This window comes from Bufo bufo, chromosome 3, assembly GCF_905171765.1.
Source record: "Bufo bufo chromosome 3, aBufBuf1.1, whole genome shotgun sequence".
Classification (NCBI taxonomy): domain Eukaryota; kingdom Metazoa; phylum Chordata; class Amphibia; order Anura; family Bufonidae; genus Bufo; species Bufo bufo.
In genome coordinates, this window is record NC_053391.1 from 23,430,883 (window position 1) to 23,502,971 (window position 72,089).

A 72,089-nucleotide genomic window follows, 5' to 3' on the forward strand; every position below is an offset into this window, starting at 1 on the left:
CAGAGGCAGGCCATAAATGATTTCTAGATGATGCAGGCGGACAGGAGCACTCCCCTGTGTAACATTGACATTAGCCAGTGGCACATCATGCGTGACACCTGCCATTTGCTCAGGCCCTTTGAGAAGGCAACTTTATTTGCCAGGACTATGGGATGAGGTACTTCATTTCACTCTTTTATGTCCTGGAGAAGATGCTGCTAAATCTGGCTGACCAGGGGACAGGAGACGTGGCACCTACATCTCAAGGCCACCTAAGCCCTGTAGGGGTTTAACTGGAGGAGGGGAAGCAGAATTTGGACATTCACAAACAAGCAATGTGTAAATAAATGGGTGTTCCAGGAGAGGAGCAGGAGGAGCTAGAGGGTGATGAGTGAAAAAACCACCCACCAGCAGCAGCAAGACATGGAGCAAAATCTGAACCAGCAGGTAGTGGCTTACCTGGACTGTACCCTGCCACCCCACATCTAAGATCCCCTGGACTACTGGCCAGCCAAGCTTGATTTGTGGATGCAACTGGCCGAATTTTTCCTGGATAAGCATTCCTGCCCGGCCAGTAGTGTGGCATCAGAGCAGGGGTATAGTTAACCTAAGGAGAAATCGCCTTTCCACCCAAAATGTGAAGAGACTGCCCTTTGTGAAGATTAATCAGCCAGGATTTCCACACCCAGTGCCTGATGCATCAGACTAGATAATTCTGAGTGCCACACCAAAACTTTGTGAAAAGAGACCCGTTTTTTCTGGCCACCTGCTTCAGCCACTATTCTGATGCTGCCACCCACCTGATGCCACACCTGTTACCTCTGCTGCCATGTTCTCCTACTGCAACACACCATCTTGTGCTGTTACTGCCACTGCTGTTGCTCCCCACCCTGTAACTAGGCTACTGTGTTGACTCCTCATGCAGTTGTCACCTAACCACTCTGTGACTGACCACTATGTTGACGCCTCATGTAGTTGCCACCGTCCTCATAATGTAACTGGGCCACTGTGTTGACTCCTCATGAGTTTGCCTCCCTCCCCACTGTATGAGGCGGTGTCACGCCCTGCCCTGTGAGAGGCCTGAGAAGATCTGACAGACTTGCTACACGTGAGGCTATCTGACAGATTGTTCTGTTTCTCTTTGTTGTGGTTTTGGGCAGGATCCCACCTCCCCACAGGTTCTGCTCATTAGCTATTTAGTGGTTCTATTTATACCTACCTCTCACTATAGCCCTTGTGGTTTATATTTGCTTCTGGAGTTCTCAGCTGGTGTTTGGTGGATCTGCAGCTCCTCGTCCATCTTAAGCTAAGTCCTACTCCTTCCCTTTTGTTGTGCAAGGAACCGGTTGTCCTATCTCCAGCTCCCTAGCTGAGGGTTTGTTTCAGTTTCAGCTAGGCTTAGGTTCCAGCGCATGAGCACTTCCACCTTAAGGATTCACTCATGTTGTCAGCATTCTGCCTCAGGTTTTCGCATGGATCCTGAAAAGGTCCTTTGTGCAGTACTGCAATGGGATCGGCCGGAGAATCAGAAAGCTCTGATGTGGTTTTTGGGTTTTACTAATTACTACAGAAAATGTATCCTAAATTATTCCACTATTGTCAAGCCTTTGACTGATATGACTAGGAAGGGTGTGGACTTCTCAGTCTGGTCGGAAGAAGTTTTACAGGCTTTTTCTGCTATAAAGGAATGTTTTGCTTCCACTCCCATTCTGATGCAACCCAAGGTGTCTCAACCCTTTATTGTGAAGGTTGACGCGTCAGAAGTGGGAGTCGGAGCAGTTTTGTCGCAGGGTCCCTCTACTAGCAAATGGCGCCTGTGTGCTTTTTTTTTCAAAGAAACTTTCTGCTGCCGAAAGAAATTATGATGTTGGGAATAGAGAGTTGCTGGCCATTAAATTGGCCTTTGAGAAATGGCGTCATTGGCTAGAACGATTCATCCGATTACGGTACTTACTGGCCATAAGAATCTGGCTTACCTGCAATCAGCAAAGTGTCTGAACCCTAGGCAGGCCAGATGGTCATTGTTTTTTACCAGATTTAATTTTATGGTCACCTATCGCCCTTGGGTCAAAAACGTCAAAGCGGATGCTTTGTCACGTAGCTTTCCTGGCGGGGAAATTCGGAGGATCCCGCTCCGATTTTGGATGATGGAGTGGTTGTATCCGCTCTTTATCCCGAACTGGAGGTAGAAGTGTTGGGGGCTCAGGGTGTGGCACCTGATTCCTGTCCTTCAGGGAAGTCGTTTGTTCCTTCTGAACTTCGACACAAGGTGTTTAAGGAACATCATGATACTGTCCTTGCGGGACACCCTGGGTGTAGATCCACGGTGGATCTTTTTTCCCGGAGATTCTGATGGCCAGGTTTGCGTAAATGCGTTGAGGGCTATGTAGCAGCTTGTGAGACCTGTGCACGTGCTAAGACGGCTCACACTCAGCCTTCAGGATCTCTTCTTCCTTTGTCCATCCCGTTTCGTCCTTAGACGCATTTGTCCATGGACTTTATCACGGATTTACCGAGTTCCTCTGGGAAAACTGTGATTTTGGTGGTGGTGGACTGCTTTAGTAAGATGGCTCACTTTGTACCATTGTCGGGTCTTCCCAATGATAAAACTCTTGCTCAGGTGTTGTCATGCCCTGCTCTGACTATGTGCGGAGGTCGGCCAGAATAGCAGCACGTGTTTAGTTTTTGTTTTGTTTTGGAGTCGTGCTGGACCCGCCTCCCATCAGGTGCACTGGGTGGGGTCATTGGTTTAAATATCACTCTAGTCCAGTGTTCTGAGCGGGTTATAGAAATCAGTCTGGCCTTGGAAGCAAGGATGGAAGGTTGTCTGTTCCAGCTCAGAGAAGATAAGTGTGGTTTCAGTTTTTGTTGATTGCTGTCTAGGTTGTGTTTGTGTCATCTTTCCCATCCAGGTTCTGTGCGAGCAGGCTGCTCCTTTTCCACTTTTCACCATCTCAGGGAATCTAGGGTGTTTTAGCCCAGGCATGAGGACACATCATTCCTACCTTCAAGGTCTAAATGTGGGCTGAGCAGTGCAGGGAGAGAGGTCAGGGTTTAGCTAGGAGGTGACCCTTCCCCTGCTTCTCGCCTAGAGCCTGGTTGTTGGTTTATCTGTGTGTCTGAGTTCCCCGTCCGTCGTGACATTATAACCCGCCGTACTTTGACTGTCATTACTCAGCGGTTTTGTGATGGCGTCAATTGATGCACTGGTTGACCGCTTGCAGGAATTATCCATAGAGGTTGCGGATCTGCGTAGTTCGGTCACACGATGTCAGAATGCTCTGGCATCAGGTGCAGGTCAAACTTGTGTGGAGCAAAAAGTGGCTCTTCCTGATCGATTTGCAGGGCTACGGATGACTTTATCAGTTTTAGAGAGTCTTCCAAATTGTATTTTCGGCTGCCTCCATCGTCGTCAGGTGATGAGAGTCAGAGGATAGGTATAATCATTTCTCTGCTTAAAGGGGACGCGCAATCCTGGGCCTTTTCTCTGCCGCCCGGTTCTCGGGCCCTCCGGTCGGTGGAGGAATTTTTTAAGGCCCTGGGATTAATCTACGATGACCCAGAACGGGTCTCGATGGCGGAATCGAGATTATGTAATTTATTTCAGGGTGAACATACTGCAGAGGCTTACTGTGTTGAGTTTAGGAGATGGGCTACCGAATTAGAGTGGAATGATCCCGCGTTACGTCGTCAGTTTTGTCAGGGGTTATCTGAGAGATTGAAAGATGCCCTTGCTTTTCATGAGTACCCAGATTCTTTGGAGAATGCAATGTCTTTAGCAGTACGGTTAGATAGACGTATTAGAGAAAGGTGTAGGGCTCCCTCCGCGCAAGGGATCCCTTCTGTGAGTGGTTTCGTCTCTACTGCTTCCCAGGGTGATGTTACAGGTAGCTCTGGGGTAGCGGAGGAACCCATGCAGCTGGGTCAGGTTTCTTGCCGTTCTGATAGTAGAGACTTTAGGAAATTGCACAAACTGTGTTACTACTGTGGGAAAAGTGGTCATTTTATTTTTGCTTGTCCTTTTGTTAAACCGCAGGTGGAAGAGAAAAATAAAAAAAAAACTTTCCTGACTCTTGGTGGCGTGAATGGTGTGGTGGAGCAGGCAGGTATGCATGCTCCCTGCAGTTCCCGTTTTCTCCTTCCAGCTGTGGTGGCACTAGAGTCAAGAAAGATTTTTGTTGAAGTATTCCTTGACTGTGGTGCTGGGGTAAACCTAATTGACTCTCTTTTTCTTCAAAATCTGGGTTTAAGTACTTGCACTTTAGAAAAAGAGATTCGGGTTTTTGCAATTGATTCTTCCCCTCTTTCTCAAAGGAGTCTTACTCACATTGTTCATGGTATTCACTTAAGGTTGGGTGATTCACATGTTGAGATGATGTTTTGTCATGAAGGATTTGGGAGCTCCTATAGTTTTGGGGTTACCATGGTTGACTAAACATAACCCAATTATAGATTGGCAAGCGAGACAAATCATTGGTTGGAGTGAGTTTTGTTCGGATATTTGTCTTGGCACATCTATCGCTGGTGTGTCGGTACGGCTTTACCTCAGTATCGCTCAGATTTTGCGGTCGTCTTTTCGGAGGGTGGGGCTCAGGAATTGCCCCCTCATCGTGACTATGATTGTCCAGTTAATCTCATCCCAGGGGCTAAGTTGCCAAAGTCTCGGCTTTACAACCTTTTTCAACCCGAAAGAGAGGTCATGCGAAAGTATATCGCCGAGAGTTTGGCAAAAGATCATATTAGGCCATCTAAGTCTCCGGTGGCAGTAGGCTTGTTTTTTGTAAAAAAAAAAAGGATGGATCGCTGAGACCGTGTTTGGATTTCCGGGAATTGAACTGTATTACTGTCCAGGATCTATATCCCCTGCCTTTGATCTCTGACCTTTTTGATCAGATTGTTGGAGCCAAGGTGTTCTCCAAGTTGGATTTGAGAGGGGCCTACAATCTGATCAGAATCAAGGAGGGGGATGAGTGTAAAACGGCCTTCAATACGCACGAGGGTCATTTTGAGAATCTGGTTATGCCTTTTTGGTTGACCAACGCGCCAGCAGTATTTCAGCGATTCGTCAATGAGATTTTTCATCATTTGGTGGGGAGATTCGTGGTGGTTTATTTGGATGACATTTTAATTTACTCTCCTGATCTGAAGACCCATCAGGATCATGTGAGACAGGTCTTGACGATCCTTCGGGAGAATAAATTATATGCTAAATTGGAGAAATGTTTGTTTTCGGTGCAGGAGCTTCCGTTCTTGGGATATCTGCTTTCTGACTCTGGTTTTCGTATGGACCCTGAAAAAGGTCCAGGCGGTTCTGGAGTGGGACCGTCCAGAGAATCAGAAAGCTTTGATGAAGTTCCTGGGGTTTACTAATTATTATAGAAAATTTATTTCGAACTATTCTACCATTGTAAGACCTCACGGATATGACTAAGAAGGGCGCCGACGTCTCTGTCTGGTCGGATGAGGCATTGCAGGCCTTTTCGGCTATTAAGGAGCGTTTTGTGTCTGCTCCCATTCTGGTGCAGCCCGATGTGTCTCAGCCATTTGTAGTGGAGGTTGATGCATCTGAAGTGGGGGTTGGAGCGGTCCTGTCGCAGGGTCCATCTCCTGGCAAATGGGTCCCGTGTGCTTTGTTCTCCAAGAAGCTCTCGGTCGCGAGAGAAATTATGATGTTGGAGATAGAGAGTTGCTGGCTATCAAGTTGGCCTTTGAGGAATGGCGTCACTGGTTGGAGGTGGTGTCTCACCCCGTTACGGTATATACAGACCATAAGAATTTGGCTTACTTGCAATCTGCCAAGCGTCTGAACCCTAGACAGGCCAGATGGTCACTGATTTTTACCAGGTTCAATTTTGTGGTTACCTTTCGCCCAGGGGTTAAGAACGTCAAGGCGGATGCCTTGTCTCGCAGCTTTCCTGGGGGAGGTGATTCAGAGGATCCTGCTCCGATTTTGGCTGATGGGGTGGTGGTCTCCGCTCTGTACCCCGAATTGGAGATGGAGGTGTTGGAAGCTCAGGAGGGGGCTCCTGGTTCTTGTCCCCCAGGGAGGTTGTTTGTTCCTGAAGGCCTGCGATACAAGGTATTCAAGGAACATCACGATACTGTCCTTGCTGGACATCCTGGTGGTAAGTCCACCTGTGATCTGGTGTCTCGGAGGTTCTGGTGGCCAGGGTTACGTAAGAGCATTGAAGATTACGTGGCAGCTTGTGAGACCTGTGCTCGGTCAAAGGTTGCTCATACTCGACCGGCTGGTTCACTTCTTCCATTGTCAATTCCGTCTCGTCCTTGGACGCACTTGTCTATGGACTTTATTACGAATCTGCCGAGTTCCTCCGGGAGAACAGTAATTTTGGTGGTAGTTGACCGTTTCAGTAAAATGGCTCACTTTATATCTTTAACTAGTCTGCCTAACGCCAAGACTCTTGTGCAGATTTTTGTGGATAATATTGTGAAATTGCATGGTATTTCTTCGGATGTGGTCTCTGATAGGGGCACGCAGTTTGTCTCCAGCTTTTGGAGGGCGTTCTTTTCTCGGCTGGGCATTCAACTTTCGTTCTCTTTGGCTTTTCATCCGCAGTCGAATGGACAGACAGAGCGTACTAATCAAAACCTGGAGACATACTTGAGGTGCTTTGTGGCTGAGAATCAGGAGGACTGGTCCTCATTCTTGTCCCTAGCAGAATTTGCTTTGAATAACCGTAGGCAAGAGTCCAAGGTTAAGTCGCCATTTTTTGGTGCATACGGTTTTCATCCTCAGTTTGGTGCCTTTTCTGGGACTGGTTCCTCTGGGATGCCAGAGGAGGAGAGATTTTCTTCTGCCTTGACCTCTATCTGGCAGAGGATCAAAGGGAATTTGGAGAAGATGGGTAGAGAGGTATAAGCGAATGGCTGACAAGAGACGTGTGACTGGTCCGGGTCTGTGTGTGGGTGATCTGGTGTGGTTGTCCACTAAAAATATAAAATTGAGAGTGCCATCTTGGAAGCTGGGTCCAAGATTTATCGGTCCGTACAAAATATCTGTGGTGATCAATCCAGTAGTGTTTCGGCTGGATGTGTTCCACAGGTCTTTACAAAAAAAAATACGTGAAACCAGTGGAACCATCGCCATTGCCTCCTCCTCCCATTCTGGTCGATGGAAATTTGGAGTTCGAGATCTCCAGGGTTCTCGACTCTAGAGTTCTTCGGGGTTCCCTTCAGTACCTGGTACACTGGAGGGGATACGGCCCTGAGGAGAGGACGTGGGTTCCGGCGCTGGATGTCAGTGCCAGCCGATTGGTAAGGGCTTTTCATAGATCCCATCCGGATAAGGTTGGTCTAGGGTGTCCGGAGGTCACCCGTAGAAGGGGGGGTACTGTCATGCCCTGCTCTGACTATGTGCATATGTTGGCCAGAATAGCAGCACGTGTTTAGTTTTGGAGTCGTGCTGGACCCGCCTCCCATCAGGTGCACTGGGTGGGGTCATTGGTTTAAATATCACTCTAGTCCAGTGTTCTGAGCGGGTAATAGAAATCAGTCTGGCCTTGGAAGCAAGGAAGAAAGGTTGTCTGTTCCAGCTCAGAGAAGATAAGTGTGGTTTCAGTTTTTGTTGATTGCTGTCTAGGTTGTGTTTGTGTCATCTTTCCCATCCAGGTTCTGTGCGAGCAGGCTGCTCCTTTTCCCCTTTTCACCATCTCAGGGAATCTAGGGTGTTTTAGCCCAGGCACGAGGACACATCATTCCTACCTTCAAGGTCTGAATGTGGGCTGAGCAGTGCAGGGAGAGAGGTCAGGGTTTAGCTAGGAGGTGACCCTTTCCCTGCTTCTCGCCTAGAGCCTGGTTGTTGGTTTATCTGTGTGTCTGAGTTCCCCGTCCGTCATGACAGGTGTTTGTTGATAACATTTTGAAATTACACGGCATCCCCTCTGATGTGGTGTCTGATAGGGGGACGCAATTTGTTTCCAGGTTTTGGAAGGCGTTTTGTACTCGTCTGGGTATTCAGTTGTCTTTCGGCTTTCCATCCTCAGTTGAATGGGCAAACTCAGCACACTAACCAGAACCTGGAGACTTATTTGAGGTGTTTTGTTGCCGAGAATCAGGAAGAGTGGTCTTCGTTTTTGTCCTTGGCTGAGTTTGCCTTGAATAACCGTAGACAGGAGTCCACTGATAAGTCACCATTGTTTGGCGCATATGGTTTTCACCCTCAGTTTGGTACTTTTTCTGGGACTGAATCTTCTAGTACACGTGGAGAGGAGAGATGCTCTTCTTCGTTGTCTTCTATCTGGCGGAAGTTTTAAACTAATTTGAAAAAAATTGGTGAAAGATATAAATGGATGGCTGACAAGAGATGTATGACTGGTCCGGACCTGTGTGTGGGTGATTCGGTTTGGTTGTCCACTAAGAACATTAAGTTGAAAGTACCTACTTTGAAGTTGGTCCCAAGATTTATTGGTCCTTACAAAATCTCGGCCATTGTTAATCCAGTTGCGTTTCGTTTGGAACTTCCACAGGCCTGGAAGATTCATAATGTGTTTCACAGGTCTTTGTTGAACAAGTATGTTGAACCTGCTGAACCATATCCTTTGCCACCTCCCCCTGTCTTGGTAGATGGTAATCTGGAGTTTCAGATCTCCAGAATACTCAACTCTCGTGTTCTTCGTGGCTCCCTTCAGTACTTTGTGCATTGGAGGGGATACGGCGCTGAGGAAAGAATGTGGGTTTCGGCTACCAATGTCAATGCTAGTCGTCTTGTGAAGGCCTTTCACAGGGCACACCCGGATAAGGTTGGTCCTGGGTGCCCGGAGGTCACCCGTAGAAGGGGGGGTACTGTCAGGCCTGAGAAGTTCTGACAGACTTGTTACACATGAGTCTATCTGACAGATTGTTCTGTTTATCTTTGTTGTGGTTTTGGGCAGGATCCCACCTCCCCACAGGTTCTGCTCATTAGCTATTTAGTGGTTCTATTTATACCTGCCTCTCACTATAGCCCTTGAGGTTTATATTTGCTTCTGGAGTTATCAGCTGGTGTTTGGTGGATCTCCTTCTCCCCATCCATCTTAAGCTAAGTCATACTCCTTCCCTTTTGTTGTGTGTTCTGGCTAGGCCTCAGGAAGACGCTGGTTCCTGCACATAGCGCTAGGAACCGGTTGTCTTATCTTCAGCTCCCTAGCTGAGGGTTTATTTAAGTTTCAGCTAGGCTTATGTTCCAGCGCATGAGCACTTCCACCTTAAGGATTTGCTCATGTTGTCAGCAGTCAGGGAAAGGCCCAGGGATTGTCAGGTGGTGACCTTTACCTGTTCCCTAGCTTTGGGGCGTGGCCTGGTGTTTTGTTGCTTTTGTTGTATTTTGTTTCCATCCCTTCCCTCACCTACCGTGACAGGCGGCCACTATTGTCCCTGTTTGGCCTTGACATCATTGTTGACATTTATTTTACCCTTCTTCTGATCTGTCAGAAGCACAGAAAAATGAGGAAAAACAAGGACCCTGTCTTTCAAGCAGCCTTAATGCCTGTATCACACAGTCCCTATTTTGCATCATGATTTGCTCATGATTTGGCAGCCAAAAGCAGGAGTTGGTACAAAACACAGAAGACACTCAAACTTTATAATCATGTGTCATGTCTGTTTTTGATCCAGTCCTGTTTTTTTGGATTACTGACCAAATGGTGACCATATGAAGGCGGTGTCATGGTGGGGAGTGTGGGAAACCCCACACAATACAATGTAAACAGATAGTGGGGTAGCAGCTAGGCCAGGACGCCGGAATATGGGAGCAGGTCACCTCCTATTGCGTCCCAAATCCTCACCCTAACGCCTCACAGTATGAGCGGACCTGGATGGTAGGACGGCTCATACCAGGATACCTATGGCCCTGAGTCGCCCTGATAATCCCTCACATAGAAGCAGGGGAGAGACGAGGTGTTCTTCCCAGACATGGATAAACAGGAGTCTCAAATGGCCTAGAAGCAGTAAAAAGGGAAGCCCATACACAGCAAGAGGATCGGAAGGTAAGAACAACAAGACAACTCAATTATCTGCCGAAGCCTCCACAACTGGAACCCGTGCATAAGTACAGGAGCCCGAACACACAGCAGGTCACAGTACAAACAACCACACAGGAATCCAGCATACCAACTCTGCCAGAGCACCCAATGCTCACACAGTGCATGGCAGCCCCAAGCAGCCCTCCATACAGGCTAATGGTTCACCCCTCCAGAAAACCAGCCCCCTCGGGGAGATACAACACACAGGAAAAACGTCTTGCACACATGCAGGGACAAACACCAACAACAGCCCAGACATGTAACAACAAATAAGACGTACAACAAACCTTGAACATAAACCCACACCAAACATACAAGTGAGGTTGGTACATAGAGGATACAAGGGAGAAACTGGGAAGACCTTGATGACCACAAGGGTGGTCCTCACTGGACAGATGGTAAAGCCAGGAGCAGTGAACCAAGCCTGGAGGAACACTGAGCTACAGGCTTCCAGCAGAAGCTAAATAGTCCAAAGCAACCACACCCAATCAGGGGGTTAACCCTTACAGACAAGGGAAGCCTACAACTTATAGGGGAAGTGCACACACCAGCCACCACATTGCCACCGGCAACAGCATGAGTGGCAACCATGTCACGGCGCACACAGCTAAAGCTGAGACACCGCCACCACATGCCTTAACACGGGCAGGTTGCCACCGGCAACCGCAAGCATGGCACAAGTGTCGCGGCGCACACAGCAAAGGCCGTGACAGGCGGATGCTCAAAAGATAGGATCTGTTTTTTAGAGGTTGCTCTTATGACGGATCAGAATAAGGGCAAAATAAACTGTGACGTCAACAGAAACTTCCTGCTGACACCGTCTCCACTCCACTGTCATGGGGCCACTACTTGTATCAGCGTGTAACAGAACAGTTTCTGTAGAAATCTATGTGGAATCAGCTGACGGTGTAAAATGAGTGCGCTCTTTCACTCTAAAGTAGAATCTTGGGCGACTGCACGGTTCTTTATACTTGGCGCTAACATTGACCTGTAAGGCTGAGTTCATACTTGAGTTATTTGGTTAGTTTTGGCCCCTTAACTGGCCTAATAAGTGAAGTGTGAAGTGATTCTAAGAGTGACGCCTCGCACTTGCCTGTCATACAGATGCAAAGTAACTGTTTTACTACCACAGCGGACTACTTATGCATGTTTCTGCAATGCACAGTGTTCTACACCAATATACAGGCTCTCTGCAGCCAGGAAATAGCTGCTTTTTAACGCGATTAGTCACAAATAAATTTGGATCGAATCAAATCTTTTTGGAAAATTGAGCAAACTGTCCGAATCAAATTTTTTAAAAATTTGATCATCTGTAGTCACAATGTCCACTGCCATGCTGAAAATCCTCTCTGAGATGACACTGGAGGCTGGGCGACAACAGACAGCGCATACTGGGCCAGTTCAGACCATTGTACCAGTCTGCCTGAACCACATGAAGCAGCATCACCCCATCCTGTTGGCAAACAAAGGTGGCCACCAGGATCAGCAACAAGAGCTACTTCCATCTCCTGATCTCCCTTGTGGCAGCCTCATCCACGGGCGGTACAGTGTCTTTCAAATTGTCGTCATCACTTTCTACTTCTCCTGCTCAGATTCCTCCTCTGCTTCTTCATCAGCCATCGATCATGGAATGCATGGCCATGAAACAACTTTACATGCCCAGCAATCCAATAATGTTGAATTTATTTCCCACCAAGCCAAGTTGCTGACGATGCAGTCACTAGCATTTGGTAGAGTCCACCACCTTTAGGAAGTTGATGGTTTGTGCTCCGCCTCATTGGTAAATACATAGCCGGCATTATTTCTCAAAAAAAGCGATCCCCACCTTGTTCTCTCTCACGGTTAAAACTTGGGTCACTCTTTGCGATTATCGCTTGCCACAAGGTATATACCTCAGTGGACACCTGGAGCAGCAGTTATGGGCATGGAATGCACTAGAGATAAGCAAACGTATTGAGATTTAGTTTGTTCTAATTTGCAAAATGTAAAAAAGAATATGGCTTGAAATTAGTTACTATTCTCCTAGGATTTCGAATTTTAGCTCTTTTAGTCAATGTTTTATGATTTTTTGCTCTTTCTCTCCCGGCTCTGAATGCAATGACATAAATAGTAAATCATGCCTGAGTTACACTGACACACGTAGCTATAAGTAACTGCATGATTGACTGTATTAACATACAGCGTGTTTAAACACATCAAGGATTGGGTTGAAAATGTTGTATTTGGGGGGGGGTTGCTGTTTCAATTGTCGTCTCTAGCAGCAGGAAGGCTGGGTGTACCCTTACCACAAAGCTACGCCCCTGGTGGGAGGGAGACACATATGAGAAGTCTCGTGGCAGCATGTCCTTGTAGCACAATATCTTGTGTTCGTAGCACAACTGCCCCAACTTATACAGACCACCTGTGCCAATGTAATCCTACAGCACCTCCCCCACGATCACTCAGTGCATTCTCTCCTGGCCAAGAGAAGCAGAACATACATGTAGAACCTACGCATACGTGTTCTGATTGGACAGTGCAGGAGCTGTGTCCGCTCAATCAGCCGAGCCCTTGTATCTACTGACCAGCTGATGACTAGGAGGGCCACCCAAGCCCTCCTCAGGGCCGCCAGCCGGGTATATAATGATCTGATTCTTTGTTATGCAACTGTATTTATGTCCACAGGACAGCAATACAGTTGAATATTGTGCCGCAGATGGCAGTATTTTTTTCATAAATCTCTTTTTATTGTTCAAATAAACAATAAGCGATATGCAAATGTCACTGAGATCACAGAGGGGCACGGAGCGTTATCAGTCATGTTACTGCTCCGTGCTTCTACAGTTCGCATCAGGTCTTGGCTCTCATTCACGGAGCGGATGTCACGCACGGCATCGCTCGTGTGAAACAGCCCTTATGGAATATTGAGACAAAATGGACACTTGCTTGTTGAGAACTATACTATAGGTAAAATGGCGGTCAGGTACCCAGCCAAGGCCTATAACCAGAATCTTGCTCTTTGCTTTATCATGTGTCACAGGACGGTTTCCGTTCATCTCAAGCAAGAAGCCTCAAAGAGACAGAAAGCAGCAGCTTCCCCCATCTGGAAGGGGGAGGGGGGAACTTCCTCTCGCACATAAATGTGACAGAAGATACAGAGTTTATAGCCAGTAGAAAAGATATCTGCCACCGTACACCCCCCACTCCTTCCTGTCCTATAGACTGTCTGCTGCTCCGCAATGAACCAGAGGTCCTGTCATGGCCCCAGCTGTGTGCTGTCTCAGTATTGATCTCTCAGTATACGGATACTTTAACATTAATTAATTTGGAGCAGTACATCAACCGAACTGGCAGCTTGACCAGAACCAGAACACCACCACAGGTGAGACCAGCTGGAGGTACTCAGGCGGGCATAAAGCACCCCCAGGGTGTCAGTAAGGGGGGAGTGTGCAAACAGAGGCCTGGTGAGGCTCGGTGAGTGTGGTCTCAGCTGGGCAAGGCTGAGGGGCCACGAGGCTGGGAGACATTCTGACCGTGCTGCAGCCTGGGGATTGGTGGACTATTGGGCTGAGAAAGCCGCACCTGAAACAGTGTGTGAACTGTGATCTATACTGCAGGTGAGTCAGAGAGACACGTCTTATGTGTTAGTTGGTGCCCAGACGGGCCGGCTTTTATCTTGTACTGTTCATGTTTGTGCTTTTGCCACAATAAAGCACAGTTGGCCCCTAAATTCTGGTGTCTGTGAAGAAGTGTGTGGTTGTAACCCCCAAAAAAGGGCTAACCCCCCACAGGGGACATTATTGTAGCTGGGGGCACTAATGGGGGCATTATTCTTACTGGGGCACTAAAAGGGGCGTTGTTCTTCCTGGGGTGAACAAATGGGGGGCACTAATAGGGCCATTTTTCTTACTGCGGGGGCACTAATGGGGGCATTGATTCTGGATAGCACTAATGGTCCCATTACTCTTTCTGGGGGGCACAGATGGGGGCATTAATATTTTTGGGAGCCACAGTATGGCTACATTCACACGACCGTATGTGTTTTGGTCCGCAAATTGCGAATCAGCAAAACACGGATACCGGCCGTGTGAATGTAGCCTATGATAGAAATACCTATGATTGCGGACAAGAATAGGACATGCTCTATCTTTTTTGCGGGGCCACGGAATGGATCTACGGATGGACAAAGTGTGCCGTCCGCATCTTTTGCGGTTCCATTGAAATGAATGGGTCCGCACCCGTTCCGCAATTATGCGGAGCCAAAAATGCGGTCGTGTGAATGCACCCTCATATAGCAACTTAAAGGGAACCTGTCACCACATTTACGCACATTAGACAAACAGCGTTCTATCTTCTATGCGCCACCGAGAACTTATAAACGGCGCCTTTGTTGTATCTAATGGAGTTTTCTTTCAGCCAAAAATGAACTTTTAAGATTCTGTAAATGCGCCCTCTCAAGTGCCTGGGGCGGCGTCTCAATCGTCCGAGCCCCGGGCAGCACCTCCTCAACGGCTCATAACCCCGCCCTCCGTGTGCCTCTGCCCGCCCCTTTACTCTCCTCCTCTCTCCTTTTCCACTGCGCCGGCTACGAATTTGACCGCGCAGCCTCCGTGGAAAAGGAGAGCGGAGGAGAGTAAAGGGGCGGGCAGAGGCACACGGAGGGCGGGGTTATGAGCCGTTGAGGAGGCGCTGCCCGGGGCTCGGACGATTGAGACGCCGCCCCGGGCACTTGAGAGGGCGCATTTACAGAATCTTAAAAGTTCATTTTTGGCTGAAAGAAAACTCCGTTAGATACAACAAAGGCGCCGTTTATCAGTTCTCGGTGTCAGATAGAAGATAGAACGCTGTTTGTCTAATGTGTGCAAATGTGGTGACAGGTTCCCTTTAACACCCTGAGATAAGTCACGCCCATTTGGGCCGTTATTTATTGCCCGGAGAGGCGGTGACACCGGGTGCAGGTGATCTGTGTCTGTCAGTAATAGAGCCGCGATCTGCTCCTGACGTCTGGTCTCAGTGCACATTAGTGGAGCCCAATGTCCGGGGACCGACCCTTCTCTACTCATCCGGACAGCGACTGACCTCCTCCCGTTAGCCCATACATTCTAGTGAACCTCCTCCCTTTAGCCCATACATTCTAGTAAACCACCTCCCGTTAGCCCATACATTCTAGTGAACCTCCTCCCGTTAGCCCATACATTCTAGTGCACCTCCTCCCGTTAGCCCATACATTCTAGTAAACCACCTCCCGTTAGCCCATACATTCTAGTGAACCTCCTCCCGTTAGCCCATACATTCTAGTGAACCTCCTCCCGTTAGCCCATACATTCTAGTAAACCTCCTCCCGTTAGCCCATACATTCTAGTGAATCACCTCCCGTTAGCCCATACATTCTAGTAAACCACCTCCCGTTAGCCCATACATTCTAGTAAACCACCTCCCGTTAGCCCATACATTCTAGTGAACACCTCCCGTTAGCCCATACATTCTAGTAAACCTCCTCCCGTTAGCCCATACATTCTAGTGAACCTCCTCCCGTTAGCCCATACATTCTAGTGAACCTGCTCCCGTTAGCCCATACATTCTAGTAAACCACCTCCCGTTAGCCCATACATTCTAGTGAACTTCCTCCCGTTAGCCCATACATTCTAGTGAACCACCTCCCGTTAGCCCATACATTCTAGTGAACCACCTCCCGTTAGCCCATACATTCTAGTACACCACCTCCCGTTAGCCCATACATTCTAGTACACATCCTCCCATTAGCCCATACATTCTAGTGAACCTCCTCCCGTTAGCCCATACATTCTAGTGCACCTCCTCCCGTTAGCCCATACATTCTAGTGCACCTCCTCCCGTTAGCCCATACATTCTAGTGAACCTCCTCCCGTTAGCCCATACATTCTAGTGAACCTCCTCCCGTTAGCCCATACATTCTAGTGAACCTCCTCCCGTTTGCCCATACATTATAGTGAACCACCTCCCGTTAGCCCATACATTCTAGTAAACAACCTCCCGTTAGCCCATACATTCTAGTACACCACCTTCCGTTAGCCCATACATTCTAGTAAACCACCTCCCGTTAGCCCATACATTCTAGTAAACCACCTCCCGTTAGCCCATACATTCTAGCACACCACCTCCCGTTAGCCCATACATTCTGTTAGAGGTCAGTGTGACTTCAGGACATGCGCGGTAGTGCAGCAGGCGCGCGCTGCCCGGCAGATACCACCTGGTGACGCACGGACCCGACCCCCCCCCTCAGACTCCGTCCTGTTGGGACCTTCCTGTAAGTACTGAGGTGATACAGAAGGGTCTCCTCTGACAGAGGCTCAGATTCGCTCGCAGTCTGTGTGACCGTTATGTGGCCCCTCATGTGCTGAGGGGGAGGGGGGCACACGCTGGGTCACGTGTGTGATGTAGTCAGTGGTATATATATACACACAGACCTGTTCACAGCGGCCCCCCATAGACTCCGGACCCCCATAGACATATGAAGGGGGATCAGTCATTGCCTTATTACTATTTCTAACAGGACAATGAGCGGCAGGGACCGGATCCCCTCAGAGTCTGACGTCTGTGTCTCGTCTGTGTATTATTACTGGGGGCGAGCGAATGGTCGCGGAATCCATAACGGAATTCTCCGATAACCGAACCTTGTGCGCCAAACCTGATCACACAAGTCGCCTCCTCCCTCATTATATATGTATTATAGACCAGCAGAAGGACCCGGCTTCACTCCGGTATATCCCCTAGTGTATATACAGTCAGGTCCATAAATATTGGGACATCGACTCTATACACCACCACAATGGATGTGACATGAAGCAGACGAGATGAGCTTTACCTACAGACTGTCGGCTGTAATTTGAGGGGATTTACATCCAAATCAGGTGAACGGTGTAGGAATTACAACAGTTTCCATATGTGCCTCCCACTTGTTAAGGGACCAAAAGTAATGGGACAATTGTCTTCCCTGCTGGTCCATGGCCGGTGTGTGTTATTCCCTCATTATCCCAATTACAATGAGCAGATAGAAGGTCCAGAGGTCATTTCCAGTCTGCTATTTGCATTTGGAATCTGTTGCTGTCAACTCTCAAGATGAGATCCAAAGAGCTGTCACTATCAGTGAAGCCATCATTAGGCTGAAAAAACACAACAAACCCATCAGAGAGATAGCAAAAACATTAGGCGCGGCCAAAACAGCTGTTTGGAACATTCTTAAAAAGAAGGAACGCACCGGAGAGCTCAGCAACACCAAAAGACCCGGAAGACCACGGAAAACAACTGTGGTGGATGACAAAAAGAATTCTTTCCCTGGTGAAGAAAACACCCTTAAAGGGAGTCTGTCACCAGATTGTGACCCTATAGACCGCTTACATAGCGCTCTAGTATAGCAGTCTATGATTCTAATGGTACCTTTGATGTTTGCTTGTGAAGTTCCCCCAAGGCAAAAACGGACTTTTATTCATATGTAAATTAGGGCTCGCAAGTGCCCAGGGCGGCGTTCACCTCGTTGGAGCCCAGGCTGTTCTGCCTCTTCCTCTGCCCGCCCCGCTCTTCCTTTGCGTCCTCCTTCTCTGCAGCGAGATCCCGCGCCTGCGCTATCCATTGCTTGGCCGGGGCATGCGCACTGCGATGCCCATTGTGGGCACGGCATCGCAGTAGCTACTACGCATGCGCCGGCCAACGGCGAGGAGGCGGGCCAGAGACACCCACAATGGGCATCGCAGTGCGCATGCCTCGGCCAAGCAATGGATAGCGCAGGCGCGGGATCTCGCTGCAGAGAAGGAGGACGCAAAGGAAGAGCGGGGCGGGCAGAGGAAGAGGCAGAACAGCCTGGGCTCCAACGAGGTGAACGCCGCCCTGGGCACTTGCGAGCCCTAATTTACATATGAATAAAAGTCCGTTTTTGCCTTGGAGGAACTTCACAAGCAAACATCAAAGGTACCATTAGAATCATAGACTGCTATACTAGAGCGCTATGTTAGCGGTCTATAAGGTCACAATCTGGTGACAGACTCCCTTTTAACAACAGTTGTCCAGATCAAGAGCACTCTCCAGGAGGTAGGTGTATATGTGTCAAAGTCAACAATCAAGAGAAGACTTCACCAGAGTGAATACAGAGGGTTCACCACAAGATGTAATGCATTGGTGAGCCTCAAAAACAGGAAGGCCAGATTAGAGTTTGCCAAACGACATCTAAAAAAGCCTTCACAGTTCTGGAACAACATCCTATGGACGGATGAGACCAAGATCAACTTGTACCAGAGTGATGGGAAGAGAAGAGTATGGAGGAAAGGAACTGCTCATGATCCTAAGCATATCACCTAATCAGTGAAGCATGGTGGTGGTAGTGTCATGGCGTGGGCATTTATGGCTGCCAATGGAACTGGTTCTCTTGTATTTATTGATGATGTGACTGCTGACAAAAGCAGCAGGATGAATTCTGAAGTGTTTCGGGCAATATTATCTGCTCATATTCAGCCAAATGCTTCAGAACCCATTGGACGGCGCTTCACAGTGCAGATGGACAATGACCCAAAGCATACTGCAAAAGCAACCAAAGAGTTTTTTAAGGGAAAGAAGTGGAATGTTATGCAATGGCCAAGTCAATCACCTGACCTGAATCCGATTGAGCATGCATTTCACTTGCTGAAGACAAAGCTGAAGGGAAAATGCCCAAGAACAAGCAGGAACTGAGGACAGTTGCAGTAGAGGCCTGGCAGAGCATCACCAGGGATGAAACCCAGCGTCTGGTGATGTCTATGCTTTCCAGACTTCAGGCTGTAATTTACTGCAAAGGATTTGCAACCAAGTATTAAAAAGTGAAAGTTTGATTTATGATGATTATTCTGTCCCATTACTTTTGGTCCCTTAACAAGTGGGAGGCACATATGCAAACTGTTGTAATTCCTGCACCGTTCACCTGATTTGGATGTAAATCCCCTCAAATTAAAGCTGACAGTCTGCAGGTAAAGCACATCTTGATCATTTCATTTCAAATCCATTATGGTGGTGTATAGAGCCAAAAATGTTAGAATTGTGTCGATGTCCCAATATTTATGGACCAGACTGTATATACAGTGCTGCCCATAATTATTCATACCCCTGGCAGATTTTGACTTGGTTACTTATTTTTAACCTGCAAGTAATTTTTTGACGGGAAATGACACAGGTGTCTCCCAAAAGACGATGTACAAGAGGCGTTATTGTGGAAAAATAAAAGTTCTCAGCTTTTATTTACATTTGAGCAAAAAATACAAGATGTTCCGCACTGTGGAAAATCTCAGAGGACGTGGTCGGAAGCCAAAAGTGACACCTGTGCTGGCCAGGAGGATAGTTGGAGAGGTGAAAAAGAATCCAAGGATCACCACCAAGGCCATCCTGGTGAATCTGGGCTCTGCTGGTGGCAATGTCTCAAGGCAGACAATCCAACAGACACTGCACACTGCTGTGTTCCACGGATGCAGACCACTGACGCCACTTCTCCAGATAAGGCACACAAAAGCTCGCTTGGCCTTTGCAAAAGCTCATCGGGACAAAGAAGAAGACTTCTGGTCTTCTGTGTTGTGGTCAGATGAAACAAAAATTGAATTGTTTGGTCACAATGATGTTTCCTTCATTTGGCGTAAAAAAGGAGAAGCCTTCAACCCCAAGAACACCATCCCCACTGTGAAACATGGTGGTGGGAACCTAATGCTTTGGGGGTGTTTTTCAGCCAATGGATCAGGGAACCTAATCACAGTAAACGGCACCATGAAAAAAGAGCAATACATGAGGATTCTGAACGACAACATCAGGCAGTCTGCAGAGAAATGGGTCCGTGAAAAAACACGGAGGCACACAAGATTCTCATCCGTGTCCGTAGACTACTTTCGCACAGACGGATCCGCAGATCCGTCTACATAACAGCTTTTCAGATCTGAGTTTTCACATCGTGAAAACTCCGATCTGACAGTATATTCTAACACAGAGGCATTCCCATGGTGATGGGGACGCTTCAAGTTAGAATATACTAAGAACTGTGGACATAACTGCTGCCTGGCAGCACCCGATCTCTTACAGGGGGCTGTGATCCGCACAATTAACCTGCACCTGAGGGGTTAATTGTGCGGATCTCAGCCCCCTGATCGGGTGCAGCCAGGCAGCAGGGGCCAGACCCCCCTCCCTCCGCAGTTTTAAATTCATTGGAGGCCAGTGCGGCCCCCCTCCCTCCCCAGTATTAAATTCATTGGTGGCCAGTGAGGCCCCCCCCCCTCCCTCCCCTGTAATAAATTCATTGGTGGCCAGTGCGGCCCTCCCCTGTATTAAATTCATTGGTGGCCAGTGCGGCCTCCTCCCCCCGATCATTGGTGGCAGCGGAGAGTTCCGATCGGAGTCCCACTTTAATCGCTGGGGCTCCGATTGGTTACCATGGCAACCAGGATGCTACTGCAGCCCTGGCTGCCATGGTTACTTAGCAATATTAGAAGCATCATACTTACCTGCTGCGCTGTCTGTGACCGGCCGGGCGCTCCTCCTACTGGTAAGTGACAGATCTGTGCGGCGCATTGCTTATAGCACAAACCTGTCACTTACCAGTAGGAGGAGCGCCTAGCCGGCCACAGACAGTGCAGGTAAGTATAATGCTTCTAAAATTCGGAACTCTCCGCTGCCACCAATGATTGGGGGGGGGGGGCGCACTGGCCACCAATGAATTTAATACTCGGGAGGGGGGGCCGCACTGGCCACCAATGAATTTAATACTGGGGAGGGGGGGCCGCACTGGCCACCAAAGAATTTAATACTGGGGAGGGGGGCCGCACTGGCCACCAATGAATTTAATACTGGGGGGGGGGGGAGGGGGCCGCACTGGCCTCCAATGAATTTAATACTGGGGAGGGAAGGGGCCGCCCTGGCCACCAATGAATTTAAAACTGGGGAGGGAGGGGGGTCTGGCCCCCTGCTGCCTGGCAGCACCTGATCTCTTACAGGGGGCTATGATACGCACAATTAACCCCTCAGGTGCAGCACCTGAGGGGTTATTTGTGCTGATCACAGCCCCCTGTAAGAGATCGGGTGCTGCTAGGCAGCAGGGGGCAGTCATGTACACAGTTCGTAGTATATTCTAACTTGAAGCGTCCCCATCACTATGGGAACGCCTCTGTGTTAGAATATACTGTCGGATCTGAGTTTTCACGATGTAACTCAAATCCGATGGTATATTCTAACATAGAGGCGTTCCCATGGTGATGGGGACACTTCAAGTTAAAATATACCATCGGATTGGAGAAAACTATGATAGGGACTCCTGACTTTACATTGAAAGTCAATGGGGGACGGATCCGTTTGCAATTGCACCATATTGTGTCAACGTCACACGGATCCGTCTCCATTGACTTGCATTGTAAGTCAGGACGGATCCGTTTGGCTCCGCACGGCCAGGCGGACACCAAAATGACTTTTTTTTAACTTTCCTTCATGTCTGGTGATCCTGCAAAAATCAAGGAAGACACACGGAAGAAAAAACGGATCACGGAACCCCGTTTTGCGGACCGTGAAAAAATACTGTTGTGTGCATGAGGCCTTACTGTCACCCAAAACACACAGCAACAGTGGTGAAGAAATGGTTAGCGGACAACAACATTAACGTTTTGGAGTGGCCCAGCCAGAGTCCAGACTTGAATCCAATTGAGAATCTGTGGAGGGAGGTAAAGATCAGGGTGATGGCAAGAAGACCCTCCAACCTGAAAGATTTGGAGCTCATTGCTAAAGATGAATGGGCAAAAATACCTGTGGAGACATGCAAAAAGCTGGTCTGCAATTATAGGAAGCGTCTGATTGCTGTAATAGCCAATAAAGGCTTTTCTATTGATTATTGAGAAGAGTAGGAATCATTTTGGACTGGACACTTTTTGCTCAAATGTAAATAAAAGCTGAGAAATGTTTTTTTCCCCACAATAATGCCTCTTGTACATCGTCTTATTATCTTTTGGGAGACACTCATGTCATTTCCCGTCAAAAAATTACTTGCTGGTTGAATAAAAGTAACTTTAAGTCAAAATTTGGCAGAGGTATAAATAATTATGGGCAGCACTGTGTGTAGACCAGCAGAAGGACCCGGCTTCACATCGGTATATCTCATCTGTTTCATTTAATGTTTCTCTGTGTCGTTAAAAGATATTGAAAGTATCCCCCATAACAGTGACCTCTACAGACCCCCGCCCCTTAACCCTGACACCCCCCCCCCCCCCGACAACAGTGCCCCACCACTTTAAAATGGGACCTTTACAGCAGCCCATCCCTTTTAACGGTGACCTCCTCAGCAGTTGCCCCTTTAATAATGGCGCCTGCCCCCTTAACAGTAACATCCACAGTGCCCGCCCCTTCAACCCCTTAAGGACTCTGCCATATTTCACCTTCCTGCCCAGGTCTTTTTTTGCAAATCTGACCTGTGCCACTTTATGTGGTAATAACTAGTGTTGAGCGAACTTCTGTTTTAAGTTCGGCGTCTACAGTTCGGCTTTCCGGTTAGTGGAGAATCCCGATATGGATTCCGAATTCCGTTGTGGTCCGTGGTAGCGGAATCAATAATGGCCGATTATTGATTCCGCTACCACGGACCACAACGGAATTCGGAATCCATATCGGGATTCTCCACTAACCGGAAGCCGAACTTTAGACGCCGAACTTAAAACAGAAGTTCGCTCAACACTAGTAATAACTTTAAAACGCTTTTCCTTCTCCAGGCCGTTCTGAGACGGTTTTCTCGTTGCATATTGTACTTCATGACACTGGTAAAATTGAGTAAAAAAAGTAAATTTTTATTTATAAAAAAAATACCAAATTTACCAAAAAATTTTAAGAACTTGCAAGTTTCCAAATTTCAGTTTCTCTACTTTTATAATAGATAGTGTTTACACTGCGACATGCTGCGAGGCGACACGACAGTCGCAGAAAAATCCATGTGCAACACCATAGCCTATCATTATAAAAATTGTTGAGACAAAATGTTGCATGACAAATATCATTGTGTAACGCTAGCATTAAAGGGGCGGGGTGCTGTCTAAGTCACTGTTAACCCCTTAAGGAACTGCGCCGTACATGTAGGGCGCGGTGATCGAGCGGGTGCAGGAGATGTGTCCGTCTGATCCACGGCAGGGGTCCGGCAGTGATTGATAGCCAAACCCCTGTGTCACGGCCTATGGTGTGCTTAGTGACATTTTCCTTCACTTGGTTGCCCTTGACTACGTTTGGTGTTGTATGCATGTGGTGGCAGTGTCTCGGCCTTCTGGTTGATCCCCAGGACGTGGTTGCCACGCATGCCGTTGCCCACGGCAACAGGTGAAGTGTGTGTTTGTGTGTACTTCCCCTTTAAGTGGCCGTCTTCCCTTGCCTTGTGTTGGAAGGGTTAACTTCCTTCCTAGTGTGTGTGCACTGGGTGTGTCTGTGTGGCTACATGGGCTATTTAGCCTCTGCTGTGATCAGTAGTCTGGGGGGTACTTCAGCCATGGTTAGCTGGAGTCATCCTCCTGTGATATACCATCTGCCAGTGGGGGCCACCCTTTTGGTCATAAGTTCTTGTATGGTGTTATGAAGATGTTTCTTTGGTATCTTTTTTTATTGCAGCTTATGGTCCTGGGTTCCTGTGTGGTGTGTCCCTTTATGTTCTTTGGACAGCAGCGCTTCTGCATGGGTTCCAGGCTGTGTGTCTGTGGCAGGTAGGTGTGGTACTAGTTTCACTTACTTGCCATTGCCATATGTCTGTTTATGTTTCCCCTTTCTTTATAGCTTGGCCAGTGAGACTCCTGTTCGTCTGTATCTAGGAGGAACAGGTAGTCTTACCCTGCTCCTAGTCCAGGGCCACCCTGAGGGCTAGTAGGAATATTAGGTTCCGGAGTATGAGCCCTCCTACCATCAGGGTCGGCTCATATGGCTAGGAGACAGGGTCAGAATTAGGGATTGATAGGAGGTGACCTGCTCCCTGATTCCTGTTCTGGCCTTGCAGCGACCATCATCTTCTGGCATCGCACAGCTGAGGGTTTTCCCCATCCTCAGCCGTGACACCCTGCTGCATGCGCCGGCATCGGTGAAATCACCGCTGCCGGCGCATTAACCCTTGATGTGCAGCGGTCAGTGCTGACCGTGGCACGTGCAATGTCTGTGCAGGGAGGAAGCAGCCATTGGGTCCCCGCGCTGCTGTGACGGGGATTCGATGGCAGGGAAGGCAGCCCGATGCCTTCTGGGAGAGCCTGTGAGCCCCCTGTGAGTAATACACTTACTGCCAATGCATTACAATACAGAAGTATTGTGATGCATTGTAAAGATGATCAGACCCCCAAAAGTTGATGTCTCAGAGTGGGACAAAAATAAAAGTGAAAAATAAAGCTTTACAAAAAAATTTGAAGTTTCAAGTAAAAAAAAAAAAAAACATGTCCTTTTCCCAAAATAAAGTAAATCAATTTTTTTGTAAAAAATAGGCAAAAAAAGAACAGTAGTCATATTAGGTATCACCGCTTCCCTATCGACTGGCTCTATTAAAATATCACATGACCTAACCCCTCAGGTGAACACTGTCAAAAATAACATCAAAACTGTGCTAAACAAAAAATTTTTTGTCACCTTACAATCACTAAGGCTGGGTTCACACTTGAGCGTTTTACAGCGCGTTCAAACGCGCTGTAAAACGCTCAACACATGAAAACCAATGCTTCCCTATGGCCCTGGTTCTCACTTGAGCGTTTTACAGCGCTGAAAAACGTGCTGTAAAACGCCCTACGCTCAAACAAGTACTTGGGCTTCTTAGGGGCGTTTTGACGCGCGTTTGTGGCCATAGGACATTGCAGTCAATCACACAAACGCGCGTCAAACGCGCGTTTACTATTGCAAAAAACGCTCGTCAAAAACGCGCGTTAAACGCGCATATCAAAGACGCTCAGGTCTGAACCCAGCCTAAAAGTGCAACACCAAGCGATCAAAAAGGCGTATGCCCCCCAAAATAGTACCAATCTATCCGTCACCTAATCCCACAAAATATTAGCCCCTAAGACAATCGCCCAAAAAATAAAACTATGGCTCTCAGACTATGCAGACACTAAAACATGTTTGGTTTTTTTTTGTTTAAAAAATATTATTGTGTAAAACATAAATAAATAAAAAAAAGTATACATATTAGGTATCGCCATAACCTAACCCCTCAGGTGAACACCGTAAAAAAATAAAAATAAAAGCGACTTCAAAAAAGCTATTTTTTTTTTTCACCTTACATCACAAAAAGTGTAATAAAAAGTGATCAAAAAGTCATATGCACCCTAAAATAGTACCAATCAAACTGTTACCTCAAACCGGAAAAAAATGAGCTCCTACATAAGACAGTCGCCCCCAAAAAAAAATAATATGGCTTTTATATAACCTGTTAGGGGTTAAAAAAATCGCATCTCCAGCCTGCCAGCGAACGATCGCCACTGGCAGGCTGGAGATCCACTCGCTTACCTTCCGTAAGTAATAAACCCCTCTGAAGCTGTCCACTATACAGGCATGTTTATATAAAGTGTCGTGGAGGCCAGTGATCGTTGTCACCTCTGGGTCAGGGACTAAGAAGTTTATGGCGGTGGTCTGGTTTTGGATGTGGGGGGAGATGTAGAGGGAGAGAAGGAACAGTTATTTGTTTGAATAAGGGGGAGCTCCGAGTCAGAGAAGGGACAGTTATTTGTTTGGATAAAGGGGAGCTCCGAGATCCCAGAACACAGGCCAGGCACTCATGCTCAGTGTGCCACAATCGTAACAGGAAAAAAATAATACGTGCAATTTGCCATTTTTTTGTCACCTTGTCCCGACAAAAATTAGGTTAGGTCCAGATGTTCCATAAAATTTGGAATGCACGCAGCTTTTTTGGTGTTTTATTTTTTTCATGTGGTATCGAGTATCGCAATACTTTTGTATGGTATCGAAATCGAGTCAAAATGTTGGTATAGTGACAACCCTAGGTTAGACATATACAGTATGTGTTTTTATTTTATTTTTTTATTATACCTTAATTATATGTATTTTAAATTTGGCAACTAAAAATGTTAATTTGGCTCCTAAATTTTCCAGGTTAGGAGCCATGGCTCCTTGATATTTTTTTTAGTCTGGAGGCCTGTGCAATAATAATCTGGGTGCAATATCCTACATCTGGTGCCTTTTCAGCATTAGGGCTCTTTCACACCTGCGTTCTTTTCTTCTGGCATAGAGTTCCGTCGTCGGGGCTCTATGCCGGAAGAATCCTGAGCTTTTTGCTCCGGCCAAAAATCCTGAAGACTTGCCGCAAGGCCGGATCCGGAATGAATGCCCATTGAAAGGCATTGATCCGGATCCGGCCTTAAGCTAAACGTCGTTTCGGCGCATTGCCGGATCCGACGTTTAGCCTTTTCTGAATGGTTACCATGGCTGCCGGGACGCTAAAGTCCTGTTTGCCATGGTAAAGTGTAGTGGGGAGCAGTATACTTACCGTCCGTGCGGCTCCCGGGGCGCTCCAGAGTGACGTCAGGGCGCCCCAACGCATGGATCAGGTGATCGCATGGCACGTCATCCATGTGCATGGGGCACTCTGACGTCATTCTGGAGCACCCCGGGAGCCGCACGGACTGTAAGTATACCACTCCCCGCTCCTACTATGGCAACCAGGACTTTAATAGCTTCCTGACTGCCATAGTAACACTGAAAGCATTTTGAAGACGGACCCGTCTTCAAATGCTTTCAGTTCACTTGCGTTTTTCCGGATCCGGCGTGTAATTCCGGCAAGTGGAGTACACGGCGGATCCGGACAACGCAAGTGTGAAAGAGGCCTAGTCAGTGTGCAATTTAAGTTAGAAATAGATATAATTTTCTGGGTTTTAAAAAACACCCTTTTGGGGCAAAATACTCAATTGTACAGCCCTTGCTGCATCTGTACGTGTGAAATTCAAGCATTACATACAACTGTAATATTCTGTTATTCAAAAAGCACCCATTTTGGGCAAAATTCTTAATTTGCGGCCTTGTCTGCATCTGTCAGTGTGAAATTCAAGCGTTATATACTGCTGTCATATTCTGTTATTAGAAAAACTCCCTTTTTGGGCAAAGTACTTAAAGGGAACCTGTCATGTGGATATTTGATTATAATCTAATTATATACAATCGGTAACTACTAAAAAGATGTATTCACTTACTGGTGTGACAGATGGTTACCTCATAATATACACACAAAGATGCCGCATGCTAATGAGCTAATTCGAGTCCAGCGTGATGTCATTGAGTCCAGCGTATATTTAATTCAGAGCTATAGCCACTCCCCTGCCCACCTGCTGCTGATTCATATGAGAGTCAGGAGCTCATGAATATTCAGGACTCATCATTATCAGCTGGAGCTTTTCAATACAAGATGTTGGCAGATTGACTGGGTCAATTAAAGAAAGTGACCCAGCATTTTGAAGAAAATCTGTCACTTATTTATGTTGCCCTTAGTTAGGACACCATAAAACTGGTGACCGGTTCCCTTTAATATTGCAGCCTTTGCTGCATCTGTTATTGTTAAAACAAACTTTAAATACTTCAATAATTTTCTGGGTTTTAAAAAACAAATTTTTCTGGGTTTTACAGACATTTATATTCCAGACTTCTTCTCACGCTTTAGGGCCCCTAAAATGCCAAGGCAGTATAAATACCCCACATGTGACCCCATGTAAAATGACACCCCAAGGTATTCGCTGAGGGGCATATTGAGTCCATGAAAGATTGAAATTTTTGTCCCAAGTTAGCGGAAAGGGAGACTTTGTGAGAAAAAATAAAATAAAATCAATTTCCGCTAACTTGTGCCAAAAAAAAAAAAATTCTATGAACTCGCCATGCCCCTCATTGAATACCTTGGGGTGTCTTCTTTCCAAAATGGGGGTAACGTGGGGTATTTATACTGCCCTGGCATTTTAGGGGCCCTAAAGTGTGAGAAGAAGTCTGGGATCCAAATGTCTAAAAATGCCCTCCTAAAAGGAATTTGGGCCCCTTTGCGCATCTAGGCTGCAAAAAAGTGTCACACATGTGGTATCGCCGTACTCAGGAGAAGTTGGGCAATGTGTTTTGGGGTGTCATTTTACATATACCCATGCTGGGTGAGATAAATATCTCTGTCAAATGCCAACTTTGTATAAAAAAATGGGAAAAGTTTTCTTTGGCCAAGATATTTCTCTCACCCAGCATGGGTATATGTAAAAAGACACCCCAAAACACATTGCCCAACTTCTCCTGAGTACGGCGATACCACATGTGTGACACTTTGCAGCCTAGGTGGGCAAAGGGGCCCACATTCCAAAGAGCACCTTTAGGATTTCACAGGGCATTTTTTACACATTTTGATTTCAAACTACTTCTTACGCATTAGGGCCCCTAAAATGCCAGGGCAGTATAACTACCCCACAAGTGACCCCATTTTGCAAAGAAGACACCCCAAGGTATTCCGTGAGGGGCATGGCGAGTTCCTAGAATTTTTTATTTTTTGTCACAAGTTAGCGGAAAATGAGACTTTGTAAGGAAAAAAAAAAATCATCATTTTCCGCTAACTTGTGACAAAAAATAAAAACTTCCATGAACTCACTATGCCCATCAGCGAATACCTTAGGGTGTCTACTTTCCGAAATGGGGTCATTTGTGGGGTTTTTCTACTGTCTGGGCATTGTAGAACCTCAGGAAACATGACAGGTGCTCAGAAAGTCAGAGCTGCTTCAAAAAGCGGAAATTCACATTTTTGTACCATAGTTTGTAAACGCTATAACTTTCACCCAAACCATTTTTTTTTTTATCAAAGTAATGTAGAACAATAAATTTTGAGAAAAATTTATATATAGATGTCGGTTTTTTTTTTTAAACATTTTACAACTGAAAGTGAAAAATGTCATTTGTTTGCAATAATTTCGTTAAATTTTGATTAATAACAAAAAAAGTAAAAATGTCAGCAGCAATGAAATACCACCAAATGAAAGCTCTATTAGTGAGAAGAAAAGGAGGTAACATTCATTTGGGTGGTAAGTTGCATGACCGAGCAATAAACCGTGAAAGTAGTGTAGTGCAGAATTGTAAAAAGTGGTCTGGTCATTAAGGGTGTTTAAGCTAGGGGGGCTGAGGTGGTTAAAAAAACACCCATTTTGGGCAAGATTCTAAATTTTAGAAATATGAGGAGAGCGCCAAATAAGGGATGTGGCCCCGGTCATGGTGCTGCTGGTGGAGCTCATGTTGCAGGGAGAGGACGTGGTTGATCTGGGCCATCTACACGCACAAGTGAAACGCCTTCCTCAGGTGCGAGTATGCGACAGAACCTTCAGCGGTATTTGGTCGGGCCTAATGCGACAGTTCCTTCACATTGTCTCCTGCTGAAAGATCAGAGTTGGCGCCTGCAGCCGATGTCCATCAGTCTTTCACCTCGCCCCCTTTGCAGATCAGCCAAGCAGTCTGAGCCCCAAGTCATGCAGCAGTCTCTTCTGCTTTTTGATGACTCTGTTAGCAGGGTTTCCCAGGGCCATCCACCTAGCCCTGCCCCAGAAGTGGAAGATATTGAGTGTACCGATGCCCAACCACTTATCTTTCAAGATGAGTACATGGGAGGACCACGGCAGCACGTCTCGGATGATGACGAAACATAGGTGCCAACTGCTGTGGCTTTCGAAAGTGTGCAGACTGACAAGGAGGGCAGGGGTTAAGACTGGGTGGACGATGAGGTCCTCGACCCCACATGGAATCAAGGTCATGCGAGTGACCTGTGTAGTTTGGAGGATGAGGCGGTGGTCGCACAGAGCCACCAGCACAGCAGAAGAGGGAACAGGGTGCAAAAGCTACTGCCCACTGCAGCAAGGGACCGAGCACACCAAAGCCAGCTCCAAGGAGTTCCCTGGCGTGGCAGTTCTTCAGACAATGTGCTGACGACAAGACACGAGTGGTTTGCACGCTGTGCAATCAGAGCCTAAAGCGAGGCATAAACGTTCTAAACCTGAGCACAACCTGCATGACCAGGCAGCTAAGTGCAAAGCACGAGCTGCAGAGGAGTAGACACCTCAAAAACCAAGAAAGGTCTCTGGCTCCTCCTGCTTCCTCTTCTGCTGCAGTCTCTGCCTCTTCATCCACCTCGCAAACAGAGGCAGTGCCACCCGGCAAACAGAGGATCTGCCAGCAACACCACCATCTGGGTCACCAAGCATCTCCACAATGTCCCATGGAAGCGTTCAGCTCTCCATCTCCCAAACATTGGAGCGGAAAAAGAAGTACCCCCCCCCCACCCACCGGCGATTCCTGTCCCTGAATGTCAGCATTTCAAAATTACTGGCCTTTGAAATGCTGTCATTCCGTTTGGTGGAGACGGATAGTTTTAAAAGCCATATGGCGGTGGCTGTCCCACAGTACGTTGTGCCCAGCCGCCACTACTTTTCCAGGCGAGCCATCCCTTCCCTGCACAACCAAGTGGGGGACAAAATCAGGTGTGTACTGCGCAATGCCATCTGTCGCAAGGTGCACCTCACTACAGATACATGGACCAGTAAGCACGGTCAGGGACGATATATATCCATAACAGCACACTGGGTGCGATAGCAGTTTGGTGCATGTCCTTCCACCATCGAGGATTGCAGGGCGCCTCCTGTTGCTTCCTCCTCCTACTTTGCTTCCTCATCCTCTACCGTGTCCTCATCCGGACAGCGTAACAACTTCACCACCAACTTCAGCACAGCCAGGAGTAAATGACAGCAGGCAGTTTTAAAACTTATCTGTTTGGGGGACAAACCCCACACCGCTCAAGAGCTATGGACGGGCATGGAACAACAGACCGATGAGTGGTTTGTGCCATTGAGCCTCAAGCCCGGCCTGGTGGTGTGCGATAATGGGCGAAATCTCGTAGCAGCTCTGGACCTAGCCGGTTTGACGCACATCCCTTGCCTGGCGCAAGTGCTGAATTTGGTGGTGCAGAGGTTCCTTAAAAATTATCCTGATATGTCAGAGCTGCTGCATAAAGTGCGGGCCGTCTGTGCGCGCTTTCGGCATTCTCCCTTTGCTGCTGCTCGCCTGTCAGTGCTGCAGCGTAACTTCGGCCTTCCCGCTCACCGCCTCATATGCGACGTGCCCAGAAGGTGGAACTCCACCTTGCACATGGTGGCCAGACTGTGACACAGGAGGAAGAGGGATCATTTCATAGGGTTTCCGGCCAGTAATTCACAAGTGGCTCCGAGGGTGGGTTCCTGCACCCACAAACGTCAGGTACACAATTGTCCAGCCACGGCACAGTTCTGGAGAATGACGAGGAGGAGGAACCTTGTTCACAGCAGGGTGGCACCCAGACCAGCTCAAGGCCATCACTGGTGCGTGGCTGGGGGGATACAGAGGACACAGACGATACACCTCCCACAGAGGACAGATGTTCGTTGCCTTTGGGCAGCCTGGCACACATGAGTGATTACATGCTGCAGTGTCTCCGCAATGACCACCGAGTTGCCCACATTCTAACTTTTGTGCTGATTACTGGGTGGCCACGCTGCGGGATTCCCGTTACAAGGACAACGCACCGTCCTTAATTCTGTCACTGGAGCATCATCATAAGATGCGTGAGTACAAGCGCACGCTGGTAGACGCGCTGCTGGTGGCATTCCCACCTGACAGCGGGGGCACAGTGGCAGCACAAGGCGAAGGCAGAGGAGGAAGAAGTTGCCAACGCAGCTGGGGCACCGCCAGCACCTCAGAAGGCAGGGTTAGCATGGCTGAAATGTGGAAAAGCTTTGTCAGCACGCCACACCAACACAACATGGTGGGGCAGTATGTGTGCACACGCCTACACGTACTGAATGACGGGTCTGCCCCCTTCAACTTCTGGGTCTCTAAATTGGGCACATGGCCTGAGCTTGCCCTTTACGCCTTGGAGGTGCTGGCCTGCCCTGCAGCCAGTGTATTATCTGAACTTGTGTTTAGCACAGCAGGGGGCGTTATCACAGACAAGCGCAGCCGCCTGTCCACAGCCAATGTGGAAAAGCTCACATTCATTAAAATGAACCAGGCATGGATCCCGCAGGACTTGTCTGTACCTTGTGCAGAATAGACATGTATACCGGCCTTAACCAGCCATTGTTATACTACAGCGCAATTGCTCATTCTTGTATTTTGGATATTTCACACTCTTTTGGAGTGTACCCTAATAAAAAAATGTAAACAAAAATGCTGTGTCGTCCTTCTCCTCCACCGCTTCCACCTACACCGCTACATCCACCGCCTCCTCAACCTCATACTCCATATGGACCTCCACCTCCATAAATCCCTTTTTTTTTTTTTTTTTGTACGTATTTTATTTTATGTAATTTCACTAATTTGTCTGTTACATTTTCGGGTGACATTTTACAATTTTTGCCGTGAATAAACCCCTGCTCTGCATAGGTGACAGGGACTTAAAGTTCTAAAATTTGTCTTTCATTTGATACTTCTGTTATAATAACTTGTCCCACATTTCCGCTCCATCCCATTGCAGCCGCGCGCCCCCTCCTTTCCTTCAATTCTTCCGTTTTTAATAGCTTCTCCCACATTTCCGCTAGATCACAATTAAATTTCATCCATTGATCTCCCTTGGATGTGGGTCTCTCTTTATCACGCTCCCTCTCCAGCGTGGAACCCTGATTCGCCTTTAACCATGATCAACATGGTAGGCGCGGAAAAGAACATCGAAAGTTAATAGAGCAGATATCCAATTGGATCGTGAACATCACGGGTACGTGCGACATGGTGGGGCAGTATGTGTGCACACGCCTACACGAACTGACTGATGGGTCAGCCCCTTCAACTTTTGGGTCTCCAAATTGGGCACATGGCCTGAGCTTGCCCTTTACCCCTTGGAGGTGCTGGCCTGTCCTGCAGCCAGTGTATTGTCTGAATGTGTGTTTAGCACGACTGGAGGGGGTTATCACAGGTTATATTTTCCAATGTTTTGGGGTGTACCCTAATTTAAAAAAATATAAATAAATTTAAAACCAAAAAGCAGTGTAGGCTACCTCTTCCAACGCCACATCCACCGCCTCTTCAACCTCCTTCTCCATATGGACCTCGTCCTCCTAGTTCAAGATTATTATTTTTTATTTTGATGCCATTTTCAGCCCTCTAGCCCTTCCCATGACATATTTTTATAGCTATTTTAGTGCTCAAAAGTTTGGGTCCCCATTGACTTTAATAGGGTTCGGGGTCAAGTTCGGGTCCCGAACTCGAACTTTTTAGTGAAGTTCGGTCGAACCCGAACATCCAGGTGTCCGCTCAACTCTAATCAGCACATATGCCACACCTTTGAGGTGGGAAGGATTATCTCGGCAAAGGAGAAGTGCTCACTAGCCCAGATTTAGACAGGTTTGAGAACAATATTTGAGAGTAATGGGTCTTTAGTGTATGTAGAAAATGTTTCAGATCTTTGAGTTCAGCTCATGCAAAATGGGAGCAAAACCGAAAGTGTTGCGTTTATATTTTTGTTCAGTTTATATGTGTAAGGCTCCATTTAGACGTCCGTGGAATGGGTCCGTGTCAGGTCCGCAACTTTGCGGAAAGGGTGCGGACCCATTCATTTCCAATGGGGCAGGAATGAATGCGGACAGCATACAGTGTGCTATCCACATCCGCCTTTGCGGAGTGCGGCCCCGAACTTCCGGTCAGCAGCTCTGCAAGAAAATAGAGCAGCGGACAAGCATACGACTTCTCTATGTAAGTGCCCGCCATGTGCAGCTTCATTGTTTTGCGGTCCGCAAAACACTACGAACGTGTGAATGGACCCGAATAAAGTAAATAAAGGCGGCTCAATCCCTTGTAGTTCTGGATTTGGTGCTCATGTCCAATTGGACTCGCCCTGTCAATGATTTTTTTAATAATTAGTGTGTGTGTAGGACCAATGGCCAAAGAGTAGTGACAATTTGTACAGTTTATAACACCCTTAAAAACCCAAATAACCAAAATTAAAACCCAAATAAAATAGAAAAAGGCAAGAAACAATTGTATCCTGTATTACTTCTGCTACTGTATGGAGTATATCCGGTGAATAGATAGATGAATTAGATATTAGTTTTCATCACTAACGTTGCTGGATTTTATACAGATGTAACTAACAGTTCCATATAACCGTATCAAAGCAAGGTGTAGTCTCTTTAAATATGTTTCTGGTTCTGCTTGAGATTTATGAAGTCCCTTCACAGGATAGTTAATAGAATCCTGGATATTTAAACTGTTGTGAGATGTAGCTTGTTAATTTCAAGATGTTTAAGCAGTATTCAGTGTCATCCATTAATAAAGGAATATAACTTGTTGGTCTCCTATGTATTACCAACACTGAGACACAAATGCAGATGCTGGATGATTATAGCACCAACAATCGGGTATCAATGCTGGGTGTGTCTTGTACTTACTGTTAGTGCGCGTCTGTCTCCAATGGTGGCGTCCCACGTGGTGGATAACAGACTTACCTCTAACCTCCCCCGTTCGGTGTAGGTAAAATTACCTATTGCGCTGTTGGAGCCATAAGATGTCTCAGGCTTGGCGTCCCACGTGCTTTTTCGGCGTCCCACGTGTGCCAGCCTTGCTCTTTACTTTGTATCTGGATCACTGCGCAGCGAACATCCTGGGAAACAGAGATTATGGAGCGCTCCACTTAGACTTCTTTACAGTTGATTTCTTTGCTGCAGCATTTATCTGGATGATGCCAAGTTATACAGGTATTCTTTTCCAACGTAGGAGTAGGAGTTACCTACTGCGGCTGGATAAATCATCGAGGAGGCACTTTGCACAATAAATATATTCATAACAAATACTAATGGAACCGTAGGGCAGTTTGCCTTCAAGCAATATGGCGGTTTCAGTACAATTGCAAGGAGCGCATGCGTCACATTGAAGCACTATGTCACACATGACGACGCTAGTCTGGACATGCGCAATGAGTTATCGGAGACGCTCAATGGAGCGCGATGGTCTCTGTGGGCGCCATGACTTATAGAGGTATGATCTCTATGATCTTCATCCGGCATATTAAGTCACTTTATTCACCATAGTTTTATAAAAGATGTTATTTATATGTACCTGTTGTATTGTACATTATACGGTTACTTGATCTACACACAAGGTTATAGTTCATGTTTTGATGATCTTATGGCACATGTCACTTTTATGCACATGCATCAGATGTATTTCATTTAACTATGATTGGAACCACATTGTTGGTTGGTGCTCCCGCTGGATTTTTTTTTCAATATATATATATATAGATATATTTTATTAATTTAGTCCCCATTGTGCCCCATTCCTATTTTCAGGATGGCTGAGCAAGCGCGCGATCCCCTGCCCCTCCCCCCCCCCCTTTTCCTATTTTCAGGATGGCCGGAGCGGTTAGCAGAGTGTCAGCACACCGATGTCAGCCGTTTAACCCCTTCCATGCCGCTGTATGAAAAAGGGTTAGCAGGGAGGGAGCTTCCTCCCTCTCCCATTGGGCCGCTGCTTGCCGTTGCAGCGACCTGATGCTTGATGCGGTCACAGAGGGAGAGAGCTCCCCCCCTTCTACATCGGGCCGCCAGGGCTCCAGATGGCGACCAAAATGGTCGCCAATGCGACTTAGAATTTACAAATGGCGACAAGACTTTTTTGTCTTGTCGCCATTTGCGACTAGACCCGCCGCCGAAGCTCTGCAGTTGAATACAGCGGCGGGGCACTGGAGATGATAGTTTTCTGCCCGCCGATGTTCTTCTCAGCAGCGCAGTGGAGAAGTAGTCTCTCCCTCCCCCTGTGCTGCTGCCGCCGCCAATAAGAGAGACAGTATGAGGAGCAGAGGGGCTGTAGCCACTGCGCCACCAATGAAGATAACTGACCTGTTAATATAAATACAGGAGGCGGGTGCCGAAATCAAATAGCCAGCACCCGACCTCTATGACAGGGAGCTGCGATCAGCGGCAGTTGAGTTAACCCTTCAGGTGCGGTACCTGAGGGGTTAACTGCAGCGGATCGCAGCTCCCTGTCATAGAGGTCGGGTGCCGGCTATTTGATTCCGGCACCCGCCTCCTGTATTTGTATTAACAGGTCAGTTATCGTCATTGGTGGCGCAGTGCGCCCCCCCCCCCCCCCAACTCCCCAGTATAATAAACATTAGTGGCGCAGTGCCAATGAGGGTTAAAAATAAAATAAAAATTAACTGACCTCCTCCAATTGATCGCGTAGCTGCCGGTCTCCTGTTCTTTCATCAGGACCTGTCAAAGGACCTGTGGTGAAGTCACTGAGCTCATCACATGGTCCATTACCATGGTGATGGATCATGTGATGTACCATGTGATGAGCACAGTGATGTCACCACAGGTCCTTTGACAGGTCCTGAAGAAAGAACAGGAGACTGGCAGCTACACGAACAATTGGAGGAGGTGAGTTCATTTTTTGTAAAAAAAAAAATGTAACCCTCCAATTGACCTTCTACTAAGCATTCTGTATTAAAGAATGCTATTATTTATCCTTATAACCATGTTATAAGGGAAAATAACAGTGAATAGACTTTCATCCTAACAACCATGCGTGAAAATCGCACCGCATCCGCACTTGCTTGCGGATGCTTGCGATTTTCACGCAGCCCCATTAACTTCTATAGGGGCCTGCGTTGCGTGAAAAACGCACAACATAGAGCATGCTGCGATTTTCACGCAACGCACAAGTGATGCGTGAAAATCACCGCTCATGTGCACAGCCCCATAGAAGTGAATGGGTCTGGATTCAGTGCGGGTGCAATGCGTTCACCTCACACATTGCACCCGCGCAGAAATCTCGCCCGTGTGAAAGGGGCCTAAGGGTGAATAGGACAAGGATTCCAGCCCCTAAGGGGGCTAATAGTAAGTAAAAAATAAAAAAACACAAACACTAAGGCTACTTTCACACTTGCGGCAGTGTGATCCGGCGGGCAGGATAAATAAATAAACATATTACAAATTTTTGATTCGGTTTCGATACCATGAAAAAGTATTGCGATACTCGATACCATTCAATATCACGTGAAAAAAAATAAACCAAAAAAGCCACGTGCGTTCTGCATTTTAAAAAATGGCGAATTGCGCAGTTTTTATTTATTTTTTCTGTTCCGGCGTTCACCGCATAATTTTTTTTTATATTTTAATAGTTTGGACTTTTCTGACATGACGATATGTAATATGTTTATTATTTATACATTTTATATGTGAAATTGGGAAAAGGGGGTGATACATACTTAATATTTTGGTGGGGGGGGGGGTTTCCTTTATTTTTATTTTTTTACACTTTTTATTTAATAACTATTTCCCCCCTTAGGGGCTAGAACCTGGGATCTTTCATCCCTTGTCCTATTCACCCTGATAGAGCTCTATCAGGGTGAATAAGACCTGTCAGGGGACAGTAATGGGGCACAGCAGGCTACACAGAGCGGCACCCAGTGATGTCAAAGCGCTTACTATTAGTCCTGGGCGCCGCTCCGTTCGCCTGCTGTGCCCCATTACTGTCTCCTGCTCCATATGCCAATTACTATCGGAGCGATGGGGAGGAGACATCAGCTTCACTAGTTGGCGTTCCTTCTCCGTGGCTGTAGCGCTGTCCAATCGCAGTGCAGGAAAAAGGAACGCCCACCAGTGAATCTGATGTCTCCTCCCCATCGCTCCGATAGTAATCAGCATGTGGAGCAGTAGAGGAGACAGTAATGGGGCACAGCAGGCGAACGGAGCGCTCTGTGTAGTAAAAGTCCTATCATTGGTGGCGCAGTGCGCCCGCCCCTCCTCCACCCCTCTCTTCTCATTGGTGGCAGCAGCAGCACAGGGGGAGGGAGAGACTGCTTCCTTCTCCCCCTGCTGCTGAATAGAACATGAGCGTGCCGACAACAGCGCTCTCATGTTCAGAGATACTAGACTGCGCAGCAGCGCAGCCCAGTATCGAAAAAATGGAAATTTCGATACCCGCAACAACCCTAGTATTGAGTATCGCAATACTTTTTTATGGTGACGAAAGCTAATAAAAATTTTGGTATTGAAACAACCCTACACCGATCTGATCGGCGTAGCATTGTCACTATACCAAAAAATTTTAATCGGTTTTGATTTGGCGACTAAAAATTTTATTTGGCTCCTAAATTTTTCAGTCCAGGAGCCAATGGCTACTAGGTATTTTTTTTTTTTAGTCTGGAGCACTGGCCGCTGCGCTGCTGTGGCTGCGTCCCGATGGTTACCATTGGTACTTTCACACTAGCGATAAAGTTTTCCGGTATTGAGATCCGTCATAGGGGTTCAATACCGTCAATGGGGACAAAACTGAACAGAACAGAATGCTCCAAAATGCATTCCGTTCTGTTTAGTTGCCTTCCCAGACCGGAGAGCAAACCACAACATGTTGTATTTTGCTTTTCGTCCTGGGAGCAAATACGGATCCATCATGACCCCCAATGCAAGTCAATGGGGACGGATCCGTTTTCTCTGGCACAATCTGCCACGATAGAAAACGAATCCTTCCTTCATTGACATCCAATGGAGTTCATGACTGATCCGTTTTGATAATTCAACCATCCGTATTAGCTTTAACGGAAGCGTTTTTGCTGGACCCTGCCGGATCCAGCAAAAACGCTTGTGTGACAGTACCTTTAGCCTGATCAGGCTCCTGCTGAAAGCAGGAGCCTGATCAGCTTAGGTGTAAAGTTACTATTGATAGAGATGTGGAGAACATTCTTTGAATTCAGCTAAGAAAGCTCCCAGATACTTTAGCTGTCAGACAACACCTTATCTTCTCCAGAGCCCAAAGGTTCCATCCTACTGAAGAGAACACGCCTCCTTGCTGCGTCGTATATGCTATTCTGTTGTTAGTACAGACTCCATTACAAGATGGCCACTATAGCTAGATATTTACATACCAGAGTTAGTAAAACAATGCACACTGCGCAGGTGCCAAGTCTTATCTATTTTCTTATTTTCATATTTCAGCCAATGTAACAATGCCACATGCCTCAGGGGGGATGCCTCTCTGATGTCTATATAAACTGCTGTAATTCCTGTAATAAACAAGAATTTGCTTTGACCCCAGTGTGTGTGTCATAGTTATTTTCTTCCTTGCACGTAAAACCCTTGGGTTACTATTAATCTGGAGCAGTAGAGCAAACATAATCAGCCCCGATTGAGGGAATCTTTATCACTATACACTGCAGTACACTATATAGTGTACTGCAGTGTATTATAGAGGCATCAGACCCACTGGATCTTCAAGAATCAAATGGGTCTGGGTCACAAAAGAGTACAAAAAAATAACCCAATTTCTTATAGCCGCACCTTTATTATTGATTAAAAATACTCTACACATGTTTGATATCACCGCGTCCGTAATGACCTGATCTATGAAAGGGTCTTGTTACTTTCCCTGCATGGTGAACGCCATAAAAAAGAAAAACTATGATGAAATTGAAATTTTACTCTCCTCACTTCCGAAAAAAAAAGGGATTAAAAGTGATGCAAAATGTCGTATGTACCCCAGAATGGTACCAATGAAACCGTCACCTTGTCCTGCAAAAAATGAGCCCCTACATGAGACAATCGCCCAAAAAATGAAAAAAATATGGCTTTCAGAAAATGGAGACACAAAAAAAAGTATACATATTAGGTATTGCCGCGTCCGTAACAACCAACTCTATAAAAGAAAATCACATGACCTAACCGGTCAGATGAACATTGTAAAAAAAAAAAACAATGCCAAAACAGCTATTTTTTTTTTTTTGGTTACCTTGCCTCACAAAAAGTGTACTATAGAGCAACCAAAAATCATATGTACCCTAAAGTAGTACTAACAAAACTGCCACCTAATCCCGTAGTTTCCAAAATGGTTTTGTTTCTACTCTAGGGGTGCATCAGGATGTCTTCAAATGTGACATGGCAACTTAAATTATCCCAGTGAAATCTGCCCTCTAAAAACCATATGGCGTTCTAAACTTCTAAATATTGAGTTTTGTTTGGCTGTTGAAGTGTTTCTGTCATGGGAAAAATCGTTATGTGCTAATGTCAGCAGTACATAACAGTATGTTTAAGTCCCTGCCTGCCGCTGTTCTCTCTAGGTGCTATGAGGGCATTGCTGCAGCACCTAGAGGCTCGGTCTACTCGCCTTTTGCACGCCCACATCCACTTGATTGACATCCTTCTTCTCCGCATCGTCCTCATAATCCCACGCCTGCGCCGTTCTGTTTAGTATTCGGCGCAGTGAGTGAAGGATGCTCGGCTGCTTCCAGGCAGGACTGCCCAGGGAGGCCTGTCACGTAATCAGCGCAGGCGCAGTGAGGAAGCTGGCAGCAGCCGAGCGTCCTTCACTCACTGCACCGAATACTAAACGGAACGGCACGGGATTATGAGGACGATGCGGAGAAAAAGGATGTCAATCAAGTGTACGTGGGCGCGCAAAAGGAGAGTAGACCGAGCCTCTAGGCAGGGCCCCTGACTAAAAAAATATATGAAGGAGCTATTGGCTCCTAAACTGAAAAATTTAGGAGCCAAATTTAAAATACATATAATTACGGTATAATAAAAATAAAATAAAAAGTCTTACCTAGGGTTGTCACGATACCAAAATTTTGACTATTTCGATACCATAAAAAAGTATTGCGATACTCGATACCACGTGAAAAAAATAAAACACCAAAAAAGCTGCGTGCATTCCACATTTTATGGAACGTCTGGACCATAATAGAACAGTCCGATCCTAATTTTTGTCAGGACAAGGTGGCAATTTTTTTTTTTTGTTTCTGTTACCGCACCTGATGGGTTAATAGTGGTGGATCGCAGCGCGCAGTCATAGAGGCTGGGTGCCAGGTATGGGATATGGCCGGCACCCGCAGCCTGCGTTTGTATTCAGGCATAAACTATATTCATTGGTGGCGCAGTGGCCACAGCCCCCCCTCCCTTCTATCAGTCTATTGGTGGCAGCAGCACAGGGGAGAAGAACATGCTGTTGAGAAGAACATGGCACGCGCTGACAGCAACGCGTGCCATGTCAGTTTAACTCGTGTGTGAAAGCGGCAGAGCAGCGGAGGCACACAAATCATTGAGCAGGCACCTGGGGCAAATGCGATCGCAGAAAACCGCAGGTCAATTCAGACCTGCGGTTTTCTGCGTTTCCGGGTTATTCGCGTCTCTGAGGACCCGATAACCCGGAACAGGATGGTGATGGTGGTGTGATTTTACCCCACCAATCACCATCCTGCGATCCTGAATGGTGATGGTGACATCACCTCTCAGGATCGCTTCTGATTGGTTGGTGGGCGGGACGGCGGCAGATTCAAATGTTGCAAGCGCTCCTCTCCTTCTCGTCGTTGTCGATCTGTGCCAGCATCACCCCATCTGTGCCCCCCCAGGACCCGATCTGTGCCCCAGCACCCCCCATCTGAACAGCAGGTACTTAGGGAAAGTATAGGGAAAGTTTGGGCTAGGCAGGGAAAATAAAGGGAAAGTTAGTTTGAAAAACTTTTATTGCATCACCCTAAGTTAGGGTGTCTGGGGTCCACAGCACAGCTGTGTGACCCTAGACCCCCCAGGGGTGCTGCCGCTTGCCCCCCTCCCCAAGTTTTTTGGGGTTCAGGATTTTTTTTTTTTTGGGGGTACGCTGACTGTGGCCAGCACTCTTAGCGTCCGGCCACTGTTAGCGCATCGCACACTCCACCGCTGATCAACTTCGGACGGTTGATCAGCGGTTTTGTATTTTTTTTTCTCTCATTTTTTGCCCTTTTTATTATTATTTTTTTTTCTGTTGGTTTTAGGGTGAGTTCGTGAACACCCGCGCCCCCACACACACGCACACCAAATAAAGATTTACATACACACGCAGACACACACTCCCCTATGGCCCGCCGGACGTTCTCGGCCGAGGAGGCATATGCCCAGCTTGCCTCCGACTCCGAGAGTCCCAGTGAGGACGAGGATGACCCCACTTTCCTGTTGTCATCCGCGTCCTCCTAATCATCTAGTGATGATGATGACCCCCCAAGGCGGCGAAAACGCCGCCAGGCGGAGCAAAGGGACCGCCATTCTAGGGACCCTGTGGCCCAGCCTAGTACGAGCAGCTGTGGGGCTCGAACTAGTTTTCCGGCCCGCCAGTTAAATTCACCGGAACACCCTGCCGGTGAACCTGTCTGGTGTACCCCAGAGCGATACGAGCCCGTGATTCCTTATTTTGTAGGCCAATAAGGAATCCAGATTTCCACAGTGGGCTACATTGAATATGACTTTTTTAGTCATTTTTTCAGTGACCCACTGGTAAATCTGATGGTGGAGCAGACGAACCTGTACGTCCAACAGTTCGTTGCTCAACACCTGGGCTCCTTTTTGGCCAGGCCCGGTGGCTGGACGCCGGTCAGTGCAGCCGAGATGAGGACATTTTGGGGCCTCGTGCTGCATATGGGCCTGGTCAAAAAACCTAGTGTCAGGCATTACTGGAGTGGGGGCGTCCTCTACCAGGCCCCACTTTACAGTACGGCCATGACACGCTCCCGGTTTGAGGCCATCCGGAAATGTCTGCATTATTCAGATAATGCAGCATGTCCCCCCCCCCCCCCCCCCAAGGTGATCCTGCCTATGACCGTCTGTATAAGATACGGCCGGTCATCGATCATTTTGGGGACAAATTTGTACAGGCCTATGTACCTGGAAGGTAGGTTGCGGTTGATGAGTCTCTCATTGCGCTCAAGGGGAGACAAATTTTACACCAGTATGTGCCCTCCAAGCAGGCGAGGTATGGCGTGAAGCTATACAAACTTTGTGAGAGTACCTCAGGGTACACTTACAAGTTTCGTGTATACGAGGGGCGAGATTCCTGTATTCAACCCTCAGAATGTTCCCCCACTCTGGGTGTTAGCGGGAAACTTGTGTGGGACCTTATGTACCCACTGCTAGATGAGGGTTACCACCTTTACGTGGATAACTTTTATACTAGTATCCCCAGATCCACGTCCGCTTGTGGGACCGTGAGGAAAAATCAACGCGGCCTCCCTGCCCACCCCCTCCAGGTACCTATCCCCAGGGGTGCGACCTGTGCCCTTACCAGTGAAAACCTGTTGCTGGTCAGACATAAGGACAAAAGGGATGTCCTTGTACTGTCCACAATTCATGGTAACGGCATCACCCCTGTCCCTGTGCGAGGTACCGCGCCAACTGTTCTCAAGCCCGATTGTATCGTCGACTACAATCGGTATATGGGAGGAGTTGATCTCTCTGATCAAGTCCTCAAGCCATATAATGCCATGCGCTAAACCCGGGCATGGTACAAAAAAGTTGTGGTCTACTTGGTGCAGGTTGCTTTGTACAACTCTTTTGTACTATCCCGAAGCGCTGGCAACACAGGGACATTCCTTCAGTTCTATGAGGCAGTCCTCAAGGTCCTGATCTTTTCGGAACGGGAAAGAGCAGGCCGGAGTACCTCAGGAACTGGAGGCGCCCGGATCGTCCCTGGCCAACACTTTCCAGGTGTGGTCCCCCATACTGGAAAGAAAGGATGACCCCAAAAAAAGTGCAGAGTGTGTCGCAGGAGGGGGATACGGAAGGACACCACTACTCAGTGCGACACGTGCCCTGATCATCCGGGCCTTTGCATTGACAGTTGCTTCAGGGAGTATCACACTTCCATGGAGTACTAAATTTATATCCCAATATAGCCACTGACATCGGATTAAAAAAAACTGGTTTTCAGACTTGAGACACCCAAAAAAACGAAAATAATAAAAAAAAAAAAAAGTATACAAATTAGGTATCGCTGCGTCGGTAATAATCTCCTCTATAAAAATACCCCATGACCTAACCCCCCAGATTAACACGGTCCAAAAAAAAAAAAAAAGGTGCAAAAAAAGAACTTTTTTTGTCACCTTACCCAACAAAAATTTTAATAGCAAGCGATCAAAAAGCAAGCTAAAAAACAAATGACTCTTAGACTTTAGAGATACAAAACCTTTTTTTTTGTATCAGAAAGGATAATATAGTCTAAAACCTAAATAATTGTAAAAAAATGTAGACTTATTAGGTATCGCCGCATCCGTAAGAATCTCCTCTATAAAAATGCCCCATGACCTAACCCCCCAGATTAACACGGTAAAAAAAAAAAAACTGTGACAAAACAGCTATTTTTGGCACTTTTCCATTTCAATCTGTTTTTTCCGGTAACAAAGCAAGGGTTAACAACCAAACAAAACGTAGTATTTATTACCCTGATATTGCAGTTTACAGAAACGCCACATTTGTGGTCGTAAACTGCTGTATCAGTAAAAGGGAGGCCACAAAAGTAAAGGACCGACATGGTTTCTGGAAGGCTGATTTTTATGGCCTTTTTTATTGACACCATGTCCCTTTTTGAAGCCTCCCTGATGCCCCCCTAGAGTAAAAACTCCACAAAAGTGACCCATCTAAGAAACTACACCCCTCAAGGTATTCAAAACTGATTTTACAAACTTTATTAACCCTTTAGGTGTTCCTCAACAGTTAATGGCAAATGGAGATGAAATTTCAGAATTTAAATTTTTGGTAACCTTGCCTCACAAAAATGTAATATAGAGCAACCAAAAATCATATGTACCCTAAAAATAATCCCAACAAAACCGCCACCTTATAGTTTCCAAAATGGGGTCACTTTTAGGGAGTTTCTACATCAGGGGGGTTGAAACAGGACACGGTGTAAATAAACCGGTCCATAAAAATCAGCCCTCCAAAAACCAAACGGTGCACCTTTCCCTCTACGCCCCGCTGTGTGGCCGTACAGTAGTGTACGGCCACATATTGGGTGTTTCTGTAAATGGCAGAGTCAGGTCAATAAAGATACAGTTTTGTTTGGTTGTTAACCCTTGCTTTGTTAGTGGAAAAAATTGAAAATGTGGCAAAAAAAAAAGATTTTCAAATTTCATCCCCATTTGCCAATAACTCTTGTGCAACACCTAAAGGGTTAACAAAGTTTGTAAAATCAGTTTTGAATACCTTGAGGGGTGTAGCATTTTTGGGTGGTTTATATTATATAAGCCTCACAAAGTGCCTTCAGACCTGAACTGGTCCCTAAAAAATTGGGTTTTAGAAAATTTCTGAAAAGTTTCAAGATTTGCTTCCAAACTTCTAAGCCTTGTAACATCCCCAAAATATAAAATATCATTCCCAAAATGATCCAAACTTGAAGTAGACCTATGGGGAATGTAAACTAATAACTATGTTTGGAGGTATTACTATGTATTATAGAAGTAGAGAAATTGAAACTTGGAAATTAGCAATTTTTTTCAAATTTTTGGTAAATTTGGTATTTTTTTATAAATAAAAATTATTTATTTTTTTACTTCATTTTAGCAGTGTCATGAAGTACAATATGTGACGAAAAATCAATCTCAGAACGGCCTGGATAAGTCAAAGCGTTTTAAAGTTATCACCACTTAAAGTGACAGTGGTCAGATTTGCAAAAAATGGCCAAGTCCTTAGCCCCTTCCCGACCGCAATCTGTATATATATACGTGATAGCTGCACATGCCCCGTGCAGCTATCACGTCTATAAACGTCAAACCAGCTCTTTAATCCAAGCACTGCAAAGCGCTTGGATTAAAGCTTCTGCCCGAGCCCTGCTGCTGTCACGGACAGCATACAGTGCAGTAATGCCGGCAAGGGACCAATCAGAGTGGCCCTTTGCCGACAATCGATCCGATTGGTTAGTCTGTGCAGATCGCGGCAGTGAAAAAAATGCCGATTTCATGCTCTGATCTGCGCTCTGCAGATCAGAGCCTGAAATCAGGTAGTGTCCTCGTAATACCCCCTCCGATCTGTCCCCCCGATCTGTGGATGTGCCCCTTCAAGCCCCCCTTTGTGTCCGCCTGCAGCTCATCTCCTAGAGACAGCTGCCCTGATGCGGTCCGCCCCCTCCCCGCCCCATGCATTCATTCTCACCCGCCCCTCCTGCCCCAGCCTCCCTCAATATTGGCGGCCATACCCCCCCTTTCCAGCGCTTCCCCCGATCCCCCTGCTGTGTGTGATGGCAGCGGCTCCATTACTGAGCCGCCGCCATCAGCAGAGAATGTCAGCTCTATGCTGACACTCTCCTGTAACCCCATAGATGCCGCGGTTGCGGCATCCATGGGGTTAATAGAGGGAGGGAGCTCCCTCTCTCAACAATCAAGGCTGCAGCGCTGTGATTGCAGCACCCGATGGTTGCCATGGCAACCGGACGCATTGCAAAAGCGTCCGCTGTTGGCACCTACGGGGCATTACAGGGCATCTAATAGTATTATACTTTGCAATGCAAGAGCATTGAAAAGTATAGTACAGCCATCAGCCCCACTGGATCTTCATGATCCAAGAGGGACTTGATAAAAAAAGAAAGTGAAAATAATAAAAATGAAAAATAAATAAATAAATAAAAATGTAAATTAAAAAAAGAAATTGCCTTTTCCTATGAAGAAATAAAATACACATATTACGGTGTCACCGCGTCCGTAACGACCGTCTCTATAAATATATCACATGATAGACCCCGTCCGATAAACACCATAAAAATAAAATAAAAAAAACAGTGCCAAAAAAGCTATTTTTGGCACCTTACATCACAAAAAGTGCAACAGCAAGCAATCAAAAAGGCTTATGACCCCCAAAATAGTACCAATCAAACCGTCACCTCGTCCCGCAAAAAATGATACCCTATTTAAGACAGTCGCCCAAAAAATAAAAAAGCTATGGCTCTCAGACTATAGAGACACTAAAACATAATTTTTTGGTTTTCAGAAATGCTATTATTGTGTAAAACTTAAATAAATAAGAAAAAGTATACATATTAGGTATTGCCACGTCCGTAAAAATCCTATGTACCCAAAAATGGTACCAATAAAAACCTCAACACTTTCTGCAAAAAATGAACGATTGGCAGAAAAATAAAAAACATATGGCGTTCAGAAAACCAATCCAGCACAATTTTCCTTCCAAAAACTGTATGGCATTCCTTTCCTTCTGCGCCCTGCTGTGTGCCCGTACAGCAGTTTACGACCACATGTGTGGTGTTTATGTAAACCGCGGAATCAGGGTAATAAATATTGAGTTTTGTTTGGCTGTTAACCCTCAATGTGTTACAGATTTTTTTTTTTATAAAATGGAAAATCTGCCAAAAAAGTGACATTTTGAAATTTAATCTCCATTTTCCTTTAATTCTTGTGGAACGCCTAAAGGGTTAACAAAGTTTGTAAAATCAGTTTTGAGTAACTTGAGGGGTGTAGTTTCTACAATGGGGTCATTTATGGGGGTATCCACTTTGAAAGCCCCACAAAGTGACTTCAGACCTGAACTGGTCCTTAAAAAGTGGGTTTTGGAAATTTTCCTTAAAAATTGTAAGAATTGCTTCTAAGCCTTCTAACGTCCTAAAAAAATTAAATGACATTTCCAAAATGATGCCAACATAAAGTAGACATATGGAGAATGTTAAGTAATAAATATTTTATTAGGTATGACTTTCTGTTTTAGAAGCAGAGAAATTGAAATTTGGAAAATTGTGAATTTTTCTAAATTTTTGGTAAATTTGTTTTTTTTTCATAAATAAAGGTGAAATATATTGACTCAAATATTTGACTATCATGAAGTACAATGTGTCACGAAAAAACAATCTCAGAATGGTGTGGATAAGTAAAAGTGTTCCAAAGCTATTACCACATAAAGTGACCCATGTCAGATTTGTAAATTTTGACCTGGACACTGGGGCATCAATGACCCTTGGTCATGAAAGGGTTAAGGTGAAATAAGGCTGTGTCCTTAAGGAGTTAACCTTTGCTTTGTTATTGGAATTTTTTTTATTAAAATTGAAAATCTGACAAAAAAGTGAATTTCATCTCCATTTTCCTTTAATTCTTGTGGAACACCTAAAGGGTTAACAAAGTTTGTAAAATCAGTTTTGAATACCTTGAGAGCTGTAGTTTCTAAAATGGGGCCATTTATGGGTGGTTTCTATAATGTAAGCCCCACAAAGTGACTTCAGACCTGAACTGGTCCTTAAAAATAGTTTTTTGGAAATTTTCTTAAAACTTTTGAGATTTGCTACTAAACTTCTAAGCCTTCTAACATCCAAAAAAAGAAAATGTAATATACAGAATGACTGACTCAAACACCAAGTAGACTTATGGGAAATGTAAAGTAATAACTGTTTTAGGAGGTATCCCTATCTGTTTTGAAAGCAGAGAAATCGAAATTTTAAAAATTTAGACTTTTTCTAAATTTTGGGTAAATTTGGTATTTTTTTTATAAATACAAATGAAATATTTTGACTCAAATTTACCACTGTCATGAAGTACAATATGTGATGAGAAAACAGTCTCAGAATGGCTTGGATAAGTAAAAGCGTTTTAAAGTTCCCACCACATAAAGTGACACAGGTCAGATTTGCTAAATAATGGCCTGGTCCTTAAGGTGAAAAATGGCAGGGTCCTGAAGGGGTTAAGTATGCAGTTAGTATAACGTTGGTACATTTTTTTATCTGCATATTAATTACATTTTATATTTTAACTGTTTGTGTGCAATTAGGGGGGGGGGGAAGCCTTTTATCTTATAAAATGTTTCTTTCTTCAGGTAAAGACTGGATAAAAGTCTCCCAAGGTCATCTAATTCCAACTTAGCAATAATAGAACCTGGCATAATCTGGGTGAGATGTCTGCAAATTCTGAATATGGGAAGGATTTTGAAAATAATGCTAATCTTTCTGTGCACAATGAAATTCAGAAAGCTGAACGGTCATGTTCTGAAAGAGAGAAAACTTTTAATGTGCTATCAAGTGTTGCTGAAATTCTGACAAATGACACAGGAGAAAAGCCATATTCATGTTCAGAATGTGGAAAGTTTTTTCGTAAGAAATCACATCTTGTTGAACATCAGAAAACTCACACAGGAGAGAAGCCATTTTCATGTTCGGAATGTGGAAAGAGGTTTAGGAATCAACATTGTCTTAAGATACACCTGGGAACTCATACTGGGGTGCAGCAATATTCATGTTCAGAATGTGGGAAATGTTCTAGTGATAAATCAAGTTTTGTGATACATCAGAGAATTCATACAGGAGAGAATCCATATTCATGTACAGAATGTGGAAAGTGTTTTCGTCAGAAAGCACATCTTGTGAGACATCAGAAAACTCACACAGGGGTGAAGCCATTTTCATGTTTAGAATGTGGGAAATGTTTTATTCGGAAATCACATCTTGTTGAACATCAGAAAACTCACACAGGAGAGAAGCCATTTTCATGTTCGGAATGTGGGAAATGTTTTAGAAACAAATCAATTCTTGAGGTACATCAGAGAATTCACACCGGGGTTAAGCCATTTTCATGCCCTGAATGTGGGAAAAATTTTATTCGGAAATCAGATCTTGAGATACATCTGAAAATGCACACCGGGGAGAAGCCATTTCCATGTCCTGAATGTGAAAAGTGTTTTAATTCGAAAGCACAGCTTGATAAACATCTGAGAACTCACACAGGAGAGAAGCCATATTTGTGTCCTGAATGTGAGAAATGTTTTAGTAATAAATCAAGTCTTGTGCAACATCAGAGAATTCACACAGGAGAGAAGCCATATTCGTGTCCCGAATGTGAGAAATGTTTTAGTAATAAATCAAGTCTTGTGCAACATCAGAGAATTCATACAGGAGAGAAGCCATATTCATGTCATGAATGTGGGAAATAGTTTAATGAAAAATCAAATCTTGATACACATCTGAGAAATCATACAGTAGAGAAGCCATTTTCATGTCCAGAATGTGAGAAGTGTTTTAGTGAGAAATCACATCTTGTTCGACATCAGAAAACTCACACAGGAGAAAAGCCATTTTCTTGCACTGAATTAAGTGTTTTAGTGAGAAATCAAGTTTTGTGAGACACCTGAGAATTCACACAGAAGAGAAGCCTATTTAATATACAGAATGTGGGAAATGCTTTGGCTGAAAATTAAAGGGGTTGTCCGGGCTTTTAACCCCTTCATGTATTATGATGTAACTGCACAGGTAAAACTAAAAAAATAGAATATCGTGCAAAAGTCCATTTATTTCAGTAATGCAAATTAAAAGGAATTGCATTAATGCAGCTTAAAATTAGAGTTTTGTGAAAAGGTTCAATATTCTAGGCTCAAAGTGTCACACTCTAGTCAGCTAATTAATCCATACCCCCTGAGCAAAGGGTACTTCAAAATTGTGACTTTAGGGTTTCATAAGCTGTAAGCCATAATCATCCAAATTATAACAACTAAAGGCTTGAAATATCTCGCTTTGCATGTAATGAGTCTATCTCATATGTTAGTTTCACCTTTTAAGTTGCATTACTGAAATAAATGAACTTTGCACGATATTCTAATTTTTCAAGTTTCACCTGTACGTCATAATGCCTGAGGGGATGTATCTGACCTGACAGGGAGCGGAGATTGCGTTGCGCCCGTCATTTAACCCCTCAGGTGCTGCATTCAACGCACCTGTGAATGAAGGCAGAGGGATGCTGCTCCCTCTGGGTGCTGGCACACAGCGCAGTTCTGACATGCATTCAGAATGCCGTTTATTATTGTAGCTAGCTGAAATTACTTAAATCATTCCCACTATGCAGAACATCAGGGGTTAACGAGGCTGCCAAACTGGCTAAATTGAAAACTGCATCCTGAATGCATGTCAGAACTGCACTGTGTGCCGGTACCCTCTGCCTTCTGATCGGTTGCCATGGCGTTCTCCATACTGAGCTATGTACGAGGCACAGCACAGAATGGAGAGAGTAAAAATCCTATTCGCCCTAAGGGCTCATGCACGCGAACGTATTTTCTTTCCGTGTCTGTTCCGTTTTTTTTTTAAGACTGTATGCAGAACCATTCAGTTAAATGGGTCCGTAAAAAAAAAAAATGGAAGTTACTCTGTGTGTATTCCGTTTCTGTATGTCCGTTCTGCAAAAGAATAGAACATGTCCTATTATTGTCCGCATTACCAACAAGGATAGGACTGTTTTATTAGGGGCCAGACGTTCCGTTCGGCAAAATATGGAATGCACACGGACGTCATCCGTGATTTTTGTGCATCCAATTTTTTCGCACCTAAAAATACATATGGTCGTGTGCATGAGCCCTAATAGAGATCTATTAGTGTGAATAGGAGACGGGATCAAGAGATCACATGTACTATGCCCCTAAGGGCCATATTGTTTTTTGTTTTTTTTAAAGTTAAATAAAAAAAAAAACTAATTAAAAAAACATCAATATAAGTTTAAATCACCCCTTTTTCTCAATTTTATATATAAAAATATATTAACAATAAAAAATGTACATATTTTATTATCGCTGTGTGTTAAAATGCTTGAACTTAAAAAAATGTATATATTGTACGATGAACGCAGTATATATCACAAACATGGTACTAATAAAATATAGTTAGTTACGCAAAAAACAAGCCCTCCTACAGCTTTGTAGACTGAAATATAAAAAAGTTATATGGCGATGCAAGGAAAAATTAAGTTTTATTTTCAAATGTTTTTATCTTTTTTAAAGTAGTAAAACAAATAAAACCTATACAATTTGGTATCGCCACATTTGTATGGAGCCACAGAATAAGGATGTTAGGTCATTTTTAGAGCACAATGAACGATGTGATATCAAAACCTTCACAGAATTCTTTTTTTTTTTTCACACACAAATTTTTCATCCTGGTTTCCAATACAAGGTATGGTAAATTAAATGATGACAGAAAAAAATGCACCATGTCCTTTAAACAATAAGCCCTCCTATAGCTATGTGAATGGAAAAATAAAAATGTTATGGTTATTGGAATGTGGGGAGAAAAATACAAACTGCAAAAATGAAAATAGGCCTCAACCTCAAAGGGTTAATATTGATGACCTATCCTCAGAATAGGTCATCAATATCAGCTCGGTGGGGGTCTGACACCTGGAACCCGCACTGATCATCTGTACGAGGAGATGGATCGCGCATTGCACACGTGCCTTCTCCCTTCTCTCTTCCTGCTCTCTGCTGTATGTCTATGGGACAGTAGCGGTGAACAGGAAGAGAGAAGGGAGACGGTACATGCACACTGCGCGAGCCGTCTCCTCAAACAGCTGATCAGCGAGGGGGCCGGGTGTCGGACCCCTGCCAATCTGATATTGATGACCAATGCTGAGGATAATGTATAAGTAATCCCAGCAGACGTTTCTTGTTCAGCACGGTGTATTCTTTATTGTAGCATATAAATCAAAGTTTTTCAGGATGCGTTCCGACCCGTCCAGCCGTCCTCAGCTGATGGAACAGGAAGGCTGGACGGGCCGAAACTCATCCTGAAAAACTTCGATTGATATTCTGCAATAAAGAATACACCGTGCTGAACAGAGAAACACCTGCTGGGATTACTTATACACTGTTCGTGGGGATTGCCACTTCCTGTGCAGCGCGGACCACGGATCGAGTGCTGTCGGATTTCCTATAAGACTATTCTGAGGATAGGTCATCAATATAGGAGATCCCGGACAACATCTTTAAGTCTAGTGAGACATCTGAATATCATATGAGGGAGAATCCATACGTGCTTAGAGTCTAGGAGGGATCCATTGTAATGTTCAGAGTGTAGAAGATGTGGAAGGTGTGGAGCTTAGTTTTAGGACCTGCTGCTTCACCATGATTTCTGATCTATAACATAAAGGTGTTTCCAGGATTAGAAGAAGAACTTTACTCCAAAACATCTCCTCTCCTGTCCAAGGGTTGAGCGCAGCATTGTAATTCTGCCCCATTAACTTTAAAGGGGTTGGCCACCCTAAGTATCAAAAATCCAAAGTGCCCAAGACAATAGCCAAAACCATGAAGTATTAATGTCTAAAGCTAAATGTACCGGCTATATATCATTTTTCTAACCTGTTCACCATGACGCTCTTCCCTGGAGGAGCTCCTCAGACCGGCTGTGTGGGAGGAGCAGCTGCAACGTGAAAGTAAAAATCCCAGCATGCATTGCAGCAAGCATGTTCAGAGGAGCCGTCACATGACATCCCCGCCCACCTGTGTTTCCATAGAGACAAGAGCCCCTCAGATAATATCAATAACTCAGTCATCAGTGAATAACTGCTGTACAGACATAGCAATCCGCCCCCGTCCCAGCAGCACACAGGAATATGATGCTAATGTATCACACATATGTTACTGGGGGGAGGGAGGGGGCCCTGCTCATAAACTATGGACTGCCGGGGGAGGGGGCCCTGCTCATAAACTATGGACTGCCGGGGGAGGGGGCCCGGCTCATAAACTTGCTGTGGGGCTCAGTCCTTTCTAGTTGCACCATTGGATTGAGGGGGAGATTTATCATTTCCCTTGTTTCTGAGAAGTGGCGTTTAAAAGTTGCAAATTATGTGTTTGCGACTTTTTGAATGTGCTTTTTTTTTTTTAAAAAAAGGGCGTGACAGTGGCCGGGAGGGGGTATGACCAGTCGCCCCAACAAATTTATGTTCATTTTCGCCAGTTTTCTGACTCAAATGAAGCCAGAAATCTCCAGCAGCTCTGAGCTGTCATAGATTTCTGTTTCTGTGCACGGACTGCCGGGGGAGGGGGCTGTTGAGCGGGGGGACAGATCTTTGTTGCACAAGATCTCTGATGAATACATTTGTACAAATCGATCTGCTCACATAGAGAGGAGCCTCCTGTCTATTATCACACGACTAAGGCTACTTTCACACCAGCGTTAGCAGGGTCTGGCAGGCTGTTCCCCGGCCGGGTCCGTGTTAATGCTAGCCCACCAGTGCTGTCGGAGGTCCGCTCCGGCCACAGTCACTGATGCCCAGCACGCTGCGTTTTTTGTCCGGCCGCCTCTCAGCCATGCTGCGGCCATATCTCCAACCTGACCCCATTAAAGTAATTGGGGCCGGAGCGGACTTCCGGCGGCACTGTTGGGCTACCGTTAGCACGGGTCACTGTATACAGTGTACAGGGGGTCACGGATCTCTATACGCAGTGGTGGGGGTCACATATCACCATATACAGAGTGCAGGAAGGAGAGGGCACACATTATATAGATGGTGAGACCAGTGACTGCTGCTGATATCACTGACCTCAGCCACACTGACAGCTCACAAGGGGTTAAAGCTCCTGAACTGTTGGTCTGGCTGTAATATCATGTCAGGGATAAGAACACAGAACAGAGGGACCATAAACAGGACAGACACTGGGACTGCTCATAGTTTGTGGTCCACAGCGCTTCCCTGGCTCTGCTACATCCTCACATGTTGGCAGGGTCCTCTCAGTACAGAGGGGGCAGAGCCTGCAGTCAGATCGGCCATCACAGCTTCTCCTCAGTCTTCCTTCTGCAAAAGTTTCTTTATTCCAGCTTTTAACAAGTGTCCCTGCTAAGCCCCTGCCAGCCCTGCACAGCCAGGAGTGCCAGTCACCTCTGATACAAGCAGGGTGCTTTAGGACCCAGACAGCAGCACAGGCTTTAGGCATGGACGAGGTTGCTCCTCCATTGCACATGCAGAAATGGACGAGACAGGGGGCGTGGTGAGAGCAGGACAGGAGGGGGGCGTGGTGAGAGCAGGACAGGAGGGGGCGTGGTGAGAGCAGGACAGGAAGGGGGCGTGGTGAGAGCAGGACAGGAGGGGGCGTGGTGAGAGCAGGACAGGAGGGGGGAGTGGTGAGAGCAGGACAGGAGGGGGCGTGGTGAGAGCAGGACAGGAGGGGGGCGTGGTGAGAGCAGGACAGGAGGGGGCGTGGTGAGAGCAGGACAGGAGGGGGGAGTGGTGAGAGCAGGACAGGAGGGGGCGTGGTGAGATCAGGACAGGAGGGGGCGTGGTGAGATCAGGACAGGAGGGGGTGTGGTGAGAGCAGGACAGGAGGGGGGCGTGGTGAGAGCAGGACAGGAGGGGGGCGTGGTGAGAGCAGGACAGGAGGGGGGCGTGGTGAGAGCAGGACAGGAGGGGGGCGTGGTGAGAGCAGGACAGGAGGGGGCGTGGTGAGAGCAGGACAGGAGGGGGGCGTGGTGAGAGCAGGATAGGAGGGGGCGTAGTGAGAGCAGGACAGGAGGGGGCGTGGTGAGAGCAGGATAGGAGGGGGGAGTGGTGAGAGCAGGATAGGAGGGGGCGTAGTGAGAGCAGGACAGGAGGGGGCGTGTTGAGAGCAGGACAGGAGGGGGCGTGGCGAGAGCAGGACAGGAGGGGGCGTGGCGAGAGCAGGACAGGAGGGGGCGTGGCGAGAGCAGGACAGGAGGGGGCGTGGTGAGAGCAGGATAGGAGGGGGCGTAGTGAGAGCAGGACAGGAGGGGGCGTGGTGAGAGCAGGACAGGAGGGGCGTGGTGAGAGCAGGACAGGAGGGGGCGTGTTGAGAGCAGGACAGGAGGGGGCGTGTCGAGAGAAGGACAGGAGGGGCGTGGCTGCCAATAGCAGGAAAACCAGGCAGATCTGCTGAAGAAGATATATTAGTAAGTGTAATATCTCCCCACTCTCTTTATAGTTTTAATAAGGGCTAACAGAGTGGCCAACCCCATTTAATAGAGCCATACTGCAATACCAGACAAAACCTATGGACAGATGTGGGGCTGCTTCACCATGATTTCTGATCTACAGTCGTGGCCAAAAGTTTTGAGAATGACACAAATATTAGTTTTCACAAAGTTTGCTGCTAAACTGCTTTCAGATCTTTGTTTCAGTTGTTTCTGAGATGTAGCGAAATATAATTACACGCACTTCATACGTTTCAAAGGCTTTTATCGACAATTACATGACATTTATGCAAAGAGTCAGTATTTGCAGTGTTGGCCCTTCTTTTTCAGGACCTCTGCAATTCGACTGGGCATGCTCTCAATCAACTTCTAGGCCAATTCCTGACTGATAGCAACCCATTCTTTCATAATCACTTCTTGGAGTTTGTCAGAATTAGTGGGTTTTTGTTTGTCCACCCGCCTCTTGAGGATTGACCACAAGTTCTCAATGGGATTAAGATCTGGGGAGTTTCCAGGCCATGGACCCAAAATGTTTTGGTCCCCGAGACACTTAGTTATCACTTTTGCCTTATGGCACGGTGCTCCATCGTGCTGGAAAATGCATTGTTCTTCACCAAACGGTTGTTGGATTGTTGGAAGAAGTTGCTGTTGGAGGGTGTTTTGGTGCCATTCTTTATTCATGGCTGTGTTTTTGGGCAAAATTGTGAGTGAGTCCACTCCCTTGGATGAGAAGCAACCTCACACATGAATGGTCTCAGGATGCTTTACTGTTGGCATGACACAGGACTGATGGTAGCGCTCACCTTTTCTTCTCCGTACAAGCCTTTTTCTAGATGCCCCAAACAATCGGAAAGAGGCTTCATTGGAGAATATGACTTTGCCCCAGTCCTCAGGAGTCCATTCACCATACTTTCTGCAGAAGATCAATCTGTCCCTGATGTTTTTTTGGAGAGAAGTGGCTTCTTTGCTGCCCTTCTTGACACCAGGCCATCTTCCAAAAGTCTTCACCTCACTGTGCGTGCAGATGCGCTCACACCTGCCTGCTGCCATTCCTGAGCAAGCTCTGCACTGGTGGCACTCCGATCCCGCAGCTGAATCCTCTTTAGGAGATGATCCTGGCGCTTGCTGGACTTTCTTGGACGCCCTGAATCCTTCTTAACAAGACTTGAACCTCTTTCCTTGAAGTTCTTGATGATCCAATAAATTGTTGATTGAGGTGCAATCTTAGTAGCCTCAATATCTTTGCCTGTGAAGCCATTTTTATGCAACGCAATGATGGCTGCACGCATTTCTTTGCAGGTCACCATGGTTAACAATGGAAGAACAATGATTTCAAGCATCACCCTCCTTTTAACATGTCAAGTCTGCCATTTTAACCCAATCAGCCTGACATAATGATCTTCAGCCTTGTACTCGTCAACATTCTCACCTGAGTTAACAAGACGATTAATGAAATGATCTCAGCAGGTCCTTTAATGACAGCAATGAAATGCAGTGCAAAGGTTTTTTTGGGGATTAAGTTAATTTTCATGGCAAAGAAGGACTATGCAATTTATCTGATCACTCTTCATCACATTCTGGAGTATATGCAAATTGCTATTATAAAAACTTAAGCAGCAACTCTTCCAATTTCAAATATTTATGTAATTCTCAAAACTTTTGGCCACGACTGTATAATGTAAAGGTGTTTCCAGGATTAGAAGAAGAACTCCTTTACTCCAAAACATCACCTCTCCTGTCCAAGGGTTGAGCTCAGCATTGTAATTCTGCCACATTAACTTTAATAGAGCCATACTGCAATACCAGACATAACCTATGGACAGATGTGGGCTGTTTATCTAAGAAAGCAGCCACAAGTTCTAATCCTGTACAACCTCTACAAATATCTGGATATAATACAAAAAAACTATTATTACTACAACTATAGATCAGCAAATCTCTTAAAATTAGTTGGAGTCCTATTTCTCCAAAGTGACCTTGTGATTCAATTAGGGTGGAATCAACTTTGCATGTAATTATAATGTAATATAGCCGCTGAGTTATTTAATAAAATGTATCTGTATAGCGCCACCTGCTGTTTGTTGTTTTCCTTATTTCTCTATCCACCTAAGTGACATTACTCAGGAGGACGCACATGCTCACTTATATCCTTCATCGGTCACCAGCCCTTTCCATGGTTAGAAGCCATCACAGGTGCCGGCAGGAATAACATGGACAGGACGAGATCTGCAGCAGAAAGGACATGCTCTGTGAAAAAGGACATGCACCTGAGCTGCCAGCTGGAAATAAATCTACAAGAGCAATTGAAGAAATGATTGGGAACATCAATGGATCCACATGATCTACAGGCTGGTTTTATCCTTGTTAGAAAGAGACTATTGTGTATTGTATGAAGTCCAATTTTCATATTTTTTATTAATTATTAGATAATTCATTTAATTGTAGAGTAAGAATAGTTAAATGTGAGTTGATGGGAGCAGTGTCAGAAGAGGAGCAAAAGTATATTAAGAACCTTCAGAAAGGAAAATATTAAAATAAGAGACCATTACAGAATAAATGAGGTTACTCCGGAAAACTTCTGGCTGAGTTAGTTTGTAAAAGTACCGTATTTTTCGCCCTATAAGACGCACGCGGTTTTTGAGGAGGAAAATAAGAAAAATACATTTTTTGAACCAGAAGGTGTGCTTTTGGTGGGTTTTGAACTAATGGCGGTCTGTGGAGGACACACTGTTATGAAGGGGATCTCTGGATGGCACTGTTATAGGGGATCTCTGGATGGCACTCTTATGGGAACATCTGTGGATGACACTGCTATGGGGTGGATCTGTGGATGACACATATATGGCGTCTTATGCTATGTGCAATCCACAGATCCCCCCCATAACAGTGTCTCAGCAGTGTGAATGACCCCCAATACAGGGGCTGGGGGCCGGCATCTGGATTAGGAATGACAGCGGGAACCGCTGCAGTCCCTGTTTTCTATTGCACCGGCCCCGCTCACTGTTGTGTAATCTTATCTAACCTGTAGGCATTGTTAAAATATAATAATCATGTGTAATCCAGCTGTATTACTTACAACTAAGTTCTGTAGGAGAGAGGACGGGCGGGTGACGTGTCTTTATGACTTGCAACAGCACGGACGTTGTGTACATCATACAATGCCCGTGCAAAAAACAATACATTAGGAGGACTAAGAGGACCCAAAAAAAACGCATATCAGAACACATCAATAACATAAGAAAAGGTTATGAAAAACACACACTTTCCAAACACTTTAAAACATTTCATAATAAGAACCCAACTGGACTGACGTTTGCAGCATTAGAAAAAGTAGAAAGACACTGGAGAGGAGGGGATCACATTATGAAGATGTCCTGCCTGGAATCCAAACATATATTTGATTTCAATACACTCCTACCTGAGGGCCTAAATGCAGAATTAGAAATTTTCGGCTTCCTATGAATCCCCAGGGGTGGGGATTCATAGGAACAGCGGGTGAACAGCCTGTTGGATCCGTGCTGGCACTAGTGCACGCATGCCCCTAGATTACCGCTCCGGCCCAATTGACTACAATAGGGGCAGGCCGGCCCTGTGTCCGATGGCGGATCAGAGTCTGGCTGTCTATCAGCACTCTGATCCCCCCTCGACTATGGGCCCTCTCCCCCATTACACCATCCACATTTATTACTCATCAACTATTGAATACCTATCCAACTATGAACTATACCTAGGATACCACGATACCACCTGACTGAATTTTTATTAAATTATGGAACGCACCTAGGATTTTACAATTACATTACACCATTTTTCAATATTTTATTATCTTTTATATTGCCACATATTACTCATCCAACATATATTTATTGTCATTTCCATTGCATTGGCATTTTCTATACTTTTAAATACACTTTCATCTACCTATTCCTATATGTATTCTTGAATTAGACACCATTGGCAGACTGGGGGCCAGTTTATCATTTCATACAGAATCCACCCCATTTTTTCCACATCCCCAGGATAAACTATTTAAGAGACTTTGGCAGCAGACACGGGCTACCACTGAGGAAGAAGTTAGTATACTTCGAAACGCGTCTGGTTGCCCTGCCAGTCTGCCAAATTTTGTTACAAACATCGACAAAAGGATTGCGGGGCCACAGAACAGAGCAACAGATGCGGACAGCACACGGAGTGCTGTCCACATCTTTTGCGGCCCCATAGAAGTGAATGGGTCCGCCCTCGAGCCGCAAAAATGAGGCTCGGATACGGTTTAAAACCACGGTTGTGTGAACGAGCCCTTAATGTGATTTACTTTTAAGAATTCATCTAAACCCTTTTTAACACCGTCCACTGTTCCTGCTGTGACCACGTCCTGAGGAAGTCTATTCCACAGATTCACAGTTCTCACAGTAAAGAAGCTTTGACGCTTCTGGAGACTGAACTTTTTCTTCTCCAGTCGGAGGCAGTGTCCCCTTGTCTTTTGAGGGCATTTTTCATGGAACAGTTTTTCACCGTATTTTTTGTATGGCCCATTTATATATTTGTATAGGTCAGGCATGCTCAACCTGCGGCCCTCCAGCTGTTGTAAAACTACAACTCCCACAATGCCCTGCTGTAGGCTGATAGCTGTAGGCTGTTCGGGCATGCTGGGAGTTGTAGTTTTGCAACAGCTGGAAGGCCGCAGGTTGAGCATGCCTGGTATAGGTTAATCATGTCCCCCTTAGGCTCCATTCACACGTCCGTAAGTGTTTTACGGATCCACCAAACACGGACACCAGCCATGTGCGTTTCGCATTTTACAGACCGCACATGACTGGCACTATAATAGAAAATGCCTAATCTTGTCCGCAATTGCGGATACGGAAATGCGGATGCAAACAGCACATAGTGTGCTGTCCGCATCTTTTCCGTCCACGTTGGAAATGAATTGGTCCGCACCCGTTCCGCAAAATTTGGGAACGGATTTCGGACCCATTTTGCGGACGTATGAATGGAGCCTTAGACGTCTCTTCTCAAGACTAAATAAATTAAATTATTTTAATCTTTCTTCATAACTAAGACCCTCCATGCCCCTTATCAGTTTAGTTGCTCTCCTCTGTACTCTCTACAGCTCCAGGGCATCCTTTCTAAGGATTGGTGTCCAGAACCGAACTGCATATTCCAGGGCCGCACCAACGCTATGTAAGGGTACTTTCACACTAGCGGCAAGGAATTCCGGCAGGCTGTTCCGGCGGGTGAACAGCCTGTTGGATCCGTGCTGGCACTAGTGCACGCATGCCCCTAGATTACCGCTCCGGCCCAATTGACTACAATGGTGCAGGCCGGAGTTCCCGGCGGCAGCACAGCAAACAGTATGTTGTAGTTTTATTCAGTAATCGATCAGTAATACGGCTCTTACCAGATTACCACGTCCGTCATATATGGAGGCCACAGCACAGCCCCTGTGACTGGGACACCATTATTATCTTTTGGGGTCCAGATATGATCTATCAGGGTTGGTTTCTAGATTCTATAGTTTTTTGGGTTGGATCGCATCCCGGTACAGACCGTCCGTGATTTCCTTATCCCATATTTTGGCTAAACTCTATGAGGGAGATTTATCAAAACTGGTGTAATGGAAAACTGGTTTAGTTGCCCATAGCAACCAATCAGAATTCACCTTTCATTTTCCAGCGCTCCTTTAGAAGATAAAAGGAGGAATCTGATTGGTTGCTATGAGCCACTAAGCCAGGTCTACTTTACACCAGTTTTGATACATTTCCCCCAATGAATTTAATTAAAGACATTGCGGAGCGCTCATCACTACAGCCCTTAACCCCCCCCCCCCCCCAGTGTTAACAAAATATATATATATATTTTTAAATAACACTCCCCTCCTCCATTTGCTCGCGCTGCTGACTGGAGGACAGGACCTGTGAGACGTCATCACGCTGGAGGCAGGTCCTGTCCTGAGCTTCCAGTCAGCATCGAGTGTTCACCACAGCGTGAGCAAATGGAGGGGGGGAGGGCTTTTTTTTTTGTTGCAAAAGCAGAGAAGGGGGCACTAATGGGGGCATTATTCTTACTGGGGGCACTATAGGGGGTGTGAGACAATGACAGATCTCACACAGGTTAGAGGCAAGGAAGGGGTGGATAGTGCGGCCCACACCCCTATTCCACCATAGGTGAGACCAGCTGAAGGTACTCAGGCGGGCATAAAGCACCCCCCAGGGTGTCAGTAAGGGGGGAGTGTGCAAACAGAGGCCTGGTGAGGTTCTGTGAGTGTGGTCTCAGCTGGGCAAGGAATCCAAAAAATGAAACTGACTTTCGTATATATGAAAATCCAAAAGACTTTATTATAAATATATATGAACAATACATACATGCATGATAAAAGAAGGCAGCACAAGGCAGGACACACAGATGAGGAGCAGGACCCAAGGAGAGGCCGGGAGATCAGTGCACGAAAATAACAACAGGGAAAAAAGAATACTAGCTAAAAAAGCATACCTCAAAACCTCATGACAGCAACGCCCCAAACAAAGTGCAAAGGAGGCGATTGTAGAGATTGAGGTTAAAGTACAAGGACAAGATTAAACATACCCTGAGTGGTGCAAAGATCTCTCGGCCGACTCCTGACTGGGCAAGGCTGAGAGACCACGAGGCTGGGAGACATTCTGACCGTGCTGCAGCCTGAGGATTGCTGGACTATTGGGCTGAGAAAGCCGCACCTGAAACAGTGTGTGAACTGTGATGTATACTGCAGGTGAGTCAGAGAGACACGTCTTATGTATTAGTTCAGGGCTGGAGAACCTGTGGCTCTCCAGCTGTTGTAAAACTACAATTCCCACCATGCCCTGCTGTAGGCTGTCTGGGCATGCTGGGAGTTGTAGTTTTGAAGCAGCTGGAGAGCCGCAGGTTGGCCAGCCCTGTATTAGTTGGTGCCAAGACGGGCAGGCTTTTATTTTGTACTGTTTATGTTTGTGCTTTTGCCACAATAAAGCACAGCTTGGTCCCTAAATTCTGGTGTCCGTGAAGAAGTGTGTGGTTGCAACCCCCGAAAAAGGGCTAACCCCCCACAGGGGGCATTATTCTAGCTGGGGGCACTAATGGGGGGCATTATTCTTACTGAGGGCACTAATGGGGGGCATTATTCTTACTGGGGGCACTAATGGGGGGCATTATTCTTACTGAGGGCACTAATGGGGGGCATTATTATTACTGGGGGGACTAAAAGGGGCGTTATTCTTCTTTGGGTGAACAAATGGGGGCACTAATAGGGACATTTTTCTTACTGCGGGGGCATTAATTCTGGAAAGCACTAATGGGCCCATTACCAGTGGTGTTGCTAGGGATGGTGTCACCCGGTGCGGTAGAAAATGGTGTCACCCACCCCCCCGAAGCAATAATTTTTTAGCCATATATGGGGGCTATAGTGATGCTGCTGCCATAGGGGGCATCCGTTAGCTCAGCAGACCACCCCTAGCAGTCAGAGCCTGGTCTCAGGAGGGGCACTTCCAGATTATTTTCTGTCCACCACACCAAAACAATGGTGCTTATAGAACAGACTACACAGTGTGGCGGTATACTGTATATTGTGTGGCACAGTGTGGCGGTATACTGTATATTGTGTGGCACAGTGTAGAGGTATACTGTATATTGTGTGGCACAGTGTAGAGGTATACTGTATATTGTGTGGCACAGTGTAGGGATATACTGTATATTGTGTGGCACAGTGTAGAGGTATACTGTATATTGTGTGGCACAGTGTAGAGGTATACTGTATATTGTGTGGCACAGTGTAGGGATATACTGTATTTTGTGTGGCACAGTGTAGCGGTATACTGTATATTGTGGGGCACAGTGCAGAGGTATACTGTATATTGTGTGGCACAGTGTAGAGGTATACTGTATGTGTGGCACAGTGTAGAGGTATACTGTATATTGTGTGGCACAGTGTAGAGGTATACTGTATATTGTGTGGCACAGTGTAGAGGTATACTGTATATTGTGTGGCACAGTGTAGCGGTATACTGTATATTGTGTGGCACAGTGTAGAGGTATACTGTATATTGTGTGGCACAGTGTAGAGGTATACTGTATATTGGGCACAGTGTAGAGGTATACTGTATATTGTGGAGCACAGTGTAGAGGTATACTGTATATTGTGGGGCACAGTGTAGAGGTATACTGTATATTGTGGGGCACAGTGTAGAGGTATACTGTATATTGTGGGGCACAGTGTATAGGTATACTGTATATTGTGGGGCATAGTGTAGAGGTATACTGTATATTGTGGGGCACAGTGTATAGGTATACTGTATATTGTGGGGCATAGTGTAGAGGTATACTGTATATTGTGGGGCACAGTGTAGAGGTTTACTGTATATTGTGGGGCACAGTGTAGAGGTATACTGTATATTGTGGGGCACAGTGTAGAGGTATACTGTATATTGTGTGGCACAGTGTAGAGGTATTCTGTATATTGTGTGGCACAGTGTAGAGGTATACTGTATATTGTGTGGCACAGTGTAGCGGTATACTGTATATTGTGGGGCACAGTGTAGAGGTATACTGTATATTGTGGGGCACAGTGTAGAGGTATACTGTATATTGTGGGGCACAGTGTAGAGGTATACTGTATATTGTGGGGCACAGTGTAGAGGTATACTGTATATTGTGGGGCACAGTGTAGAGGTATACTGTATATTGTGGGGCACAGTGTAGAGGTATACTGTATATTGTGGGGCACAGTGTAGAGGTATACTGTATATTGTGGGGCACAGTGTAGAGGTATACTGTATATTGTGGGGCACAGTGTAGAGGTATACTGTACATTGTGGGGCGCAGTGTAGCGGTATACTGTACATTGTGGGGCGCAGTGTAGAGGTATACTGTACATTGTGGGGCGCAGTGTAGAGGTATACTGTACATTGTGTGGCGCAGTGTAGAGGTATACTGTATATTGTGGGGCACAGTGTAGAGGTATACTGTATATTGTGGGGCACAGTGTAGAGGTATACTGTATATTGTGGGGCACAGTGTAGAGGTATACTGTATATTGTGGGGCACAGTGTAGAGGTATACTGTATATTGTGGGGCACAGTGTAGAGGTATACTGTATATTGTGGGGCACAGTGTAGAGGTATACTGTATATTGTGGGGCACAGTGTAGAGGTATACTGTACATTGTGGGGCACAGTGTAGAGGTATACTGTATATTGTGGGGCACAGTGTAGCGGTATACTGTACATTGTGTGGCGCAGTGTAGAGGTATACTGTACATTGTGTGGCACAGTGTAGAGGTATACTGTACATTGTGGGGTGCAGTGTAGAGGTATACTGTACATTGTGTGGCGCAGTGTAGAGGTATACTGTATATTGTGGGGCGCAGTGTAGAGGTATACTGTATATTGTGTGGCACAGTGTAGAGGTATACTGTATATTGTGGGGCACAGTGTAGAGGTATACTGTATATTGTGTGGCACAGTGTAGAGGTATACTGTATATTGTGTGGCACAGTGTAGCGGTATACTGTATATTGTGTGGCACAGTGTAGAGGTATACTGTATATTGTGTGGCACAGTGTAGAGGTATACTGTATATTGTGGGGCACAGTGTAGAGGTATACTGTATATTGTGGGGCACAGTGTAGAGGTATACTGTATATTGTGGGGCACAGTGTAGAGGTATACTGTATATTGTGGGGCACAGTGTAGAGGTATACTGTATATTGTGGGGCACAGTGTAGAGGTATACTGTATATTGTGGGGCACAGTGTAGAGGTATACTGTATATTGTGGGGCACAGTGTAGAGGTATACTGTATATTGTGGGGCACAGTGTAGAGGTATACTGTATATTGTGGGGCACAGTGTAGAGGTATACTGTACATTGTGGGGCACAGTGTAGAGGTATACTGTATATTGTGGGGCACAGTGCAGAGGTATACTGTATATTGTGGGGCACAGTGTAGAGGTATACTGTATATTGTGTGGCACAGTGTAGAGGTATACTGTATATTGTGGGGCACAGTGTAGAGGTATACTGTATATTGTGTGGCACAGTGTAGAGGTATACTGTATATTGTGGGGCACAGTGTAGAGGTATACTGTATATTGTGTGGCACAGTGTAGAGGTATTCTGTATATTGTGTGGCACAGTGTAGAGGTATACTGTATATTGTGTGGCACAGTGTAGCGGTATACTGTATATTGTGTGGCACAGTGTAGAGGTATACTGTATATTGTGTGGCACAGTGTAGAGGTATACTGTATATTGTGGGGCACAGTGTAGAGGTATACTGTATATTGTGGGGCACAGTGTAGAGGTATACTGTATATTGTGGGGCACAGTGTAGAGGTATACTGTATATTGTGGGGCACAGTGTAGAGGTATACTGTATATTGTGGGGCACAGTGTAGAGGTATACTGTATATTGTGGGGCACAGTGTAGAGGTATACTGTATATTGTGGGGCACAGTGTAGAGGTATACTGTATATTGTGGGGCACAGTGTAGAGGTATACTGTATATTGTGGGGCACAGTGTAGAGGTATACTGTATATTGTGGGGCACAGTGTAGAGGTATACTGTACATTGTGGGGCACAGTGTAGAGGTATACTGTATATTGTGGGGCACAGTGCAGAGGTATACTGTATATTGTGGGGCACAGTGTAGAGGTATACTGTATATAGTGGGGCACAGTGTATAGGTATACTGTATATTGTGGGGCACAGTGTAGCGGTATACTGTACATTGTGGGGCGCAGTGTAGAGGTATACTGTACATTGTGGGGCGCAGTGTAGAGGTATACTGTACATTGTGTGGCGCAGTGTAGAGGTATACTGTACATTGTGTGGCGCAGTGTAGAGGTATACTGTACATTGTGTGGCGCAGTGTAGAGGTATACTGTACATTGTGTGGCACAGTGTAGAGGTATACTGTACATTGTGTGGCACAGTGTAGAGGTATAATGTATATTGTGTGGCACAGTGTAGCGGTATACTGTATATTGTGGGGCACAGTGTAGCGGTATACTGTATATTGTGGGGCACAGTGTAGAGGTATACTACATATTGTGTGGCACAGTGTAGAGGTATACTGTACATTGTGTGGCACAGTGTAGAGGTATAATGTATATTGTGTGGCACAGTGTAGCGGTATACTGTATATTGTGGGGCACAGTGTAGCGGTATACTGTATATTGTGGGGCACAGTGTAGAGGTATACTACATATTGTGTGGCACAGTGTAGAGGTATACTGTACATTGTGTGGCACAGTGTAGAGGTATACTGTACATTGTGTGGCACAGTGTAGAGGTATAATGTATATTGTGTGGCACAGTGTAGCGGTATACTGTATATTGTGGGGCACAGTGTAGAGGTATACTGTACATTGTGTGGCACAGTGTAGAGGTATACTGTACATTGTGTGGCACAGTGTAGAGGTATAATGTATATTGTGTGGCACAGTGTAGCGGTATACTGTATATTGTGGGGCACAGTGTAGCGGTATACTGTATATTGTGGGGCACAGTGTAGAGGTATACTACATATTGTGTGGCACAGTGTAGAGGTATACTGTACATTGTGTGGCACAGTGTAGAGGTATACTGTACATTGTGTGGCACAGTGTAGAGGTATAATGTATATTGTGTGGCACAGTGTAGCGGTATACTGTATATTGTGGGGCACAGTGTAGCGGTATACTGTATATTGTGGGGCACAGTGTAGAGGTATACTGTATATTGTGTGGCACAGTGTAGAGGTATACTGTATATTGTGGGGCACAGTGTAGAGGTATACTGTATATTGTGAGGCACAGTGTAGAGATATACTGTACATTGTGGGGCACAGTCTAGAGGTATACTGTACATTGTGGGGCACAGTGTAGAGGTATACTGTATATTGTGGGGCACAGTGTAGAGGTATACTGTATATTGTGGGGCACAGTGTAGAGGTATACTGTATATTGTGGGGCACAGTGTAGAGGTATACTGTATATTGTGGGGCACAGTGTAGAGGTATACTGTATATTGTGGGGCACAATGTAGAGGTATACTGTATATTGTGGGGCACAGTGTAGAGGTATACTGTACATTGTGGGGCACAGTGTAGAGGTATACTGTATATTGTGGGGCACAGTGTAGCGGTATACTGTATATTGTGGGGCACAGTGTAGCGGTATACTGTATATTGTGTGGCAGAGTGTAGCGGTATACTGTATATTGTGTGGCACAGTGTAGAGTATACTGTATTGTGTGGCACAGTGTAGAGTATACTGTATATTGTGTGGCACAGTGTAGAGGTATACTGTATATTGTGGGGCACAGTGTAGAGGTATACTGTATATTGTGGGGCACAGTGTAGAGGTATACTGTATATTGTGGGGCACAGTGTAGCGGTATACTGTATATTGTGGGGCACAGTGTAGCGGTATACTGTATATTGTGGGGCACAGTGTAGAGTATACTGTATATTGTGTGGCACAGTGTAGAGGTATACTGTATATTGTGTGGCACAGTGTAGAGGTATACTGTATATTGTGGGGCACAGTGTAGAGGTATACTACATATTGTGTGGCACAGTGTAGAGGTATACTGTACATTGTGTGGCACAGTGTAGAGGTATACTGTACATTGTGTGGCACAGTGTAGAGGTATAATGTATATTGTGTGGCACAGTGTAGCGGTATACTGTATATTGTGGGGCACAGTGTAGCGGTATACTGTATATTGTGGGGCACAGTGTAGAGGTATACTGTATATTGTGGGGCACAGTGTAGAGGTATACTGTATATTGTGTGGTACAGTGTAGAGGTATACTGTATATTGTGTGGCACAGTGTAGCGGTATACTATATATTGTGTGGCACAGTGTAGGCTATATGTGTATAACATAAACTTATTTCATATGAAAACTTAGTTACTTGGCTTGGCCCTTGGGGATCTCGGACACCACTTCAACACTTGCCTCGGGGGCTCAGCGGAGCTGATGTTGTGCTTTATCCTAATGAGAAAGATTTCATAATAAGGATTTGGAGAAGGGGCAGAGGGATAGCAGAGCATGGAGAGGCTGGTGCTGCTACTAGGGGGTCATACCATGGGGGAGTAATAAAGCCCACCATAATGCCCCCCCTAGTAGAAATAATTCTCCTTTTAATGTGACAGTGCAAATAATACCCCCTTGTAATGCCCCCAGTTGAGCTAATGTCCCCATAGTGCCTCCATAATGTCCCAGTATAAAATACCCCTATATAGTGCCCCCAGTAAATTCCCCCATAGTGCTCCTCTCCCCCCTTCCTGCTAGTGCCCCCCATAATGTACCAGTATAAAATGCCCCATATATAGTGCCCCAGTAGATGCCCTCAGTGTCCGGCCTCTGATAGGCTGCCAGCCTAGTGTCCCCCATAATGCCCCCTAATAATGTGCCAGTAAGTGTCCCCATAGATGCCCCCCCCCATCATGTGCCAGTATCAAGTGCCTCTCTCCCCCCCCACATGTCCCAGTATCATAGTGCCACCCCCCCCAATGTGCCAGTATCAAGTGCCTCTCTCCTTCCCACCCCCATGTGCCAGTATCAAGTGCCTTTCTCTTCCCCCCATGTCCCAGTATCATAGTGCCAACCCCCCCATGTGCCAGTATCAGGTGCCAACTCCCCTCCATGTGCCAGTATCAGGTGCCAACTCCCCTCCATGTGCCAGTATCAGGTGCCAACCCCCCTCCCCCCTCCGCATGTGCCAGTATCAGGTGCCATCTCCCCCCCCCCCCCCAAAAAAAAGTGCCAGTATCAAGTGCCTCTCTCCTTCCCCCCATGTGCCAGTATCATAGTGCCAACCCCCCATGTGCCAGTATCAGGTGCCAACTCCCCTCCATGTGCCAGTATCAGGTGCCAACTCCCCTCCATTTGCCAGTATCAGGTGCCAACCCCCCTCCCCCCTCCGCATGTGCCAGTATCAGGTGCCAACCCCCCTCCCCCCTCCGCATGTGCCAGTATCAGGTGCCAACCCCCCTCCCCCCCATGTGCCAGTATCAGGTGCCAACCCACCTCCCCCATGTGCTATTATCAGGTGCCTCTCTCCTTCCCCTCCCCATGTGCCAGTATCAGGTGCTAACCCCCCCTCCCCCCCATGTGCCAGTATCAGGTGCCAATCCCCCTCCCCTCATGTGCCAGTATCAAGTGCCTCCCGCTCCCCCCATGGCAGTAACAGTCGGATATTAAAATAAAAAAACACTTATACTTACCTCCATGTCAGCGATGCGATGTAGCTTCTTCCTGTGTCCCGCCCTGTATGTCCATATATGGAGTCAGTGGTTGTATTTCAGAAAAGGTTCTGCTGGGATTCGAACCCACGACCTTCTGTATCATAGGCAAAGCACCTAACCACACGACCATAAGAGATGCATTGACACTGACTGAAAAAATATGAGACTTCTACTGTTATATCTGGCTAAGTGTACATCTATACACATGACTGTGCTCTAACACACCCAGCACTGCTATATCTCTATATGACAGCTGTCCCAGCACACTCAGCTCTGCTATATCTCTATATATGATAGCTGCCCCAGCACACTCAGCTCTGCTACATCTAATACACATGACAGCTGCACCAGCACACTCAGCTCTACTATATCTCTATATATGACAGCTGCCCCAGCACACCAAGCTCTGCTACATCTATACACATGACAGCTGCCCAAACACACCCAGCACTGCTATATCTAGCAGAGCTGAGTGTGCTGGAACAGCTGTCATGTGTATAGATGTAGCAGAGCTGGGTGTGTTTGGGCAGCTGTCATGTGTATAGATATAGCAGAGCTGGGTTTGCTGGGGCAGCTGTCATATATAGAGATATAGTAGAGCTGAGTGTGCTGGTGCAGCTGTCATGTGTATTAGATGTAGCAGAGCTGGGTGTGCGTGGGAAGCTATCATATATTGAGATATAGCAGAGCTGAGTGTGCTGGGACAGCTGTCATATAGAGATATAGCAGTGCTGGGTGTGTTAGGGCAGCAGTCATGTGTATAGATGTACACTTAGCCAGCTATAACAGTAGAAGTCTCATATTTTTTTCAGTCAGTGTCAATGCTGCTCTTATGGCCGTGTGGTTAGGTGCTTTGCCTCTGATACAGGTTGTGGGTTCGAATCCCAGCAGAAACTTTTCTGAAATACAGGATAAATTAGAATACACAAGCACTGATTCCATATATGGACACACAGGGCGGGACACAGGATGAGGTCGTGGGTTCGAATCCCTGACACATCTCCTGAGGTCGGCAATACAAATGCCGGCCCTGCTGGTGTCACCCCCATCACTGCCGGCCCGCACCCCCCTTGCAACGCTAATGGGCGTACCCCCATAGCCCTCCATCCTTCTGTCTGCTGCTTCCCCTGCCTGGTGTAGCTCCGGCAGCAGAGCGCTGTGTGAGAGAGAAAGAGGGCCGGTGTTCTATAAAATTTCCCTTCCCTCATCACTTCCGGCCGCACCGGACATGACGTTCCCAGCTTTGGAAGGAGGTGTGCCGCGCCGCGCAGGCGCACAACGACGGGATAGGGAAGTTTCACAGCAGAGTTGTTGAGAAGCAATGCGCTTGCGCCGTACCTCTCAGCAGGACACCGGCCGACACTGCGCATGCGCCGGGAGCCTCAGCAGCGTTATAGGGTAGGGAAAAATTATGGGCCAGTGCGCATGCGCGGCGGACAGGGAGATCTCTCATACCAAACATCCATTCGATCAGCGGCCGCGCGTGCGCACTGGCCCATAATTTTTTCCTACCCTATAACGCTGCTGAGGCTCCCGGCGTCCTGCATGCGCAGTGTCGGCCGATGTCCTGCTGAGAGGTACGGCGCAAGCGCATTGCTTCTCAACAACTCTGCTGTGAAATTTCCTTACCCCGTCGTTGTGCGCCTGCGCGGCACGGCACACCTCCTTCCAAAGCTGGGAACGTCATGTCCGGTGCCCCCGCCCCCATAACATTGACCTCTACAGACCCCCGCCCCCATAACAGTGACCTCTACAGACCCCCGCCCCCATAACAGTGACCTCTACAGACCCCCGCCCCATAACAGTGACCTCTACAGACCCCGCCCCCATAACAGTGACCTCTACAGACCCCCACCCCCATAACAGTGACCTCTACAGACCCCGCCCCCATAACAGTGACCTCTACAGACCCCGCCCCCATAATAGTGACCTCTACAGACCCCCGCCCTTTAACCTTGACCCCCCACAGTGCCCGCCACTTTAAAATGGGATCTCCACAGCAGCCCATCCCCTTAACAGTGACCTCCTCAGCAGTTGCCCCTTTAATAATGGCGCCTGCCCCCTTAACAGTAACATCCACAGTGCCCGCCCCTTTAACCCCTTAAGGACCCGGCCATATTTCACCTTCCTGCCCAGGTCATGTTTTGCAGATCTGCCCAGTGTCACTTTATGTGGTGATGACATTAAACGCTGTCACTTATCCAGGCCGTTCTGAGACTGTTTTCTCGTCACATATTGTACTTCATGACACTGGTAAAATGGAGTCAAAAAATGTCATTTTTATTTAATTTAAAAAAATACCAAATTTACCAAAAATTTTGAAGAATTTGCAAGTTTCCAAGTTTCAGTTTCTCTACTTTTATAATAGATGGTGTTTTGGATCTGATCGATGGTCGGTGAAGTGGATGTGCCGGTCCGAATGATAGAAGTAGGTTTACAGGCCTGGAGAGGGATGACACCGAC

At 46.2% G+C, this 72,089-nt stretch overlaps 1 protein-coding gene across 1 annotated transcript; it reads left to right on the plus strand.

Moving 5' to 3' along the window:
- Positions 1 to 16,203: 16,203 nt before the first annotated feature.
- Positions 16,204 to 49,633, plus strand: LOC120993584 (oocyte zinc finger protein XlCOF6.1-like). The gene is made up of 2 exons (XM_040422059.1): positions 16,204 to 16,263; positions 48,524 to 49,633. The coding sequence occupies exon 2, from the start codon at positions 48,602 to 48,604 to the stop codon at positions 49,631 to 49,633; it is 1,032 nt and encodes a 343-aa protein (XP_040277993.1). The 5' UTR covers positions 16,204 to 16,263; positions 48,524 to 48,601.
- The last annotated feature ends 22,456 nt before the right edge of the window (positions 49,634 to 72,089 follow it).

Bases quoted from the DNA above. Each gene is read 5' to 3' on its own strand.
- LOC120993584 (XM_040422059.1), top strand. From the start codon at position 48,602: ATGTCTGCAAATTCTGAATATGGGAAGGATTTTGAAAATAATGCTAAT.